Genomic DNA, 54,970 nt, shown 5'->3' on the forward strand with positions numbered 1-54,970 from the left:
CTACAAAAAGTGCAAAAATTAGCCCAGGTGTGATGGCATGTATCTGTAGTCCCAGCTACTCTGGAGGCTGAGGTGGGAGGATCACTTGAGCCCAGGATGTCAAGTTTGCAGTGAGCCGAGATCACACCACTGCACACCAGTCTGGGTGAAAGAGAGAGACGCTATATAAAAAAAAAAAAAAAAAAAAAAAAAAAAAAAGAAAAAGAAAAAACTGTTATCAATTATCAATTACTGTCATGTTTTTCTTTAATTAAAAATGAGTACTGCATTCATCATGTAATAAGATTACATGTTTTAAAATATCAGTGATTTCATTCTATATTGGAAAGTCGAACACTCTTAAACCAAGATTTTAAAATGTTTCTATCAATAAAGATACATCTTATAATGGGCTTTTTACATTTTGACTTATTGTTTATATATAGTTTAATCAATTTGTTCAATTACACTCATTTTTTCACTTGGCTAACACCCATAAACACCAATCACTCATTTCATGGTCATTTTCCTGCTCAGCAAATAAAAGAGGGTGGAGAGTGAAGTATGAGGGTGTCAATGAAATTAAAAGGTCTATTATTTCCCGGCTGCACCTTATGTCCCGTAGAGAATACACCCTCTTTTCTCCACTCTGGGAATATTTATAACCATTGTTCACAAAAATCTCAGTAAAGCAAAAAACTCTACAGGCCACAGTCAAAGTTAGAAATTAATGAGAAAAGTATAAATTACAGAACCTAGGCCTTAGATAAATTTTTTTTTTAAAAAAAGGAAAAGAAACCTCTTTAACTGAAGATATCAACAAAACAGCCATTGAAGATCGCTCTCTTTTACATGGAGGTAATTTTTTAAGTTATAAAGTTAATGTGTTGAAAACTAAAAAGTTTGGGTAACATAAATTATTTTCTAGAAAAACAAATGTCAAATTTAAGTTAAGAATCAAGAATTAAGTTGACTAAAAATCATGAGCAAAATTGAAAAAAGTGTCCAAGAACTACCTCCACAAAAGCTACTGCACCCTAAATATTTTTTACTTATTAATTTATTGAACAAATATTTATTTAGTTCCTACTCTAATGCTAGGCATTTTCCTAGGCAGAAACTTTCCTTTGTTTTCCACTATATCCCCATCAATAGTTCAAAGGAGTAAATCCATAGGATGCTACAGCCGTTTACCTCAGGTGATAGTATGTGACATTTGGGCTGCCATATTTTATAAATTTTGGGTATAGCATTAAGCAGACTTTCCACAGCTGGTCCTTTCTCACATCTCCTTAAAGTAGAAATATAATGTACTTTCCCATGAGCAGACAACCATTGTGCCAAGGTTTTTGTTTTTTGTTTTTTGTTTTGAGATGGAGTCTTTCTCTGTTGCCTAGGCTGAAGTGCAGTGGTGAAATCTTGGCTCACTGCAACCCCTGCCTCTTGGGCTCAAGTGATCCTCCTGCCTCAGCTTCCTGAGTATCTGGGATTACAAGCATGAGCCACTGCACTTAGCGAATTTTTGTATTTTTTGTGGAGATGCGGTTTTGCCATGTTGCCCAGGCTGGTCTCGAACTCCTGAGCTCAAGCAATCCTCCATGTCTGCCTCCCAAAGTGCTGGGATTACAGGTGTGAGCCACCATGCCAGGCCTGTGCCAAGATTTTGAACAATGCTAATATAGCTACTTAATAGTCTGGGACAAGTGCTTACCGTTACAGGTAATGGTTCTCAAATGTTACCTTTCCAATGTACAAATCAACTTGAGCTTTAACAATTTTTATAGCCTTAGTTGATAAAAAGGTAATTGATTAAATTCAATGAAATATTCTTGATAAAATAGGAAATTTGTTATAAAGAAACTTCCTTGACAAAATAAGAAAAGATTACCTGAAATTAATGGGAAAAATAGGAGAAATTCTAGAGACTGAACCAAGAAGACAAGGAGTGCCTGAGAGAATATCTATTATTTAATATTATTCTATAAATTCTACCCAACACAATAAAACAAGAAAAAGAAGAAGATATATACTTTGAAGAGAGAAAATTATCATTACCCGTGGATAATATGAGTGCTTATCCAGAAAACCCACATGGATCAATTTAAAAAGTATATTAAAACTGATAAGATAGGAAGATGATAGGCTACAAAATAAATATCTAAGTAATTTTCCTCTAGACCAGTAATAATTACTAATAGTTAGACAGTATAATAAAACAGATTTTATTTAGAAATAAAAAATTTAAATACATAGAGTACATTTATTAAGAAATGTACCTAGCTTAATTAATAAAAATTACAAAGACATACAAGGTACATTTTAAGAAGTAAATTAGTAAATGAGAAGACATCCCTTGTCATGTGATAAAAAAAATTTAATACGTTAACAATTGATTCTCCCAAAATTAATCCAAAAATTAACAAAATCTCTTTAAAGTACATTGTGAAAGGTTTTTTTTAGGGTACTTGATAAAATTATTCTAAAGGAAACTGGCAATAATAAATGTATACACTGTACTGTCATAGAAATCATTAAATAGGATAAAAATCACTTAGGGCTGGGCGCAGTGGCTCACACCCCTAATCCCAGCACTTTGGGAGGCCGAGGTGGGTGGATCACCTGAGGTCGGGAGTTTGAGACCAGCCTGACCAACATGGAGAAACCCCATCTCTACTAAAAATACAAAATTAGCCTGGTGTGGTGACGTATGCCTGTAATCCCAGCTACTTGGAAGGCTGAGGCAGGAGAATTGCTTGAACCCAGGAGGCAGAGGTTGCAGTGAGCCAAGATCGTGCCACGGCACTCCAGCCTGGGCAACAAGAGTGAAACTCTGTCTCACGAAAAAAAAAAATCACTTAAATGCAGTCATTAAAGTGATAAGTGTAGATGTATACTTTTTTTATTAGACTTGCAACTAGTGTTTTGTGCAATAACATACAATAATTTCAAAAATTTTGTTGCTTTTTATGAACCTGTATAAGGCACTGTATAATGTTCTGGAGACATTAAATGAACTGTAATAAAAATTAGAGCTCACTGTGACCTTCCTCAAGTCTGGGGGAGAGACACTGACATAAATGGATCATGATAAAATAATGAATCAGTGCACTGATGATAAGCTCTCTGTATTATGTGAGTGTTGAGGAGAAACCATGAGCACTCAGACATCCTAATTCCAGCAGTATTAGTCCGCTAGGGCTGCCATATCAGAATACTGCAGGCTGGTGGTCAACAAAAATTTCTTTCTCACGCTTCTGGAGGCTGAAGTCCAAGATCAAGGTGCCAGCAGTTTTGGTTTCTTCTGAGGCCTCTCTCATTAGCTTGCAGATAGTCATCTTTTCGCTCTGTCCTCCCATAGTCATTCCTTTGTGCATATCATCCCTCCTGTCTCTTTGCATGTCCACATTTCCTCCTCTTATAAGGACACCAATCAGATTGGATCGGGTCCACCCTAATGGTCTCACTTTGACTTAGTCATCTCTTTAAAGGCCCTGTCTCCAAAAACCATCACGTTCTGGGGTTAGAGCTTCAATATATGGATTTTGGGGGGACACAATTCAGCCTGTAACACCAGCCATTAGAAATATTTACTCTTTTCTTCATTCTTTACCTTTTACACATACTGTTCCCTCTGTCCAGAAAGCTGATTTCCTCTAATGTCTGGCAAACTCCTGTTCATCCTTCAAGATCCAATTACATGTCCCCTACTTTGGGGAGCTCTGTGATTCTCCCACCTCTAACAGAGTTGGCCTATGCACACATGATATTGTCACATCGGATTTTTATCACTTGCAGGTTTCTTTTACTAATTTCTCTAGGGCTGGAAGCCTGTCTTAATCAACATTCTATTCTCTTTTCTTTCTCACTTCCATACCTCAGCAACCTACATGATGCTGCTGTCATAGGGGGCGCTCAACAAATGTTGAGAAGCAAAAATATTAATGAAATACAGATTGGATTACATGTTATCTGTAAATTGTTTGCAAGTGAAAATATCAAAACTTTAAATGTACCCTTTTCAGAGATAAGGTATAAACTTGGGAGAGAAGTAGAAACAAAAGGTTGTACAAAATGCTGAATGCTCACAGTGACTGACAAAATCTCCGCGGAATTACAGTCAAGGGAACCTCCCTTGCTGGGTTCTAAGTATCTGCCTTTTTATATGATTACTTACCTTTATTGTTATTATTGAGAAATTTGCATTTACCTTCTCTCAGGGGATATAAAGAGAAACGAAGTAAGTTTCTTGACCTTAAGAAGCTTACAGAACACTGGGAAAGTGAGACATTCACCTGTACCCATAATAGATATATGTGTAAGAAAGTAAATTCTTAGGGAGAAAGGAGTGATTTAAGATATAGGAAATGCATGCAATGGATGGTGCCATCACAACTGATTTCACGGACTTTTTTAAAAGACTTTCCAAAACACCTGTCATCAGCATGAATTTCTAGAGAAATTTCATTGTGAAACAGATATTGGGTTGAGGAACCCTAACATAAAAGGCAGGGACTACTTCAGTTCATCAATATTTAATAATTTTTATAATCAAATATTCAGAATTCTGAATACTTTCTGATTAAATGAAGGTAGAGAAGTGGGAAGGATAACACACTAAGGTCTCCAACCATTGTGCGAAGTCTTTGTTCTTACTCTTGATTGTATAATATAGCGGTTTTAAAGTAAACTTTCTTTGATAATGAAGGATCTTGTGATGCCCCAGGATCACAATTAATATATATGATTTTATAGTTCTAATAACTTTATTTAACAAATATTCGTTGACAAATATTCCCAGTTCTAGACACTGGGATTATAACAGGGCACAAAAACAGAATTCTCACTCTTATTATGCTTACATGTTCTGGTGTTTAAAACACTCTTACATCACTTTGTGTTCTTATAAAATATTTTGCTTAAAGAAAGGAGTATTGGAAAATATTTTGGGTTACTTGTTGGTTTTAGTTAATTGACTTTTGATTAATTGAGCTTTTTATTGTATAGTAGATACTACTTTAACATTTTCTGTGAATTGTGAAGATGATGATAATGATTATGATGACAATGATCTTTTTGGTAAAATTGTTTCTTCCTGAGCAAGTATTGGATTTTCTTTATACATTGATAACAGTTTGACCTACCAAGTGTTGCAGGTCCCTGTGTTTGCTGGGGAAACATAGCAACAGTGTTTTGTCAGCTCTGTTTTACTTTTTCATGAGAATTACAGCTGGCTTATGAGCCTATAAGGATAATTATTATTTTCTTCGATGGTTGCTTTGACAATATTAAAGTCTCAAAGTGGTATTTCAGGGGAAGAGATTAAAGAAAGATTAATCATTTTAAGTTTCTTTGTCTCTTTAAGCAAGTTGATGGTTCTCTCTTTGTGAACTTAGAGATCACATAAGAATATTATCAACTAGTATTTGTATAACTTTTCACAGCCTTCAATATTGCCTTATACATATTTTTCATTACCTCCTCATCGAGACTTATTACAATAGGCAGGGCAGGTATTATTATCTCCACTTTACAGAAGAGAGGACCCTGCAACTCAGAAAGATTTTTTTGTCAGGGTTTCACAGGTAATTTGCTACAGAGCTAGGGCTAGAAACTAAGTCCTTGTGGAAGAAGTGATTGCTATTTTCAGGCACTGGCTGTTTCTCTTTGGCAGAGCAGGCACAGCCCATTCTAGAAGTTACACAACTTCCTGAGCATTGTTAAATGTTAAAAAAACAAACTTAGCCCTGTCATGAAATACTGAGATGGACAGAGTGAGATGAAAAACACTATTATGGAAAATGTTTATTTTAAATTTATTTTTACCATGCTATATAACAGATCTCTAGACCTTATTCCTCCTAACTGAAACGTTGTATCCTTTGACCAACATGTACCCTGCCCGATAATGGAAAACATTATTTTAAAGCAAAGGTGCTGACACAAATGATTTCTGATATTAAACAGACTCCTATTTTAAAAATATGACTTTTTTCATTTAGAAGTATATTAGGAGGAAATATAGATAAACACAAAGAATAAAACAAAAATACCGATGATCCCATCACTAAAAACTTGATGTTTAGCATTAAAGTGCTTATTATTTCTATGTACATATATACACTTTTAAAATAAAATGGTATGATACTATAAATATTACTTCACAATTTGCTTTTTCTTCTTTAAATTTTATTTTTAAAGTTCTATCTATCTATCTATCTATCTATCTATCTATCTATCTATCTATCTTTCTACCTGTCTAGAGACCAGGTTATGAGACTGGCTAATTTTTGTATTTTTTGTAGAGATGAGGTTTCGCCATGCTGCCCAGGCTGATCTCAAATTCTTGGGCTCAATAGAGCTGCCCGCCTCAACCACCCAAAGTGCTGGGATTACAGGTGTGAGCCACCACGCCCGGCCACAATTTGCTTTTTCTACTTAGCAATATATCATGAACATTTCTTCAAGTTGTTCGGAAGAATATGAGAAAAAATATTGAAATATATAATTTTATTCTAAAATTAATGTGTTCATTCTGTAAAATTGATATAAAACAGAAGTATATAATCCTACTGTCCAGAGGTAGCTATATAGTTTAGTGCCTACTTTTCTGCACTTTTTTTTTTAAAAAAAAAACAAATCCTGAAGTTAACTGGTTGGTGGATTAGAATACCTTCTTTAGAAAAAGTTTGAGCTAATGAAGAAAAGAGCATCATTTATTTTACAAAGGTATATATTTTACTTTAAATTTCAATATAGCAAATAATATGTAAATAACAAATACATCATTTGTAAGAATCTTTAGGGGCATTCACACAGAATACTACTCTGGAAACCACCAGCATACAAGAGCCTTCTGTATGTTGAATAATCTTTGGCCATCTTCAAGTAATACCTCAGTGGTGTGTGAGTGCTCTAAGCTGCATACTATATAACTATCCTTGTTTAAAGACGGTGCTTTAGGCCAGGCGCAGTGGTTCACGCCTGTAATCCCAGCACTTTGGGAGGCTGAGGCGGGTGGATCACCTGAGGTCAAGAGTTCAAACCAGCCTGGCCAACATGGTGAACCACCCCACACCCCATCTCTATAAAAATATAAAAATTAGCCGGATGTGATGGTAGATGCCTGTAATCTGTAATCCCAGCTACTCGGGAGGCTGAGGCAGGAGAATCACTTGAACCAGGGAGGTGGAGGTTGCAGTGAGCTGAGATCGTGCTACTGCACTCCAGCGTGGGTGACAGACGAAGACTCCCTCTCAAAAAAAAAAAAAGATGGTGCTTTAAAGTCTGTGTACTATATCAGCCTTCCAGAATGGATTTCTCAATTCAGTTTGTAATTTTATCCAGAAGTAGTTTACTGCTTGGGTGATGTAATACAACCTATATGTGAGCCATAAACTGGTAAACAAATATTTGTTGTGAAATGACTTACGGGATTTACAGGTTATTAAAGTACACAAATGACTTTAGTAGATGGCAGGATTTTATGCTTCAGAAAGGTAAAATTAAATTGTAGTTAATAGTCAGAGGGCCATAGTCAGAGGTACATAGTTACTTGTGGGACAATAATAATGCTTGACACCTAGTAGGTATTTCTTAAATATGTGTTAAATATTGAATGAATTAAAGAACCCAACTCAAAAAAGCAGACCAAGAATATAAACATGTAATTCACAGAGAATAAATCCAAATGATTAATAAACACATGAGAGTTTGTCTAACTTCACTAGTAAATATGAATCAAAAACCATAGGGTAAAAAATGCTCACCCATCAGACTGAGGAAAACTTTAAAATCTGACAACATTAAATGTTGGTCAGGGTATGGGAAAAAATGATATACTGCCATAGGTCTAGCAGAATTCAAAATGATACAGTAACTTTGGGCAGCAATCTGGCTGGCTCTGGTGAACTGAAACTAGGACTAGCAGCTCCACTTCTGGAAACATACATGAGAACCACTCTTGCACATGTGACTAAGGAGACTTAGTCTCCTAAATCTAGGGATTTTTATTGCAGCATTGTTAGTAAGAGCAAAGAAATGGAAACAACCAATCCTTCATTAGTAGAAAAGAAATAAAAATAGAAAAGGGGAACAAAATATTATGTATTTATACACTAGAATATTAATGAACAATATTGTAAAATGAAATAGCTCTATGTATATTAGCATAGATAATTTCCAAAATGGTTTCAAGTGAAAAAAGCACAAGTTGCAGAATTATGCATAGAGGAAGATATTGCTTTGGAAACTTAAAATACACGTGCAAAACTTTACATTGGTTATGAAAGCTTATATAGGTGCGTAAAAGGATGAAGAATTATCCTGAAGGATATACACCAAACTCACAGTAGTGACTGCACCTAGGGAAATAGGAAAGGGACTGGCAGGTTACGGGGTTTTTTTTTTGGTGTTGTTTGTTTGTTTGTTTGTTTTTTCAGACAAAATATTGCTCTGTTGCCCAGGCTGGAGTGCAATGGCGTGATCTCAGCTCACTGCAACCTCCACCTCCCAGGTTCAAGTGATTCTCCTGCCTCAGCCTCCCCAGTAGCTGGGACTACAGGTGCGTGCCACCATGCCCGGCTAATTTTTGTATTTTTAGTAGAGATGGCGCTTCACCATGTTGGCCAGGCTTGTCTGAAACTCCTGACCTCAAATGATTTGCCCACCTTGTCTTTCCAAAGTTTGCTGGGATTGCAAGCGTGAGCCACTTTGACTGTCCGTGGTTTGTTGAAAGAACTTTAAATATAAAGTTTTATTTTTTTCACATGCCATAAAAGGACTGACAGTCAATTTGACAGAAGTCAACAGTTGTTAATTCCTGGTGGCAGAAATATGAATGATATAATTCATATTTTATAGTTCATATAAAATGAATGTATTAATATTTCATAATTCATATATAATGATATGCTGTTTTGCATTTTGAAATGGGGGTCACTATATTTATTCACTAAGTAATTAATTTACATGATACAACATTCAAAATGTATAAAATATATACAGTGAAAGATATTTTCCCTTCCACTCCAATTGCCCAGTCCCATACTTCTCCTTCCTCAGAGGCAGACAATCACTGTTACCACTTTCTGGTTGCATTTTTCCAGAGAGATTCTCCCCACTCCTTTATGCACAGCACACACACACACGCAAATATAGATATTTACATATATATGTATATTTCCTACAAATGGTAGCATACCAATTTTTTTTTTTCTTTTTTTTGAGACAGAGTCTCGCTCTTCGCCCAGGCTGGAGTGCAGCGGCACAATATCGGCTCACTGCAGCCTTTGCCTCCCGGGTTCAAGCGAGTTTGGGCTAATTTTTGTATTTTTAGTAGAGATGGGATTTCACCATGTTGGCCAAGCAGGACTTGAACTCCTGATCTCAAGTGATCCACCCACCTTGACCTCCCAAAAACCTGGTATTACAGGCGTGAGTTTAAGGATTTCCAATACCTTTTTTTCCTTCCAAAAAGAGGTCCCATAGATGGAATACAATATAGTCTATAAAATATAAAAATAACAAGGTACCAGAGGTAGGAAGACAGGAAAAGGGAGGGAAGAAAGGAGATTCAGACTGTGGCATAAGAAAGAGCAATAATTCAGTAGACAATGGAGAAATCTTTTTTTTTTTTTTTTTTTTTTAATGGAGTTTTGCTCTTGTTGCCCAGGCTGGAATGCAATGGCACAATCTCCGCCCACCACAACCTCCACTTCCCGGGTTCAAGCTGTTCTCCTGCCTCAGCCTCCCGAGTAGCTGGGATTACAGGCATGCACCACCACACCAGACTAATTTTGTATTTTTTTAGTAGAGACGCGTTTTCACCATGTTGGTCAGGCTGGCCTCGAACTCGTGACCTCAGGTGATCCACCTGCCTTGGTCTCCCAAAGTGCTGGGATTACAGGCGTGAGCAGTAATCCTCGCAGGAGATAATTTTGTCAGTTGCGGGGTTGGGGGAGGTGGTGGTGAGATCAGGGTATTGAGTACCCCAGCTATGCTTTTCCTGTGGGCTTGCCTTGTGCTGGCTGTGTTCTTCAATGTTAAGTCACTGTCCTGATAGTTATTCTGCGTAACTCCTCCTCCATCCAGGGCCACACCAAATTCCTCTTCTTGTCCTTGGATCCCAGTGGTAGTAATAGTTTGGCTACTTCTAACCCGAGGTTACTGCACCATCCTTTGTGGTTTCCCTATACTAATATCTTTGTAAATAGTCTCTTTGGAAATAACCTCTTCCAAAATTATCTTGAGTGTGCTTTTCTTTTTGGTTGGGACCCTGACTGGGAACCTCCTTCAAAAGTATTACTTATCTATTACATATCCTTTTTGTCTTATTCACTGTAGTATTAATTTCTTGAAGGCATATATCATATATTTTGTTAATATCTGTATTCATAGCATTGAGTACACTTCCTGTGGCTAGCAGGTATTGATACATATTTTTGTCTTGAGAAGCAAGAATGGAAGGAATGATGGAAGATGGTAGGATTATAGTCACCAAGCAGGTTTTTTAAAATCTTAGTTTGGGCAGGGCGTGGTGGCTTACGCCTGTAATCTCAGCACTTTGGGAGGCCGAGGCAGGTGGATCACCTGAGGTCAGGAGTTCAAGACCAGCCTGGCCAACAAGGTGAAACCCCGTCCCTACTAAAATACAAAACTTAGCTGAGTCTGGTGGTGCACACCTGTAATCCCAGCTACTAGGGAGGCTGAGTCAGGAGAATTGCTTGAACCCACGAGGTGGAGGTTGCAGCGAGCTGAGATTGTGCCACTGCACTCCAGCCTGGGCAACAGAGCAAGACTCCATCTAAAAAAAAAAAAAAACAACTTAGTTTGGTTTCCTAAAATTTTCTCATTTCTCCCAGTCTCTAAATCAGTTCAGTAACCATTTTCTCTGTGTTTCTGCTCTATGGAAATCACTTCACTAGGAGTGGGGTTCTGGCTAGTGATTCGGGCATGGCTCATGCTTCCAGAAATTTGTCTCAGTGAAGGGACCAGTGTGGCTAAAGTTTCTTAAAGCAGGAGATGTCTCTTGGGGGTGGAAGATGGAAGTGGGATCTGACACTAATGGAGGAGGCGTGGAAAAGCTTCTGTGGCTATAGGAAGAGGATTAATGAGCAGTATTAAGAGCCAAGTTGAGACTCCATAGCAGGAACTTATAGTGCATCTAATCCACTTTACCTTACACAAAACTACTATATTAGCCTTCCTAAAGTAAATCTGGGGTGATGTCATGCTCTTGCCTTAAAATCTTCAATGACTCTTCATTTCATGTAGAAAGAAGAATGAGCCCCTATTTTGATGCAGTGCTCTTACTTTCACAGACCTGTTTCTTACTTTTTCTCTGTGTAGAAATTAAACTAGTTTAATTTCTATTCTCCAGATGGGCTTCCACGGGAATTCCATAGGAATATCTCCTGCCTCTATGTCTGTTGTGGGAAATCAGGGACCCCAAACAGAGGGATGGGCTGAAGTTGCAGCAGAAGAACATAAATTGTGAAGATTTCATGGACATTTATTAGTTCCCCAAATTAATACTTTTATAATTTCTTATGTCTGTCTTTACTACAGTCTCTGAACATAAATTGTGAAGATTTCATGGACACTTATCACTTCCCCAGTCAATACCCTTGTGATTTCCTATGCCTGTCTTTACTTTAATCTCTTAATCCTGTCATCTTCATAAGCTGAGGAGGATGTATGTTGTGTCAGGACCCTGTGATGATTGCGTTAACTGCACAAATTGTTTGTAGAGCATGTGTGTTTGAGCAAGATGAAATCTGGCACCTTGAAAAAACAACAGGATAACAACAATGTTCAGGGAACAAGAGAGATAAGACTTTGGAGTCTGACTGCTGGTGAGCCAGACAGAATAGAGCCATATTTCTCTTGTTTCAAAGGCAAGTAGGAGAACTATCGCTGAATTCTTTTTCTCAGTGAGGAACATCCCAGAGAAAGAGAATGTGCCCTGAGGGTAGGCCTATAAATGGCCCCCAGGGGGCCGCCGCCTTTTACGGTCAAAGTCAAAGGAATGAAATAAGCCCTGGTCTCCTGTAGCGCTCCAAGGCTTAGTAGGACCAGGAAATTCTCACCTAATAAATTTTGGTCAGACAGCTTGTCTGCTCTCAAACCCTGTCTCCTGATAAGATGTTATCAATGACAGTGCAAGCCCGAAACTTCATTAGCAATTTTAATTTTGCCCCATCCTGTGGTCCTGTGATCTCGCCCTGCCTCCATTTGCTTTGTGATATTTTATTACCTTGAGAAGCATGTGATCTCTGTGACCCACACCCTATTGGTACACTCCCTCCCCTTTTGAAGATTGCCAATGAAAACTTGCTGGTTTTATGGCTCAGAGAGCATCACGGAACCTGCTGACATGTGATGTCTCCCCCAGCTTTAAAATTTCTCTCTTTTGTACTCTTTCCCTTTATTTCTCAGACCAGCCAAGACACTTAGGGAAATAGAAAAGAACCCATGTTAAATATCAGGGGTGGGGTTTCCCCCAATATATATCTTTACGCATGAATTCCCATTTGCCTGGAATAGGAAGACTTTCTCCTGCCCCATTTCCACCTGATAAATCCTACTTACCCAGGCCCCTTATTTTCTGTTTGCTCTTGAATTTATTGTTTCAGGAGGTGTCTCCCATGGTGATTTCATCTTCCAACAGAGAGTATCTCCCTTTCTAATCCCAGATCCTGTTGGCCATTCCTGACTTTAAGCAGCCTCTTGCATTTATGCCTCCTGCTCTTGGGGTAGTAGGAGTATCCTATTATTGTTAATCTCACTGTTTCCTCACTGTCCTCTGTTTAACGTTACTAACACTTTTGTAACTAATGCTCTGTATTAAATTCCTTCTATTGAACCTGATGTTAGCCGTTTTTCTGATTGGCTGATTTCTGATTCACTGTGTTAGATTCACTGTGTTAGCACACCTGATTGAAAGACTGTGCTTCAAGATCTAACTCCATCTTCTTCGTGGACCTTTTTTCATTATGTGGCTGAAAAAGATTTAAAAAAACTCCCCTAGAATATTAAAAAATCTGTTATTTCAACAATCATATTTTTCTTATGACATTGTAAAAATATATACTAATTTCTAAACAAAGTATCTCAGAAATTGGGGAAAGGATGATTGACAATTACTAATAATTATCTAAGTTTCCCTTGTAGATGCCAAATACTTGTTCATTTTAGTACTCCTGGCTTGTTCCCCTGTAGTCCTCTGCTACACTACTGGTTGTAAACTCTTTTGGGGGCATACTCATCTTTGGATTTGTTCCTTATCCAACTGGCAGAGAACTCTGTGCATTGTACATGTGTGCTATTTATTGAGTTGGGTACAGACTCGTTGCTTGGCATGTGTATTTTTTCTTTTTTCGAGACAGAGTCTTGCTCCGTCACCCAGGCTGGAGTGCAGCGGTGTCATCTCGGCTCACTGCAACCTCTGCCTCCTAGGTTCGAGTGATTTTCCTGCCTCAGCATCCCAAGTAGCTGAGACCACAGGCACCCACCACCACACCCAGCTAATTTTTTGTATTTTTAGTAGAGACGGGGTTTCACTGTGTTAGCCAGGATGGTCTCAATCTCCTGACCTTGTGATCTGCCTGCCTCGACCTCCCAAAGTGCTGGGATTACAGGTGTGAGCCACCATGCCCAGCCATATTCTTAATTTTCATTTTATATTCCAGTTGTTCTTTGCTATTATATAGAAGTAAAATTCATTTTTACATTGACTTTACAGTCTTGCAACCTTGCTAAATTCACTTATTTGTTCTAATCATTTTTTCTAGATGCCAAAGAATTTATTTTATGGTTGACTACATACACTATTATGTCATCTGCAAGTAACTAGTTTTACTTCTTTTCCAATTCAGATGCTTTGTATCCTTTTTCTTGCCTTATTGCAAGTGTTAGAACCTCCAGTGCAATGTTGACTACTTCTAGAATATCCTTGTCTTATTCTTGACCTTAGGAAGAAAATGTTCAGCCTTTCATCATTAAGTATAATGTTAACTGTAGTTTCTTTTTTCTGTTGTTTTGTTTTGTTTTGTTTTGTTTTTTGGTTTTTGAGACAGAGTCTGGTTCTGTCGCCCAGGCAGGAGTGCAGTGGCAAGATCTTGGCTCACTGCAAATTCTGCTTCCTAGGTTCAAGCGATTCTCCTGCCTCAGCCTTCCGAGTAGCTGGGATTACAGGTGCTTGCCACTATGCCTGGTTAATTTTTGTATTTTTAGTAGAGACAGGGTTTCACCATGTTGGCCAGGCTGGTCTCCAACTCCTGACCTCAAGTGATCCACCCACCTTGGCCTCCCAAAGTGCTGGGATTACAGGTGTGAGCCACCGCACCTGGCCAATGTTAACCGTAGATTTTTTGATACATGCTGTTTATTGGGTTGAGGAAGTTCCCTTCTATTTCTGGTTTGCTAAGAGTTCTAGTTATAAATGGGTGTTGAATTTTGGAAAAACGCATTTTCTACATTTGTTGAAATCAACATTTGGTTTTTCTCCTTACCTTTTATCATTATTATTGTGAATCTTATTGATTACTTTTCAAATTTATATCTACATTTCTCATTTTAAGTTACAAAAATACTTATAAATTATAATAGTTGTTTGTAAGTTTTGTTTGCAAGAACTGATCCTCAGGTTTCAGATTTGTAGATCTGAAATATCAAACAGTTAACAGCAACCTTGAAGCCTTACCTAACCATTATTTTCTCTCTCCCACTTATGGCATTCAGAAAAGGCCAAAGGCACTAAAGGCAAATAACACAGAGTAATGTTTCACAAGGTGTGATTCAGGAATCCTTTGCAACAGAATTACTTACAGTGCCTGATAAAGCTGTAGATTTGTGTGCCCTACCCATACCTTACTCAGACTCTGCAAATAGGGCCCTGAAATATGCATTTTAAACAAGCTTCACAAGTATATTCATGCTAAATTAAAAGAACCACTAATACATAGTTAATTATGTGTGGGTTTGTGTGTGTATGTGGGTACACAGAGTATCTTCTCTGCCCTTTTATATAAAGAAGGCATTATTATTCTGTTTACAAATGTGTAAACTGAGGTTTCATGAGGTTAAAAAAATCTCACTTGAGTTCATTCAGCTAATAAGTGACAAAGCCAGGTTTTGAACCCAAGCTAGAGCATGATTTCAATCAGTAGAATATACTGCTTCCATGTATTCACGGTTCATGTTCCATATTTGTTTTGCCCGAATTACCCGTAAGATTTTCTCAACCATTGCTTTGGTATATTTTTGTGTAGTTTGTTATATCCTCACTTAGGTAAGGAATTTTTGTGATTCAGCTAAATATGAAAGCTGAATCTTGCTTTCCAAAGCAATTGTTTCTCTTCGATTCACAAATTTCAATTCAAAGACTCATGCATAGGAAAATCAGCAAAGCAACAAAGTCCCTAAAAGAATATATTTTTCTGTTCTTTTCAGATGTTTTGCCTATGATCCTATGATACCAGAAGAGTTGAAAGTATATGAAAATAATAAACAATTACTATTAATATTTTTTCTCAAACTACAGGGTAATTTTACCTTTAAAAACAGATGGAAAAATTCAAAATAAAATATTAGCAGCTGGGACCCAGTAGTATATAAAAAGAATAACTTACCAGGGCTGGGCACAGTGGCTCACCTGTAATCCCAGCTACGCGGGAGGCTGAGGCAGGAGAATCCCTTGAACCAAGGAGGCGGAGGTTGCAGTGAGCTCAGATCATACCACTGTGCTCCAGTCTGGGTGACAGAGCGAGACTCTGTCTCAAAACAAACAAACAAAGAATGACTTATCATAACCAAGAAATGTTTATTGTAGAACTGTTAAAAGTTTTAACATAGTTCACCATATTAATATTGACAGGAAAATATGATTATTTCTATGAGAGCAAAGGAGATTCTAATAAGAACCCAACATTAATTCCCATATCTAATATTTTTAAAATAGGAAACTTCCTAACATGAGTAAAACATCTACCTCAAACTAATGGACAACACCATGCTTGAGAATGAAAATCAAGAGGCATTTTCATAAAGCCAAGCACCATACTGGATATCTGTTAAGATAGTTATAATAACAGAATATAAACACTATTATATATTATTTTCTGGAAGTTTTTGTCAAGGCAATTAGACATTAAAACTAAATGCTTCTTAAAAAGAGGAAATGAAATAATTTTGTGTAAGTAATATAATTGTATTGCAAAGACAGAAATTAATTAATACAAAACCTATTAGAAAAAAATTTTGTAAAGGCCAATAAGGTGGTCAGTTTCAAAATAAAAAAGAATAAATAATTTCCTGACATAGCAAAAGCAAAGAGTTAGTATACATCAAGGGAAAACCAAGTTAATGACAAAAGAAAAACAAATATAAAACATGTAGGAATTAATAAAAATGTAGAATCTATATATTGAAACTTTTTTGAAAGTGTAAAGGAAAATAATTTCTTAATTTATTCTATGATTTTAATGCAACTTCCATCAAAATCTCTATAGTTGGAAAGGCAGTTTTAAAATAACATTTCAGATCAGTAGGGAAAAGATGGTCTATTGATTACTGATTAAATGCTAATTAGAATATCAACTATCCATTTAGAAAATATAAAGCTAAATCTCTGCTGCATACCTTACACCAAAATTAATTTGAGGTAGATTAAAAAGGAAACCATAAAACCAGTGGGAAAAATATCTATTAATAATTATAAATTATAAATGTCTCTATTTTTCTGTTTATAATTTCTATTTTTTAGAGAGGTTATGTATTTTTTAAAGTGATTGATAAAAAAATTTCCAAGTAGAATACTTAGGCCAACAGGAAATTACAGGGCAAGAGAAGTGACTCATTTTTCTTTAGGGTTAAGCAAAGGCCAGGCTTGGTTTGTTCTGACAATAGGAATTATATTTTCTGTTCTCATTTAATATTTTACTCATATATTTTTTTCTGTATATTATGATGAATGAAATAGTTACATATTCTCCCTTCCCTAGTCATAAGGTTTGAGATCTCTAAAGAGAGTGTTTATTGATGACAATAGGGAGTTGGCATGTGGGGAAATATACCAGAATAGTCATGTCTTCATTCTGATGCTGAAAAGGAGTCAGTGAAGCATTTCTCTTCTTAGAAAGCAGTTGTTTCTCAGTAAAAATTACTTTAATTATATTTTAAAATATATGTACATGTTCATTAACAAACATAACAAAAATTCTTTATTTCCTATTTATTGACTACTGCCTGCTAGTTATTTTCATTAGTTGTTTGGATACTGGAGTGAGATAGAAAGCATTATTTATTATTGTCTTCACTTGAATATTTAACATTTTGTAAAATTTAAGTCATTATTGATTTTACTTTCAATAATGAGATATGTTTTATACATTTTTCTATATCAAATGATTTTTCTTTCATTTTAATTTACTTAAGAGTCCTATGAATTGGCAAGAAAAGTTCTGAGAACAGATGGGGACAGTCCTGCCTTGGACTCTCTCAGGCCATAATATAAATGGGTGGACATGATTGACAGTTCATTGTAACTCAAAAGTATATGCTACCATGAGGATTATGTTTATTAAACTGATAGTAGAAATTGTCATTTACTGGGCTCGTACTATGTGCCAGGCATAATGCTAAGCACTTAACTCATTTAATCCTCACCACAGTTTGTGAAGCAAATGTTATTCAGGAAAACAAGATGAATTTTCTAAAGAACAAAGTTGTCCAATAATGGATCGGGTTACTCACAAGGCAGGAAGTTCCCACAACCAGAAGTGTTCCAAAAGAGACCAGGTGATCATTTATCGGGAATATGATAGTGGCATTCCTGTTTGAGTAGAAGGTTGGCTCAAGTGACCCTTGAAATTATAACTACTTCTAGGTTTCTATGATTCTACTTTGCAAATGCCATCACACCTTGTAATATAAACCAAATAACACCAGCAAAATCACTCAATTTAAAATCCAGTTATTGGCTTGGTGTGGTGGCCCACCCCTGTAATCCCAGCACTTTGGGAGGCTGAGGTGGGAGGATCATTTGACGTCTGGAGTTCAAGACCCGCCTGAGCAATATAGTGAGATCCCATTTCTTCAAAAAATTAGTCAAATGTGGTGGCATGTGCCTGTATTCCCAGCCACACAGAAAGCTGAGGCAGGAGGACTGCTTGAGCCCAGGAGTTTGAGGCTGTAGTGAGCCATGATCACACCACCGCATTCCAGCCTGGATGGCAGGGTAAGACCCTGTGTCAAAAAAAATTCAGTTATTATGTTTTAAACATATCAGTTCTTTCTGTCAGTTGAGACACTAGTGTTGTTTGCTTAAACTTGTAATACATGTAGTTTTTGGTTTATTTTTTCCTGTTGAGGTTCAGTGGCCCTCAAGTTTAAAAGTGGATTATTGAAATGGTATACTAGAATTATGACGACTTTAATATTAAAATTTAAGTATGTTTTTGATTTCTCATCTGTAGTGCCAAAAATTTGGGGGAATTAGGAATCAGTGTAACGAGAAGTTGAAAGCATAAATTTTTGGCATCATATGTGCTTTGGTTCACATAGCTACTATATTGAGTATATATTCTGGCTATATGTTTTTGGCAAATTAAGTATCTTTGCTGAGTTCCAGATTCCTTATCTGTAAGAACCTGAGGAAATACTTACTTCATAGTTTGTAGTGAGAATTACCTGAATAGAGTGCTTTGTGTCTGGCATAGAGTAAGAACCCAGTAAATTGTCAAGTAAATTATTACATTAAAGAATGGCATCAGTAAAAACATATACTTTTTTTTCATTTTCAACAATGTATTTATTCAACCTGGCACATCCAAAATATTATTCCAACATGTAATCAATTTATTTTGTTGTTTGTTTTGAGATGGAGTCTCACCCTATCACCAGGCTGGAGTGCAAGTGGCACGATCTCAGCTCACTGCAATCTCCGATTCCCTGGTTCAAGCGATTCTCCTGCCTCAGCCTCCCGAGTAACTGGGATTACAGACACACGCCACCACACCCAGCTAATTTTTGTATTTTTAGTAGAGATGGGGTTTCACCATGTTAGCCAGGATGGTCTCAATCTCCTGACCTCATGATCCACCCACCTCGGCCTCCCAAAGTGCTGGGATTACAGGCGTAAGCCACCGTGCCCGGCCGTAATCAATATTTTAAAAATCGGTAATGAGATATCTTGCATTCTTTTTTTATGCAGACGCTTCCAGCACATATCAATTCACATGTTAAATTTCCAAGTAAATGCTCGATCTATATTTAGATTTATAAAATTCACAATTGAAATTGAAGGTTCACATATCAGGTTTTTCCAAACATACTTAAAAGTCTCCTAATAACTTTATTATCACTTCAAATAGTTAAAATTAAATAAAGTTTAAATCCAGTCCTCAGTCTCACCAGCCACATTTCCAGCGCTCAGTAGCCACAAGAGCTGGTGCCCACCACATTGGACAGCACTTTTTTTTTTTGAAACAGAATCTTGCTCTGTCACCCAGATTGGAGTGCACTGCAAGCTTCACGCCCCCCTGCCCCCCGTCTCAAGCGATCCTCTCACCTCAGCCTTCTGAATAGCTTGGACCACAGGCATGCACTACCACGCCTGACTAATTTCTGTATTTTTAGTAAGGATGGGGGTCTCACCATGTTGCCCAGGCTGATCTGGAACTCCTGACCTCAAGTGATCTGCCTTCCTTGGCCTCCCAAAGTGCTGAGATTATAGGCATGAACCACAGCACTCGGCCTGGGCAGCTTATTTATAATTGGTTCTCAGCTCTGGCTACTCGGCAGAATCCAGAATCCATAGAAAAGGCTTTTAAGAGCACAGTTCCACAGCCCCATCCCCAACCTTACTCAATGGGAGGCTGGGAAGGACTCTGGTTCCAAGAGGCAGCCTGTGTTTCCTGATGGAAGGATGTGACAGGGCTGTATCTTTAATGTTTCACCTTGAACGTTGGAGACAGCTTCAAGGAGGAGGTAACTAGATATGTCTTAGTCCATTTTCTGTTGCTTATAAGAAATATCTGAAATGCAAATCAAAACCACAGTGAGATACCATCTCACACCAGTTAGAATGGCGATCATTAAAAAGTCAGGAAACAACAGGGGCTGGAGAGAATGTGGAGAAATAGGAACACTTTTACCCTGTTGGTGGGACTGTAAACTAGTTCAACCATTGTGGAAGACAGTGTGGCAATTCCTCAAGGATCTAGAACTACAAATACCATTTGACCCAGCCATCCCATTACTGGGTGTATACTGAAAGGATTATAAATCATGCTGCTATAAAGACATATGCACACTATTTACAATAGCAAAGACTTGGAACCAACCCAAATGTCCATCAATGATAGACTGGATTAAGAAAATGTGGCACATATACACCATGGAATACTATGCAGCCATAAAAACAGATGAGAACATGTCCTTTGCATCATTCTGAGCAAACTGTTGCAAGGACAGAAAATCAAACACTGCATGTTCTCACTCATAGGTGAGAATTGAATAATGAGAACACTTGGACACAGGGTGGGGAACATCACACACCAGGGCCTGTCGTGGGGTGGGGGGAGGGAGGAGGGATAGCATTAGGAGATATACCTAATGTAAATGACGAGTTACTGGGTGCAGCACACCAACATGGCACATGTATGCATATGTAACAAACCTGCACATTGTGCACATGTTCCCTAGAACTTAAAGTATTAAAAAAAAAAAAGAAAAGAAACATCTGAAACTGGACAATTTACAAAGAAAAGGTGTTTTTTTTGTTTTTGTTTTTGTTTTTTGCTATTCTGGAGTCTGAGAAGTCCAAGATCAAGGCCCTTCTTCTTAATATTTTTGATGCAAATATTTTTGTATTTAAGAATTGAGGTAAAATTTGCATACTGTGAGTAAAATGCACATATATTAAGGGTACAATTTGATGACTTTTGATCATTGTATACACTCATGTAACCACCTTCCCCAATTTTCATTCCAGAAAGTTCCCTGGTGCCCTTTTCAGTAAATTTCACCCCCCTTAGACAACTACTATTTTTATTTCTATCACCAATGTTTTGCCTGTCCTTGAATTTTATATAAATGTAATCATGCAGCATATACTCTTATATCTGGCTTCTTTCATGTTTTTGAGCTTCATCCACGTTGTTGCAAGTATCAAGAGTTCATTTCTACTTATTGCTGAAAAGTATTTCATTGTTCTTTTAAACCAGATTGTTTATCCATTCCTCTTGATGAAAATATGGGTTGCTTCCAGTTTGGGACTTCTATAAATATAGCTGATGAAAACATTCTTGTACAAGTGTTTTTATATACATATGATTTCATTTCATTATATGTGTTTTGATAAGCAAAAGTTTGGAATTCTAATGATATCCAATGCATCAAAAATGTCTTTTAGATTTAGTGTCTTTTTTGTGCACTCTCTAAGAAGTCTTGCCTATCCCAAGTCATGAGGATATTTTCCTATGTTTTCATCTAGAAGCTTTATAATTGTAGCTTCTATGTTTAGGTCAGTGATCCATCTTAAATTGAATAAATACATATAGTGGAATTACTGAGAAACAGAGTAGTTGTGTGTTTGTAGGTAACTGCCAAACAGTTTGCCAAAGAGGTTGTACCGTCCTTCGTCCCACCAGTGATGTGCGTGACATTTGGGGTCTTGGTCTTTTAAATTTTAGCCATTGTACTAGGTGTGAAAACGTATCTTGTTGTGGTTTTAATTTGTATTTATTTATAGACTAATATTTTTATATCTTCTTTTGCGAAGAATTTGTTGAAGATTTTTGTTTATATTTTTATTGGGTTGTTTTTATTGTTGATTTGCATAAAATTTCATAAATATTATGTATATAAGTGTTGTCAGATAAATGTACTATGAATATGATTATCTGTGGCTTGCCTTTACATCTTCTTATATGTCTTTTGATAAGCAAAAGTTTATAATTTTGATGCTATCCAATGCATTAAAAATTTATTTTAGGGCCGGGCATGGTGGCTCACACCTGTAATCCCAGCACTTTGGGAGGCCAAGGCGGGCAGATCACTTGAGGTCAGGAGTTTGAGACCAACCTGGCCAACGTAGTGAAACCCTGACTCTACTAAAAATACAAAAAAATTAGCCAGGTGTGGCGACAGGTGCCTGTAATCCCAGCTACTCATGTGGCTGAGGCAGGAGTATTGCTTGAACCAAGGAAGTGGAGGTTGCAGTTAGCCAAGATGGCGCCACTGCACTCCAGCCTGAGTGACACAGTGAGATTGTCTCAAAAGATTTTTTTCCTTTTAGATTGAGTATCTTTTTTGTGCCCTTTCTAAGAAATCTTGCCTACCCCAAAGTTATAAGAATATTTTCCTATGTTTTCTTCTAGAAGCTTTGTAATTTTAGCTTTTATGTTTCGGTCTGTGATCCATATTGAATTAATTTTTGTGGTGGTGTGAGGTAGGGATGAGTTTTCTTTTTTTCTTCATGTACTTTTAAAATGATAATTTACTTTATTTGCACACTCAGGCCACAAGGTTTTCAAGTTTCCAAAGTGAACATGGATTAGTGGAACTAATTAAATCTGACTTATTTTTGATTGTCCAAAGGCTCTTAGATGAATGTGTACCATTGGTTATTGCTATTGATTTCTCATTTCTTTTGAGTTTCTATTTTATTCCCTTTGCCTCTGATTAAGCACTGTAGTTTTTGTGAAGCTGTCGGGCACCAGCACTCACATTTGCCATCAACTCTCTCCCTGGTGACTTGTACCTGTCTTTCTCTATGGTTTCCTAACCTTTCTCAAAATCTTCATGCTTCATGTCTTTGTTGATTGATCATATAAAATCTTCTTCACAAGCATTTTCTTCTTTATGTTGTTAATTTCTCTATAAACAAAGTAATTCTGTTATGGCAAGTGATTTTATTTTTGTAATAAAAATACATTTATTTGTAGCTTTAACTTTATTTCTTATGTTATGTTTCTGTATTACTTAAATGAAAAATGAAATAATTATAATGAATTATGTTTAAGGTACTCAATTAAAACTTGGTGCAGAATTGATTCCACTTTAAGGCTAAAAAGCTTTAGTAAATGTCAGGTATTATGTTCAAGAGCTCCTGCATGAACTTTTCCGAAGAGCTCACAATCTATCAGGGGAGGAGGACGTATCAGTACCCATGTAGTAGCCAGCGTGTATAGAAGAAGATGCACAGAACTATGGGAACAAAAAGGAGGGTGTGCTGGATTCTGTGCCCAAGTAATCGTCTACGGTTTTTTTTTTTTTTTTTAGATGGATTCTTGCTCCGTTGTCCAGGATGGTGTGCAATGGTACAATCTCAGCTCACTGCAACCTCCATCTTCTGGGTTCAAACGATTCTCCTGCCTCAGTCTCCCAAGTAGTTGGGATTACAAGCACCTGCCATCATGCCCTGCTAATTTTTGTATTTTTGTAGAGATGGAATTTCACCATGTTGGCCAGGCTGCTCTTGAACTCTTGACCTCAGGTGATCAGGCTGCCTCGGCCTCCCAAAGTGCTGGGATTGTCGGCATGAGCCACCATGCCTGGCCTCATTGATGTCTTTTCACAGGGCATATATGAACTGATTTTTGAAGGGCAAATAGGATTTTTCCTGGGAGAACAAAAGGGGTCAAGAATTCCATGCAAAATGAACAGCATGAGCAAAGTTATTGTTAAATAGAGGTGTATGTAAAAATTACAAACATGGCTAGGTGCAGTGGCTCACATCCCTACACTTTGAGAGGCTGAGGTGGGCAGATCACGAGGTCAGGAGATCTAGATTCTTCTGGCTAACATGGTGAAATCTCGTCTCTACTAAAAATACAAAAAATTAGCCGGGCATGGTGGTACATGCCTGTAGTCCCAGCTACTTGGGAGGCTGAGGCAGGAGAATCACTTGAACTTGGGAGGTGGAGGTTGCAGTGAGCTGAGATCCCGCCACTGTACTCCAGCCTGGGCAACAGAGTGAGATTCCGTCTGAAAAAAACAAAATTATAAACACATCTATCTGATACATTATCAAATGCTTACAACATAGGAGAATGGCCAAAGCTGATCAAGATTTCTGAATTTTTGAAACCTTAATACTGTTTGATAGGTTCAGTTCTATGTCTGGTGGGAGATCTTTTAAACAGCATAAATATGTTTCTCATTATTGCTAAACTCACCTTTCTTCAAATTGCCGCTAGTGTTTGTGAACTACAGGCACAAATATCAGTGATTTTCTTATTTCCATTTTTAATTTTAATTTTATTTTTAGAGATAAGGTCACTCTCTGTCACCCAGGCTACAGTGCAGTGGCACAATCACAGCTCACTAAAGCCTCGACCTCCAAGGCTCAAGTGATCCACCTGCCTCAGCCTGCCAAGTAGCTGGGACTATGGGTGCAGTGCACATCACCACTCTGGGCTAATATTTTATTCTTATTTTTATTTTGTAGAAATGGAGATCTTGCTATGTTGCCCAGTCTTGAACTCCTGGCCTTAAGCAATCCTCCCACCTCAGTCTCCCAAAGTGCTTGGATTACAGGTGTGAGCCATCATGCCCAGCCTGTGATTTTTACTCACTTCAATAAAAGATCCATGAATATATTTAAGAAGACAACATTCTCATCGTCTCGAAAGGTTAGACTAGTGTAAAAATTTGCAGGCTGGTGGTGGTGGCTCATGCCTGTAATCCTAGCACTTTGAGAGGCCAAGGTGGGTGGATCACCTGAGGTCAGGAGTTTGAGACCAGCCTGGCCAACATGGTGAAACCCTGTCTCTACTAAAAATACAAAAAAATTAGCCAGGCATGGTGGCACGCACCTGTAATCCCAGCTACTTGGGAGGCCAAGGCAGGAGAATCACTTGAAGCCGGGAGGCAGAGGTTGCAGTGAGCCAAGATTGTGCTACTGCACTCCAGCATGGGTGACAGAGCGAGACTCTGTCTTAAAATAAATAAAAAAATTAAAAAAATTAAAATTTGCAGTAAATTCTGGAATTTCTCATAATGTAGATATTTAAATGCCAGCAGAAAAGGCAGTTTGACCATTAATGTTTCTCCTAAAATTTCTTCAAACAACAATAGTAACAAAAAGTCTAGGAATGTGCTCTGCTTTTCTCTTCTCTACCACCTCTCCCACATTCCCTTCTTCCCTTTTCCTTTCTCTTCTTTCACATTTCCTGTTCTGTCTTTTCCTCCCCCTTCCTTTCCCTCATTTTGACAACCTTTTCCAATGTTCTACAACACTTCATGTATCGAAAATCAGGAAAGTAATTTGTTCATTTGCAGAAACCGAATTGTACACTGGTCTTTTTCAATAGAAAGAGCTTTAATTCTTGGAAATCGATGCTAACAGTCATTAGAAGGGCTAGAGCTCTAGGCTGAACCATAGGCATGACCCCAGAACAGCATCCCAGAATTCCTATGAGCCACTTCCACTGCAACCTGGCACAACAGTCGCCCTACTCCTGCTAGGTGCATTCCGGCATCACCTGGATGCCCTTTCTTTGGCACCAGGAAAGTTAGTAACCAGACGGGGATAGCTGTCTCAGAATACACAATGTGTCCCTGCCCATTCTTGCTGGCAGCCATAGCAGAAATGGAAGATCCATTGTCTTCACCTCACTTCTACCTTCCAAATTTCATACAAATACATTTAATTGACTTAACCTAAATGCCATAAGTTCTGTCCAGAATCTGAGCTGCAAAGCAGACTGAGTAATACAGATTTTTAGCTCTTCCAGTTTTTGCAGATCATGAAAGAACACTAGAAGGAGAGAAGAATGGATGATGTGGGCCAATTCACCATATCTGTCACCCTAGGAACCATTTCAAAGTCATTGTAAATTCAGTGAGTTTTCATAACTGCTAATGAAATGTTTCGTGAGTATAGTTTTTAAAACACAAAACAGGATTTGTTCATGCTGTGAGCATTTCTTGAGTACCTATTATGCGCAAGCACTCTGCTGGGGTTTCAAAAGTCTCCCTCCTAGAGGAGGTTGTAGCCTTGTGAAGACAGTGTGTGTAACAATTTAGCAAGTAGAAAATAATTGAAATATGTACAAAATGCAGTGGCAGAGAAGAGAAGGAAGTAATCATCTAGATCAAGGGCGAGGAGTCAGTGGCTTGGACTTGAGCAATGGATAACACCTATTTGGACTCAAGAGAAGTGAACTTTTGAAGTCCAAGGAGAGCACATGCAAAGGCACAGAGGTGTGAAACAGCATGGCTCACGCAGGGTACTGCAGCCAGAACACCACTTTGTACCTTAGTAATAATCTGTTTTCATAGCATAGCCCAAGCATTAAAAAAATTGTTATATGGGCCAGGTGCGGTGGCTCACGCCTGTAATCCCAGCACTTTGAGAGGCTGACGGGGGAGGATCACCTGAGGTCAGGAGTTCAAGACCAGCCTGACCAACATGGCGAAGCCCTATCTCTAGTAAAAATACAAAAATTAGCAGGCGTGGTGGTGGGCACCTGTAATCCCAGCTACTTGGGAGGCTGAGACAGGAGAATAGCTTAAACCCAGGAGGCAGAGGTTGCAGTGAGCTGAGTGAGCCTAGGTGATAGAGTGAGACTGTGTCTCAAAAAAAAAAAAAAAAAAAAAAAAAGAAAAGGAAGAAAAGAAAAAAAATTTTATTGGATTCCAAGAATTCTTTTCCTAATCGAGTCACTGAGGCATGTACACAAAACTGTTAAGTAATAAAACTAGGAAAAAGTGATACTAAACTATTTAACATCTATTATAGTAATTGAGCACTTACCTATCAGAAAAGGATAGTTATAAAGCATGGTTATAAGCAACTGGTCTAGCTGTATCTCTGGGTACCTTTACACAGCAGCCCTGTTTAAATATAGTTTAAAGGTCTCTGGGCCCATGGAGTCTTTGGATCCAAACAAACTTACATAGTCATCAATGGCACAGAATTTCAGCTCTACCTACACCCAGAGGGCCTTCAGGCTTATCCCTCTCAAAAAGGCTGGCAAGGTTTTCCAGGGAATCCCTGAAGGGGTGCCTCACATGTGCTCGTTTTGAACAGAACTATGTTCTTTAAGTGGTTGACTCTTTTAAGGGCAAGTATCAAACTCAAAGCCTAGGTGATCAAGGCCAGTAAGGAATTAAGGGGAGGAACATTCTCCACTCTGCAGTCAGAGCCATTCTGGCACCGAGTATTGGAAGCCATGGAAGAAGCAGGCGATGTCATCTTTCATGTGGTCATAAAATGGGAAGGTTTCCTGATTCCCCTTGCGGGACGTGCTGCAGGGGTGTGGCTCATCTGTTTAGTCTCCTCCCTCGCTGCTGCTCAAACCCCTGAGGGAAGGGGGAGCGCGCAGACTGACAGGTCCCAGAGTCCAAGTGGGCATGTGTTATAATGAGCTCCTTTAGCCTTGCTGTCCGGGGACAGCTGAGTGTTAACCTCCCCACCTCCATTCTTTTCCGGAGTCCCGGACAAATCAGGTCATATGAACTGTTTGAAAGGTGATGAATGCAGAGACTTTGTTGAACAGTAGAGGTGACTTTCAGAGGGATGGGGAGTTGGAGTTCCGGGAAGGTGGAGGGGTGTGGGGATAATCTACCACTGGAGTTCTGCCGTTCTGGACACAACTCCTCTTGATGTTCAGACGCCTCTTCCCTCCTTCTCCGCCGTGCCGCCCTGCTGCTCTCCACCACCTCCGTCGCTCTCTGCCATTCTCTGCCATTCTGTTCCTCTGCTCCTCTCGACATTCAGCCGCTTGTGTGTGTGCCCGCTGAGGTTTCAGGTGTATATGGGCACAGGATGCGGGGGACGTGGCAGCCAGAGTGGTCCCGGAAAATGCATCGTTGGGGCAAAAACAGGAGTGCCTGTTTTCACTTAGGTCCGAGGGCATAGGCCCGACTGTGGAGCTCTCGCCAGGGACCCTGGCCTTCTCTACCCAGCACTTCTCTGTCCCCTTCCCCGCATCAGTTACCGACATTCTCAAGGTGAGTACCCTCAAACTAGAGAGAGGATCCTTCCTGAGGACCATGAACAGAAATCATAGGCGGATGGAAGCTGAAGCCAGTGAAGAAGGCAATGTCTCAGACAGCAGCCAAAGGGGCATGGCCTGTGCTGAGAGCAGCTGGAAAGTGAATTGAGATTCCACCCTGCCTCCTCTACCTGCGCTGAGGAAATTATATGCCCTGACTAGAGTTTAGGCCAGTGTTTTCAAAATATGCTGCTCGGGTATATATGCATCTGAATAATTTAGGGGACTTGCTAAAAATGTGATCAATTTTATTTTTATTTCCTCTAAAGTTTGAACACCACTTAGGACTCTTTTTGTCTAAATGCCTATAGAAATTCACAGCTGATTACCTCCATTACATCTACTGCTTTTTACTGTTATTTAATTGCTTGATGGGTATGTGAGGTCCCTATGGTTTTGTTCTACATTATATTGCTTGAGTATTTCAAAACTGGGATAAATCCAAATTTGTAAATGTTTTATACCTCTAGTACGTTCTTAAATTTAAAAAATTTTACAAAAAACTAGTCAATGGAAATTAGGGGAATAAGCCATGCCTGCATTCTATTAAAGAATAATTCCTATGTAAAACTGCAAATAGACAGTATTATAGTCTTAGAAAAATGGTAGGGTTGATACGGTTTGGGACACCCAAACTTCATCTTGAACTGCGGCTCCCATAATCCCTGTGTCATGGGAGGAACTCAGTGGGAGGTGGTTGAATCATGGGAGTGGATTTTTCCCATGCTAGTCTCATGATAGTGAATAAGTCTCATGAGATCTGATGGTTTTGTAATGGGGAGTTCCCCTGCACACATCCTCTTCCCTGCTGCCATGTAAGATGTGCCTTTGCTTCTCCTTTGCCTTCTGCCATGATTGTGAGGCCTCCCCAGCCACATGGAAGAGTCCATTAAACCTCTTTCCTTTATAAATTACCCAGTCTCAGGTACATCTTTATTAGCAGCATGAGAACAGACTAATACATAAGGTGAAACTTTTGATTATATATGTAAATATATAAAAGTATCCTTCCCACTAATAAGACTTCTTTCTCCTCAGATATGAAACTAACCATGAAGAAAAATATTGTCAATACACAACAGTCCTTTGTAAACATGCCCAATGTAATTGTACCAGATATTGAAAAGGAAATAAGAAAGATGGAAAATGGAGCATGCAGGTAAATCCAAACATTTTCCCATGCATTTTTAATATTAGCCACGGTTCTTTAATTTAACTAGGTTTAATTTCAATTTAGCTTTATAATTTGTAACCTTGAACTTTGTAATGTATTTAATTTAGCAAATTTATTCATACTTTGGAACAGCATAACTTGTCTAACAAATAACACAGACTTATTTATTTATTTATTTATTATTTATTTTGAGACGGAGTCTCACTCTGTTTCCCAGGCTGGAGTGAGGTGGCACAATCTCAGCTCACTGCAACCTCTGCCTTCTGGTTTCAAGCGATTCTCCTGCCTCAGCCTCCTGGGTAGCTGGGACTACAGGTGCGCACCACCATGCCCGGCTAATTTTTTTTTGTATTTTTAGTAGAGACAGGGTTTTGCCATATTGGTCAGGCTGGTCTCGAACTCCTGACCTCAAGTGATCCACCTGCCTCAGCCTCCCAAAGTGCTGGGATTACAGGCGTGAACCACCATGCCCAGCCTGAACATAGATATTATTGTGGTCACTTTTTTGGAAGCACCTATTAAGCACCTATGCCAAACATTTCTTTAGTCACTGGCAGGGCTTTTCCTCATGGGACATTTTGAATCTAAAGAGATGACATTGCCATAAATATATGTGAAAGGTACTCAGAGTATGAAATGCTAGCAATGTGATTTAAAAGTATAATTTAAAGTGCTTACCCTATAAATGAATATAATATATATGAATGTGGTTGAATTTACTTTTAGTGGGAAGAAACATTAGTTAGAAAACTAGTTCACTCAAATTTTTAATATGATCTAAGTCCCGGATATCACACTTGCTATTTGATAAATATTAACATCAATCAATGCATCAAACAATAGAAATGTGGAAAACCTAGAAAGTAATTCCTTAGTTAAATGCATTTTACTGAATTATGCATACATTTTATATAATTCTATGTATTCTGTATAGTTCTAACTTCATGCTCACTAAAAATTGTTATGTGTGTTAGTTTAGGAGAGAAGGAAAAGAGGTGAGGCAATTGTCCCCCTAGTGAGGAATGTTGTTCCTCCGCAGTGGTTGAAAACATTAACACATCTCTCTCTGCCTCCTATTGGACTTTAGCTCCTTTTCTGAGGATGATGACAGTGCCTCTGTATCTGAAGAATCAGAGAATGAAAACCATCATGCAAGGGGTTCCTTTAGTTATAAGTCACACAGAAAGGGAGGACCATCACAGAGGTGAGCAGTATGATCCATCCTTGGTGCCTGTTTTTAACCATTTATGCCTAAGGTTGCAGTGTTTTGAATTTTTGCAATCAGACCATGGCGATGACCTTGAGCAGTAGAATAGAAATAACTCCCACATGCTTAGCATTCCAATAATCAAACACTAGACATAAATGGGTTTGTAAACTGTTGTTTAGATAAAAGGTCTTTTACTTCTTAGGAGCAAGCTTGTCAAATGCCTCTGCTATCTAGACAAGATGTGGGATCTCAGGAGGAGTTATTTTTGTTCCTACCCATGCCATCTCTTGGGAAATACTGCCACTGCCCAGTGATTATTTATCGCCATGGGGTTCCAAGTTGTAAACACTCTTGCTTCATTTTCCCTGAGACCCATTGGGGTCTGTCCCTTAAGAAACCCAGTCCCCTCTGATTTCTTGTTTCTCTCTGATCCTTCTTTCAGGGTCCCGAAGCAAGTACATGTGAGAGGGTTAGCTGTTATTTTCTAAAATGCTCCATCCCATTTGGTCCTACTTTTAGAAAATAGAGCACTGGAGAGAGGTGCTAGAAGAGAAAAGCAAAAAATCCTTAGTAGGAAATAAAGAAGTTGTGAAAACTTCAGATACCGGAATTGAGATTGCAGAAGGGGTGTGGTGTGGTGTTGGTGTGGAGCTGGGGTTTCCACCTGTTTTACATAATTAGTTTTTCTTTGCTTTTTTCCTCCCCTGTTTTCTCCTCTTTCCTATTTTTCTTCCCACTGACTACCTCCAGCCTTCCCATTGTTTTTATTTATCTTTTCTCCTCATCTTATTTTCCCTGACCATCTTAGGTCTCTTGTTGGGAGTTACTGGCATTGAGGTTGGTTCACTTAAGCTAATTCTTGGTATGAACTTTGACCGATATGCATTTACTAACCATGTGTATTATAGTCCATTTTCATACTGTTATGAAGAAATACCTGAGACTGGGTAATTTATAAAGAAAAAGAGGCTTAATGGACTCACAGTTTCACATGGCTGGGGAGGCCTCACAATCATGGCATAAGGTAAAGGAGGAGCAAAGTCATGTCTTACACGGTGGCAGGCAAGAGAGCATGTACAGGGGGACTGCCCTTTATAAAACCATCAGATCTTGTGAGACTTACTTACTAGCATGAGAATGTCATAGGCAACACCCACTCCTATGATTGAATTATTTCCCACCGGGTCCCTTTCATGGCATGTGGGGATTATGGGAACTATAATTCAAGATGAGATTTGGGTGGGGACACAGGCAAACCATATCACCATGTTTGTTCAAGACACTGGCATTTGGCAAGTCATGCTTCATGGAGGCTCAGGATACACTTTTATGCCTTATGCTTCATAATATGTTTTTGAAATATCATCTAGACCATCTTTAGTAATGAGTAGAAACAAGAAAGAATTTGTTTTTTCCGACCATTTGCTTACCATGGACATTATACAGATGGTGACTATTGTGATTTCACTACATGTTTTTCATTTCCCAGAGAGCAGTACCTGCCTGGTGCCATTGCACTTTTTAATGTGAACAACAGCAGCAATAAGGACCAGTAAGTATATTTACAATAGAAAACCAAAGCTATGGTTTTAAAGAAAACCAGTAAAAAAGATAGGAATATATCTGAATCTGTTATAGAGGAAATATTTATTAAGCAAATGATCTAATACAATGGCAATGATAGTCTACCATTTTGTTGAAAAGTAGTATTTATTCATTCATTTATTTGAATACATGTAGAAAAAATCATGTCTATAGTGTTCATGCAGTTGACTTTCTTTGTGAATAGAGTGACTGAGAAAAATAAGTGAAACACATTACTCCTGGAAACTTTCCAGTTTGAGCCAATGTGTCTTAGGTGACGTTCCTCAGGAAACAGTTTCTGAGATGGAGGCTTGTATGCAGAGGTTTGTTGGGAATGGTCTTGGGAACAATATCTGGAAGGGAGTTGGGGGTCAGTATTGGGGAGAGGGAGAAGTCGAACTTCAGAGAATAGAGCTGATGTACAATGTGATTCAATGGGGATCCCTGGAGCAGGGATGACCTTTTAGAGTTGTCCCTATTTAGGTAATAGACTTGGGCCTTTGTGCCCATGAACAGTTACTGGAAAAAGGTTGGCCCTAGAAGATGGAGCATAACCTTGAACATGGTGGTTTCCTTCAGCCAAGGCCAACCAAGTGAGAGGAAAAACTGAGCTGACAGCAACCAACACTCTTGGCAAGTGGAGAATGAGTGCCTGAATTTTGTGTACCACCTGCATAACCACTGTACAGCCCACCTGTGTGCTGCTCAGATCTATTTTGTTTATATAGAAAATTCACCCCATGTGGGAATACCTACTCCAGAATCCTGGTTATTCTTTTTTCTTGAGAAAGCTTGTAAGAGGAAAGTTAATGGGATTAAACTAAGGCCTCTGGCAGCTGCAGGTGGTTTTGAGGCCTCAAATGAAATTCTTCACCCTCTCCGCTTCTACTCATTCTAGGGTCTGCTGGTCTAGATGACTTAGCTGGTGTGAACAATATAGACACTCATCCCTGAAGGACTTGAGCCCTGGGTCACCATGCCCTTCTTGAGTCATGGCTACAGTACTTGCCCATTTACCACCAAAACTGGGCTGGAAAATAACAAAAGACCACCTAGGTGCAAATACATCTCCCCTCCCTGCATTGTATAACAGCAGCACTGCCTACTTCTGATGATCAAGGTCAATAACTTTTGCCAGTGTGGTGACTCTCTTCCTTGCCTGTTGGTTTCTTGGCATGAGGGGCCCAAAGTGGCTGGGGAGTAGCCATAGCTTAATGTTTAATGGAGCTCTGGCATTCCCTGGCAGATGCATCACCCCTCTGGAAGCCAGGGCCTCTAGACCCACAGATCCTTAAGTTGCAAGAATGGGAAACACACCTTTCCTACATTTGTCACCCCTACTTAGACCCCTTAGTTCCCAGACCAATTCATTCTATACAGGAACCATACAATGATCATTGTTTTAGCATATATACAGTATCCTAGAGGATGGCACCTTATCTTCCTAGAGTATAAACTCTATGATAACACCTCAGCTGTGGTTTCAAAAGGTCACTCCTTAACTATCCTGTCAGTAGCTGACAAAAGGTGTGCAGCATATGATAGGACCATGGGATCTCATACTCAGGGTCCAATGCCACATTTTTTTTTTTTTTTGCCTTAAAGCGAGTCCTTGGTCCAAAGTGATGTTAAGCAATATTTCATATTAGTAATCATGCTTCATATGCCCCTAAGTAATGGCACTGGTCAAAGCCCTGTGGCAAAAAAGCAAATGAATAGCCATAATATATGTCAGTTCTTATCAATATATTTGATGCCCCTTCCATGGTGTCAGGAGTCCAATTTAGTTAACTTGCCATCAAGTGACTGATTACTTTCCTCAAGAGAAAGCACTGTTTTGGAGTCATAGCATTGGTCTCTGTAACAGATAGGTTCACTAAGAGCAAAACACAAACAAACAAACAAAAACGAAGATTTTTCAAACTTTGTGCTCACACTCATAATATGTCCATTCAGTCTGCCTCTTCTCCCGAAATATTTTCCCTGATCTTTCCATCCAGGTCCCTGACCAACCAGTCAAGGCATTTGTGACTGCCCATGAGTTCTTTTGTACTTGTATATTCTTAATTTGGGCTATTTCTTTTTCCTTTATTTATTTATTTTTTTGAGACAAGATCTCACTCAGTTCCCCATGCTGGAGTGCAGTGGTGCAATCTCGACTCACTGCAACCTCCATCTCCTGGAGTTAAGTGATCCTCCTGCCTCAGCCTCCCGATAGCTGGGATTATAGGTGTGCGCCACCCCGCCTGGCTAATTTTTGTATTTTTAGTGGGGTTTTGCCATGTTGGCCAGGCTGGTCTCCAACTCGTTGGCCTCAAGTGATCCTCCCACCTCAGCATCCTAAAGAGCTGGGATTACAGGCATGAGCCACCACACCCAGCTTGGACTATTTCTTTTTCCATACAAACTAGATGACTGTATACTGCTTGAAGCTGTGCCATTGGGGAAATTAACCTCACACTGTCTTTCAAGACCGTCTCTAAGTGAGGCTGTGGTGCAGACACAGCCCATTTTGGCTTGCATCCACATTCTAAACTGACCCATCTATGCAACACGCTGTATCAGCTCCTTCTAAAGAACCCCACATATGGCCACAGGTGGGGGCTGATAAATAGGTGCTGAGTGGAAAATGACATAGTGGAAAAGGAATGGAAATTTCCAGCCATGGAAAATGACATAAAGAAAGGTACTGAAGGCCAGGCATGGTGGCTCAGACCTGTAATCCCAGCATTTTGGGAAGGTAATCCTATTTCAGGGTCTGATTAACAGAATGCCATTGATACAGACATAGTGGACTAATGTGGTGCTTTGAGAAATGTCCACATGATCCAGGTCCCTCAAGACTGTCATGACAGTAGGAAAGAGAGTTAATATAGCCTTGGAAGAGTGTAGATGTGTACAGTTTGTCATCCCATGTGAGTAGGAACTATGTCTGATCGTCTTTCCTGATAGTAGTGAAAAATGACATTCACATGACTGACCCAGAACCTTAGGTATGCAGTGTATATCAAGTGAATGCATGGTTTTCCACATATGACACAGCAGCTGCAATTGGGGCTACCACTTGGTTGATTTTGCAGTCATCTACTGCTGTCCATTAGGATCCATTTGGTTTTTGCAGTGGTCAGATGATGAATTATGTGGGGAAATGAAGAGGGATCACTTCCCCTGCATCCTTTAGGTCTTTAAGGATGGAATTTCTTTTTCTCCCCAGGATACAATGTTGCTTTTGGCCAGAAGGTGGGAAGCAGCTTAAGGGCTTCTCCTTGATCTTACCCTTCTTTCCTCACAAGCCAAGGAACTAGTGGGGTAAGGGTGGGAGTTCTGCCAATGACCATTAATCTACATTTCGCTTTTGTATTCAGGAATTATGTAAATTTCACTTTACATTTAGGAACTGGAGAAATGATCACAGAGTGGGTTTCTGTTATTTTCCACATAGGACACGGCAGCTGCAATTGGGGCTACTACTTGGTTGATTTTGCAATAGTCTATCTGCCATCCACTAGGATCTATTTAGTTTTTATGGGAGTCAGATGATAAATTACATGGGGAAATTAAGAGAGACCACCACTCCTCCATGCGTGATTTTATACAATTATATACATTTCTCTTTTATATTCAGGAACTTGTATACATTCTACTTTTATATTCAAGAATTACATACATTTCACTTTTACATTTAGGAACTGGAGAAATGATCACATAGTAGTGGGTCTGTGGACTCAGTGGAAACACCATAAGTCATATCTCATCCAGAAATCTATTATTACCAGTCCATCATATGCTCTTCAAGTTTAACAGGGGGCCACAATGATGCTTCAATCCCTAGGTGTCAACATCAACTTGGATCCTGTGCCAGTCTTCGATGGATCTAGGAATTCTTTTTTTTCCCCCAGAGTACAGTGATCTAAGTAATGGCCATAGGTTCTTTAGGACAAAGACTGAGGAAATCATTACTGGAATATATTTGTCATAGTGTTGCAGAGTTTTTCTTCATGGGTCATGGCATCTCCTCTAGTCAGTGGTTTTAGGTCTAAGTATTGGCTTAGATCTGGAACTTTTCTAAGGATTCTGATTTTTTTTAAAATTTAAATTGTAATGAATCAATTCATTTTTTGAGATAGGGTCTCGCTATGTTGCCCAGGCTGGTCTTGAACTCCTGGGCTTGAGTGATCCTCCCACTTCGACCTCCCAGAGTGCTGGGATTATAGCCATGGGCCACCGTGCCCTTACAAAGATTCTGATTTTTTTGATGGAATGAGTTGACCTCAACCTCCTAATTATTCATTCCTGATTTGTTTTGGTTGTATATATTAAATAATACCCTAACTAGCTAATAGTCTTCCCATCTGTCTAGGAATACTGTGTTCTATTAACCTCCTCCATAGCTGTCTATAGGTTAAGCCCCTTTGTTACCATACCCACCTTAATGCTCATTATAATTACTGAAGAAACCTTACTTCTGATGGGTAAGCACTGCCATTAGTCTCAGTTATTTCTGGATCTTATTAACCCTGTTGCTCTCAGAGAACCCAGTTCTGTAACGGAATTTCCCGTCATCAGCCCTGGCCTACAGAGGATAGCACCACTGAACTTCTCAAAGCTACTAATACCCCTCTCACCAGCCTATTCCACATCACTTTTGCATCCTTCGAGCTCTCTTTGGGAACATAATTAGCTGGTAGGCTATCTTCCAAACAGTGTATCCACTTCAAGATGCCACTTTTCTGAGTCTTTTGATACCTTCCTCCACCATCTGCCATGGTGTTAATGTTTATTTCATTTTGTATAGGCCATTACCTTTTCCAGGTTTCCAAGAGCCGTTTGAGTAGTGTGTTGACATCATCCTTCAGGATCCATGGTAGGCTGTCAAATCTTGACTCATAGAAGTGTACTCCCATAGCAGTAAATTCTTCCTTATCCAACTTTATGGTTCTGTCCCTGTTTGTACGTGACCATCTTGGATGTTAAGCCTCACCTCACTTGTCAATCTTATCTTCCATTTCTTCTCAACAGAGGCTTTCCACTTCTGCTGGGTCATTCTTACCCAGATTAAGTCCATTGCACTTAGAAATTTTTCTGCTCTAATATCCTCTCTCTTCTCAACTTCTCCAACTCTTAGTCATACTTTGAGGCCTAGCTTTAGACCTACCTCCTTTTAAAAGCCTTCTCTGACTATCCTAGTGGTAATGAGATGCCTTTTCATTCATGTCTGGATAATGAAATTTCCTAAGACATCTGAGCTGACAACGGCAGCCTGCTATAACCCTAGGTCTGTCTGACTTCAGAATCTATTCCCCTGCTGATAGAGAAAGTTAATTATAGAAAGAGGCACTAGTTACACAATCTCCACTCAAGAAGAAATTGTATGTAGAAAAAGGTGGCCTTAAATCTGATAAATTATTCTAATAATTGAGATTCCACCATATTACCAGACAGCTTGTTGATTACTCATGAAAAATGACTTCAGTCAGAGTTATTCCCTCTAAAGAAAATTGATGACATTTTCTTAAAATTCTCAATGATTTTATTCAAGGATAAATATAAATGATGTCAAGAAGCTTAAATTTTAAAAATTATTTTTAATACATTAACACTTTGGAAGAACACTCTTGGGGGGCTGTTGTTTCTTAAATTTTTCTCCTTGGTTTTATGCCTTTATTCATCTCCATTCGTTTCTACTTCCCACATCTATTAGCTTAGAAGTTTTTGTTTATTATCTGGATAATTATCCCTCCCCTTTTTTTGGTAGAAATCTCCAGCAAGAGACCAGATGGGTTTTGAGCACGGAAGCAGGTCTTTGAATGCAAGGCTGAGATATTTGCTTGATGAAAAAGAAAGTAAATCAGAGTGGAAGACTGTGATTATGTGACAGATATATTATTTTTCTCTTTAGAGAACCAGAAGAAAAAAAGAAAAAGAAAAAAGCAAAGAAGAGGTAAGACTTTGGCAAGAATTACCCCACATTTTTCTGCCCATAACATTTCTGTATTTTAATACTACTTGCTTAACTTTTTCAGCAAGTCAGATGATAAAAACGAAAATAAAAAGGACCTAGAGAAGAAAAAGAAGAAAAAGGACAAAGAGAAGAAAAAAAAAGAGGAGAAAAGCAAAGATAAGAAAGAAGAGTAAGCACTTTTACTGGCATTGAAATAGAATGAAATTGTGATGGGTTTTAGATGCAGGGACGGTTTTCCATAATACAAAGTAGAAAGAAACTTTACAGTAAAGAGCCCTGTGTAAAGACTAAATGTCTTTAAATATTGAAAAATAAACATTTAACATAAATTATCGGAAGTGAATTAAAACATTTTCTAATTTCCCTCAAATTAGCAACGGTAGCATTATTCTTAATTCTCTATGGTTAATTCGCTTCCCTAAGCATTAGTGAAGATAACTTATCGCTGAGAAATATTTAGGTTCCAAGGAGGATTAGGTTTCTAGGATCCTACCATCATTTTAAAAGCTGAAATAAAAATTTAATTTTTATTTTGATTACATTCTTATAAGGAGTGTGCAACCTAGATTCCTTGCACGCACAGATCACAATAAGGTTTGTGCTCCTATGAGAACCTAATGCCGCTGCTGATCTGACAGGAGACGGAGCTCAGGCGGTAATGCTCCCTTGCCCCGCAGCTCACCTCCTGCTGTGTGGCCCACCGGCTTCCTAACAGACCACAGACCAGTACTGGCCCACAGCCTGGGTGTTGGGGGCCTCGGATCTATTCCCTCTCAGTGGCTGAAGTATACAACTGACTGCAGTATCTCAGTGAAACCAGGGCTTTAGTAAAAACCTAATGTATGCTTTAATATAAGACTGGTCATTTCGTTATTTATCCACCCCTCACTAACCACTTTCTTATGACTAATGCTCTTATTCCATGCTAATCTTCCCACTGCAGAGTGAGCTTCTCCAGCTTACTTCCATTTCATTAATTGTGGTTGATGGGCATAATGATGTTTAATATGGTAAATAAAAATGTTCTTGTATCTTGGTAACTATCCCCTTTATTTCTAATTGCTGCTAGGGAGAAGAAAGAAGTTGTGGTTATTGATCCTTCGGGAAACACGTATTACAACTGGCTGTTTTGCATCACCTTACCTGTTATGTACAACTGGACAATGGTTATTGCCAGGTGTCTATAATTTTTTTTTGTTTGTTTTTGTGGATCTCACCCCATTTCTAATTTCCAAGTTCACTGACTAAACAATTTGACTTAGAGCCTTTTAGGACACACCCCCTTTCTCTACTGCAGGTGGTAAAGAGAGGTTAGATTATACTCAGTGTGTTTTCCTGGAATCAGGAGGAGGTGCTTCAGTTCTCAGTATAACTGGGTCTCCAGTACTGGGATGCATGGAGGGGTCAGGGGAAGACTTTTCTTTTTTAATTTTTTTACCTTTCATTTTAGGTTCGGGGGTATATGTGCAGGCTTGTTATATAGGTAAACTCATGTCACAGGGGTTTGGTGCACAGATTATTTTCTCACCCAGGTATTAAGCCTAGTACCAAATAGTTATTTTTTCTGCTTCTCTCCCTTCTCCCACCTGTCACTCTCAAATAGACCCCAGTGTCTGTTGTTGGAGGGGAAGACTTGTAAACTTTTGGTTGTATGATAACTTAATTAGAACATTGGGAGAAACTATTTTCTTTGGCCTATGAGAAAAAAATGTTGCCAATAGTGGATAAAGGTCAAGGATTTAGTGTCTTTTACATGGTAAACATCTCCCTCATCCAAGGCCAAGCACAATTTCCTAAAACATTTTGGGTACAGATAGTCAATATGAACCAGGTGATCAATGTGTTTCACCCAACATATTTTGATTTTAGTTTTAGGCCATTTATTTTTTAAATTTATTTAAAGATTTTTTTGTACAAATTTTTGGGGTATGTGTGAAATTTTGTTACTTGTATATAACAAAGGGTATTTAGGGTGTCCATCACCCAAGTTCAATACGTTTTTGTTAAGTACAGTCTGTTAATCAAACATTGAATTTATTCCTTCTGTCTTGCTGTATACTTGTAACATTCAACCCACTTATTCTTATTGGATGATTTTACAAAGCTGACTAGCATCATGGAAAGGATGTTAGAATTCAGAAGTGTGAGGATCAAAATCCAACCACTCAGGGAGAGTTTCGGGAAAGCCATGGTTGATTAAAGGACTCTAAGGACCTCTCCTAGCCTGAGCGTGCTGTGCTTCTCACCATGATAAAGAAAATATACAAAGAGAACTTTTACTTAAATTGGCCCACATTTCTTTTTTATTTATACAGGTGTTTCTTTTTTTACAGAGCATGTTTTGATGAACTTCAATCTGATTACCTAGAATATTGGCTCATTTTAGATTACGTATCAGACATAGTCTATTTAATTGATACGTTTGTACGAACAAGGACAGGTAAATATGTTCAGTTTTGAATATTTTAAAATTTTATGCTTTTATCTCTAGCATTGTAATTTGACATTTCCTAATCCAAGTATTCTTCAAAGTAAACCCACAAAAATCTGTTCTAGAGAAAAAGGCACAGGTGAAAGCAAGAGTCACGATGTATAAACTCACAGGCTTAGATGACTCCAGCTGATTCAGAGGAAGTTACCAGGCAACCTTTTGACAAGTAGATGCGGCTTTCCTCCATTATCTTGTTCATTGGTTTTGTGCCAGGCGAGAGGAATAGAGAGAGCAGAAATATTCTGCCAGTTACAGGGGGAAGAGTAATTGCTACCTAACAGGGAGATAACTTAAAGAGTCATGGGGAAAAATGTCGTTGTCCTCAGCAGAGCCATATTCAAAATTTTATAAGAAGGAGGAAAAATGCATTTAGCTCAGCTTTGTGGTTTATGATGAGATATTATTGACTGGAGGGGATAGCTTCGGAAGTATTTCTGTTAAGTAGGTAGAAGCTGATTGTTTCTACACCACTCTTCACTCGCAAATGTAACCAGTATACACAGACTATAACCTTTAAAGAATCATTATGTAAAATAGAACATTCTCTAAATACTAGTATCCTGGAACAATGCTCCACTCGCTCTGTCATATTTGTAACTTTGGTAGTCAGTTTAGGAGAAGGAGCAAATCCCTTTCCTAGTGTAATGTATCAGATGGCTGAAATGCTGGGTTTAAAACACACAAGCCCCATGGTAACAGCATAGGAGGGAAGATCCCAAGTGTCTAAGGGAGCAAGAATGACAGATGAAAATGGAGCCTCAAGGGACACTTATGCTTCACATTGAAGGGGTAAGGCAAGAATATGCAAAATAGACAGCACAGGGCAAGTACCCAAGCATCCAGGGTAGAGCTGGGATTCTGACAAGGCAGTGGCATGGGCTATTAGGTACATCACTAGCGTGTTCAGGAAACCTTCCACGAACTGTGTATGGTGGGGGAAAAAACAACAACGCATTGTATATTACTACACTCTCAATACAATACAATTCTGGTCTCCAATATGTATGTGGTGTTTCCTCTACACACCAAGCAATTCTGTAACACCAGCTGGGTTAAAATTTAACTGAATTCGCACACTCACGGGAGTTAGAACAGGCCTCACACGTTAAGGGCTCAGTCTCCCAAGATGATCCCCCGCTTCAGATGCCAATCGTAAGTCTCAGGTTGTGGCTTGTGCTTCTGACTGACCAACTATATATTGGGGTTCCCATAGCTCCCTCGTGGGTCCAGTAATTTGCTAGCACAACTTACAGACCTTAGGAAAACACTTACGTTTACTGCTTTATTTTATTAATAAAGGATATGATACTGGATACCGAGGAAGAGCCAGATGAAGAGATACATAGGGCAAAGTTGGGAAGAGTCATGAGAACAGGGGCTTTTGTCCCCATGGAACTGGGGTGTGGCACCCTCCTAGTTCGTAGATGTGTTCACCAACCTGATAATGCTCCAAACCCCATAGTTCAGGGATTTTTATAGAGGCTTCACCATGGAGGCATGATGGACTATTAACTCAGTCTCCAGTGCTTCTCCCTTTCCTGGATGAAGGAGGTTGGGGTAAAAGTTCCAAGCTTCTAAACATAACTTAGTCTTTCTGGTGACCAGCCCCATCTTGGACCTCACCTTTTCCTTCCTTCCCTCCTTCCTCCTTTCTTTCTTTCTCTCTCTTTCTCTCTTTCTTTCTTTCTTTCTTTCTTTTCTTTCTTTCTTTCTTTCTTTCTTTCTTTCTTTCTTTCTTTCTTTCTTTCTTTCTTTCTTCCTTCCTTCCTTCCTTCCTTCCTTCCTTCCTTCCTTCTTCCTTCTTTCTTTCCTTCCTTCCTTCCTTCCTTCCTTCCTTCCTTCCTTCCTTCCTTTCCTTCCTTCCTTCCTTCCTTTCCCTCCTTCCTCCCCTCCCTTCTCCCCTCTTTTCTTCTTTCTTTCTTTCTTTCTTTCTTTCTTTCTTCCTTCTCCTTCCTTCCTTCCTTCCTTCTTTCTTTTCTTCTTTTTCCTTCTCTTTCTTTCTTTCTTTCTTTCTTTCTTTCTTTCTTTCTTTCTTTCTTTCTTTCTTTCTTTCTTTCTTTCTTTCTTTCTTTCTTTCTTTCTTTCTTTCTTTCTTTCTCTCTCTCTCTCTTTCTCTCTCTCTCTTTCTTTCTTATAATATCATAGAGACTTAGGCTGGTCTCGAACTCCTGTACTCAAGGGATCCTCCTGCCTCAGCCTTCCAAAGCACTGGGATTATAGGTGTGAGCCACTGCACCTGGCCAGAACAAAAGACATTTCTATCACCCAGGAAACATCAAGGGACAAATAACTCTGTTTCAGGAACTGGGGTCAAGAACCAAATACCATAACAAAAGATGGACTTAGGGCCGGGCTCAGTGGCTCACGCCTGTAATCCCAGCACTTTGGGAGTCCAAGGCCGGTGGATCATGAGGTCAGGAGATCGAGACCAGCCTGGCCAATATGGTGAAACCCTGTCTCTACTAAAGTACAAAAATTAGCTGGGTGTGGTGGCACGTGCCTGTAGTCCTAGCTACTCAGGAGGCTGAGGCAGAAGAATTGCTTGAACCCGGGAGGCAGAAGTTGCAGCAAGACGAGATTGCACCACTGCACTCCAGCCTGGGTGACTCTGACTAAAAAAAAAAAAATCACTTAGTAACCATATTGCTTAGGAAATTACAAGAGTTTTAAGAGTCCTGTGCCAGGGACCATATATATATATATATATGTATGTATTTATCTCACAATATCACAAGAACACTACTCATGAAAGGAATGGCTTTACCTGGATGGAGATGATAGACCTTGAGAGATTCATACACTTTCACTTTTGCACTTACAAAATTTTACTTTTTTTTTTTTTTTTTTTTTTTTTTTTTTTTGTGAGACAGGGTCTCACTGTTGCCCAGGCTGGATGCAGTAGTGCTATCATGGGTCACTGCAGCCTCGAACTCCCAGGCTCAAGTGATATTGAGTCTCAGCCTCCTAAAGTACTGGGATTACAGATGTGAGCTGTCTGGCCAAAATTTTACCTTTTATTTCTGCAGCAGAATATTTTCTACAGCCATAGGTTGATTGATAGTTGTATTTTATTACATTGTTAAAGTCATATTTATTGAAAATGAATTTTTCTTTTGACCTCAACAAAGTTAATTGACAGTTACTTCACAAAAATTCACAATTACATAAAAAGGAGAAACACTGAATTTATTTTATTTTTTATTTTAGGTTACCTAGAACAAGGACTGCTGGTAAAGGAAGAACTTAAACTCATAAATAAATATAAATCCAACTTACAATTTAAACTTGATGTTCTGTCACTGATACCAACTGATTTGCTGTATTTTAAGTTAGGGTGGAACTATCCAGAAATTAGATTAAACAGGTTATTACGAATCTCTCGTATGTTTGAGTTCTTCCAGAGAACAGAAACAAGGACAAACTATCCAAACATCTTCAGGATTTCCAACCTTGTTATGTACATCGTCATCATTATCCACTGGAATGCATGTGTGTACTACTCTATTTCTAAAGCTATTGGATTTGGAAATGATACATGGGTCTACCCTGATACTAATGATCCTGAATTTGGCCGTTTGGCTAGAAAATACGTATACAGCCTTTACTGGTCTACACTGACTTTGACTACCATTGGTGAAACACCCCCTCCTGTGAGGGATTCTGAGTATGTCTTTGTGGTGGTTGATTTCCTAATTGGAGTGCTAATTTTTGCTACCATCGTTGGTAACATAGGTTCTATGATTTCCAACATGAATGCGGCCAGAGCAGAATTTCAAGCAAGAATTGATGCTATCAAGCAATATATGCATTTTCGAAATGTAAGCAAAGATATGGAAAAGAGGGTTATTAAATGGTTTGACTACCTGTGGACCAACAAAAAAACAGTTGATGAGAAAGAAGTCTTAAAGTATCTACCTGATAAACTAAGAGCAGAAATTGCCATCAATGTTCACTTAGACACATTAAAAAAGGTACGCATTTTTGCTGATTGTGAAGCTGGTCTGTTGGTGGAGTTGGTCTTGAAATTGCAACCCCAAGTCTACAGTCCTGGAGATTATATTTGCAAGAAAGGGGATATTGGACGAGAGATGTACATTATCAAGGAAGGCAAACTCGCTGTGGTGGCAGATGATGGAGTCACTCAGTTTGTGGTATTGAGCGACGGCAGCTACTTTGGTGAGATCAGCATTCTTAATATTAAAGGGAGCAAAGCCGGCAATCGACGAACTGCCAATATTAAAAGTATTGGCTACTCAGACCTGTTCTGTCTCTCAAAAGATGACCTCATGGAAGCTCTAACTGAGTATCCAGATGCCAAAACTATGCTGGAAGAGAAAGGGAAGCAGATTTTAATGAAAGATGGTCTACTGGATCTAAACATTGCAAATGCTGGCAGTGATCCTAAAGATCTTGAAGAGAAAGTTACTCGAATGGAGGGGTCAGTAGACCTCCTGCAAACAAGGTTTGCCCGAATCTTGGCTGAGTATGAGTCCATGCAGCAGAAACTGAAACAAAGATTAACCAAGGTTGAGAAATTTCTGAAACCGCTTATTGACACAGAATTTTCAAGTATTGAGGGACCTGGAGTAGAAAGTGGGCCCATTGACTCTACATAGAACTGAAAAGCTGGTCATTGACAGGGACACGCCTCATGATCCTTCTGATCTTGTGACTGACATCAAATAAAACTTTAAAGAAGAGGAAGACTCAGTTCGGAAATTTTTCCATGAGGAAAATGTGCTTTGGTGCAAGGTACAAGGCCCACACCCTCTCTGAGAGATACTATGATTAAAAAAGCTTTATATCTTGGGATTTTTCACAACTGATAATGTGCAAAGATATAAACTGATTAACTTGTCAATGGCTGTATCTTCTGATTTTTTTCACATATGCTCGTTTTATGTAATAATCTTCATAAAAATGAATAAGTATCCCTCACTTTCATGCCATTTCCATTGTTGAGTGAAGTGTATTTGAAGTAACTGAGAATTACCATGTACATCATGTTTGGGATAACATTTTAAAAAATTAGACTGCAATAAAGTAAAATTAATTATGCAACTGTAGTGAAAATGAGTTATTTGATAATTTAGCAGGGAGTTTAGGATCTTGCAGAACTTCAGGGTCATTTTAAGGAAAAATCAATCATTTTTGTAGTCTAGGACTGAGAAAGAGTGGTTGAGAGAAACTTTTTACCAATAAAAGCATAATAAATCAGACTTTATGAATATATATATGTATACACACATATAAATATAGAGATATATCACACTGAACATCATAGAATGTTTTAGGAATCTTTTATATTAAATTTTAATTTTTTTCTGATTATTAAGACCTGACAGCAGTGGCTATTTTCTTACTTCTCTGCCTGGCCAGCAGTAAGAAAAAAGGATAAAGTAATAATATTTCTGGGTAATTAACAAGGGAAATTGTCATAATGTTAAAAAAGGCGACTTGAAAGTTCTGGGGACCAGCATGAGCATCACCTGGGAGCTTCTCAGAAATGCAGAATCATGGGCTCTACCCCTACCTACTGCATCAGAATCTGCATCTTAGCAAGTGTTTCATATCCATGTTAAAGCTTGAGAAGCATGCATGTAGAGAACCAGGAAGGAGTTAATGAGAGGATGTTCTAGAAAAGAAAAGGAAACTATCCGGCAAGCGTGTGGATGTGGAAAACATTGCTAATCGATCAGCCAGCTTCTGCTGAACCCGGATGTGGCTCAAAAAATCTTTCTTAACACAGATCACTAGAAGATTTCTATCCCTATCTATAATGACATGACTAAAAACAGCTTCTTGATAATTTGACATTTCAGATACTTAAACAGACCTTGATCAGGGTATGCCGATGGTATATATTTATTATTATTATTATTATTTTATACTTTAAGTTCTAGGGTACATGTGCACAACATGCAGGTTTGTTACATATGTATACATGTGCCATGTTAGTGTGCTTCACCCACTAACTCGTCATTTACATTAGGTATATCTCCTAATGCTATCCCTCCCTCCCCCCTCCCCCCCCCCACAACAGGCCCCGGTGTGTCATGTTCCCCTTCCTGTGTCCAGGTGTTCTCATTGTTCAATTCCCATCTATGAGTGAGAGCATGCAGTCTTTGGTTTTCTGTCCTTGCGATAGTTTGCTGAGAATGATGGTTTCCAGCTTCATCCATGTCCCTACAAAGGACATGAACTCATCCTTTTTTATGGCTGCATAGTATTCCATGGTATATATGTGCCACATTTTCTTAATCCAGTTTATCATTGATGGACATTTGGGTTGGTTCAAAGTCTTTGCTATTGTGAATAGTGCTACAAGAAACATATGTGTGCATGTGTCTTTATAGCAGCATAATTTATAATCCTTTGGGTATATACCCAGTAATGGGATGGCTGGGTCAAATGTTATTTCTAATTCTAGATCCTTGAGGAATCACCACACTGTCTTCCACAATGGTTGAACTAGTTTACAATCCCACCAACAGTGTAGAAGTGTTTCTATTTCTCCACATCCTCTCTAGCACCTGTTGTTTCCTGACTTTTTAATGATCACCATTATAACTGGTGTGAGACGGTATCTCATTGTGGTTTTGATTTGCATTTCTCTGATGGGCAGTGATGATGAGCAATTTTTCATGTGTCTGTTGGCTGACTTCTTCTTTTGAGAAGTGTCTGATCATATCCTTCGCCCACTTTTTGATGGGGTTGTTTGTTTTTTTTCTTGTAAATTTGTTTAAGTTCTTTGTGTATTCTGGATATTAGCCCTTTGTCAGATGAGTAGATTGCAAAAATTTTCTCCCATTCTGTAGGTTGCTTGTTCAACCTGATGGTAGTTTATTTTGCTGTGCAGAAACTCTTTGGTTTAATGAGATCCCATTTGTCAATTTTGGCTTTTGTTGCCATTACTTTTGGTGTTTTAGACATGAAGTCCTTGCCCATGCCTATGTCATGAATAGTACTGCCTAGGTTCTCTTCTAGGGTTTTTATGGTTTTAGGTCTAACATTTAAGTCTTTAATCCATCTTGAATTAATTTTTGTATAAAGTATAAGGCAGGGATCCAGTTTCAGCCTTCTACATATGGCTAGCCAATTTTCCCAGCACCATTTATTAAATAGGGAATCCTTTCCCCATTTCTTGTTGTTGTCAGGTTTGTCAAAGATGGTTGTAGATGTGTGGTATTATTTCTGAGGGCTCTGTTCTGTTCCATTGGTCTATATCTCTGTTTTGGTACCAGTACCATGCTGTTCTGGTTACTGTAGCCTTGTAGTATAGTTTGAAGTCAGGTAGCATGATGCCTCCAGCTTTGTTCTTTTGACTTAGGATTGTCTTGGAGATGCAGGCTCTTTTTTGGTTCCATACGAACTTTAAAGTAGTTTTTTCCAATTCTCTGAAGAAAGTCATTGGTAGCTTGATGGGGGTGGCATTGAATCTATAAATTACCTTGGGCAGTATGGCCATTTTCACAATATTGATTCTTCCTGTCTGTGAGCATGGAATGTTCTTCCATTTGTTTGTGTTCTCTTGTATTTCGTTGAGCAGTGGTTTGCAGTTCTCCTTGAAGAGGTCCTTCACATCCCTTGTAAGTTGGATTCCTAGGTATTTTATTCTCTTTGAAGCAATTGTGAATGGGAGTCATGATTTGGCTCTCTGTTTGTCTTTTATGCATGTATAAGAATGCTTGTGATTTTTGCACCTTGATTTTGTATCCTGAGACTTTGCCGAAGTTGCTTATCAGCTTAAGGAGATTATGGGCTGAGACGATGTGGTTTTCTAAATATGCAATCATGTCATCTGCAAACAGAGACAATTTGACTTCCTCTTTTCCTAATTGAATACCCTTTATTTCTTTCCCCTGCCTGATTGCCCCGGCCAGAACTTCCAACACTATGTTGAATAGGAGTGGTGAGAGAGGGCATCCCTGGCTTGTGCCAGTTTTCAAAGGGAATGCTTGCAGTTTTTGCCCATTCAGTATGATATTGGCTGTGGGTTTGTTATAAATAGCTCTTATTATTTTGAGATATATCCCATCAACACCGAATTTATTGAGAGTTTTTAGCATGAAGCGTTGTTGAATTTTGTCAAAGGCCTTTTCTGCATCTATTGAGATAATCATGTGGTTTTTGTCTTTGGTTCAGTTTATATGCTGGATTATGTTTATTGATTTGTGTATGTTGAACCAGCCTTGCATCCCAGGGATGAAGCCCACTTAGTCATGGTGGATTAGCTTTTTGATGTGCTGCTGGATTCGGTTTGCCAGTATTTTATTGAGGATTTTCACATGGATGTTCATCAGGGATATTGGTCTAAAATTCTCTTTTTTTCTAGTGTCTCTGCCAGGCTTTGGTTTCAGGATGATGCTGGCCTGATAAAATAAGTTAGGGAGGATTTCCTCTTTTTCTATTGATTGGAATAGTTTCAGAAGGAATGGTACCAGCTCCTCCCTGTAACTCTGGTAGAATTTGGCTGTGAATCCATCTGGTCCTGGACTTTTTTTGGTTGGTAGGCTATTAATTATTGCCTCAATTTCAGAGCCTGTTATTGGTCTATACAGGGATTCAGCTTCTTCCTGGTTTAGTCTTGGGAGGGTGTATGTGTCCAGAAATTTGTCCATTTCTTCCAGATTTTCTAGTTTATTTGGGTAGAGGTGTTTATAGTGTTCTCTGATGGTAGTTTGTATTTCTGTGGGATTCATGGTGATATCCCCTTTATCATTTTTTTTATTGCGTCTACTGATTCTTCTCTTTTTCTTCTTTATTAGTCTTGCTAGCAGTCTATATATTTTGTTGATCTTTTCAAAAAACCAGCTCCTGGATTCATTGATTTTTTGAAGGTTTTTTTGTGTCTCTATCTCCTTCAGTTCTGCTCTCATCTTAGTTATTTCTTGCCTTCTGCTAGCTTTTGAATGTGTTTGCTCTTGCTTCTCTAGTTCTTTTAATTGTTATGTTAGGGTGTTGATTTTAGATCTTTCCTGCTTTCTCTTGTGGGCATTTAGTGCTATAAATTTCCCTCTACACACTGCTTTAAATGTGTCCCAGAGATTCTGGTACGTTGTGTCTTTGTTCTCATTGGTTTCGAGGAACATCTTTATTTCTGCCTTCATTTCGTTTTGTAACCAGTATTCATTCAGGAGCAGGTTGTTCAGTTTCCATGTAGTTGAGTGGTTTTGAGTGAGTTTCTTAATCCTGAGTTCTAGTTCGATTGCACTGTGGTCTGATCAACAGTTTGTTATAATTTCTGTTGTTTTACATTTGCTGAGGAGTGTTTTACTTCCAACTATGTGGTCAATTTTGGAATAAGTGCGATGTGGTGCTGAGAAGAATGTATATTCTGTTGATTTGGGGTGGAGAGTTCTGTAGATGTCTATTAGGTGCACTTGGTCCAGAGTTTAGTTCAATTCCTGGATATCCTTGTTAACTTTCTGTCTCATTGATCTAATGTTGACAGTGGGGTGTTAAACTCTCCCATTATTATTGTGTAGGAGTCTAAGTCTCTTTGTAAATCTCTAAGGACTTGCTTTATGAATCTGGGTGCTCCTGTATTGGGTGCTTATATATTTACAATAGTTAGCTCTTCTTGTTGAACTGATCCCTTTACTGTTATGGAATGGCCTTCTTTGTCTCTTTTGATCTTTGATGGTTTCAAGTGTGTTTTATCAGAGACTAGGATTGCAACCCCTGCTTTTTTTTGTTTTACATTTGCTTGGGAGATCTTCCTCCATCTCTTTATTTTGAGCCTATATGTGTCTCTGCATGTGAGATGGGTCTCCTGAATACAGCATACTGATGGGTCTTGATTCTTTATCCAATTTGCCTGTCTGTGTCTTTTAATTGGGGCATTTAGCCCATTTACATTTAAGGTTAATATTGTTATGTGTGAATTTGATGGCGTCATTATGATGTTAGCTGGTTATTTTGCTCATTAGTTGATGCAGTTTCTTCCTAGCATCTCTGGTCTTTACATTTTGGTGTGTTTTTGCAGTGGCTGGTCTGGTTGTTCCTTTCCATGTTTAGTGCTTCCTTCAGGATGTCTTGTAGGGCAGGCCTGGTAGTGACAAAATCTCTCAGCATTTGCTTGTCTGTAAAGGATTTTATTTCTCCTTCACTTATGAAGTTTAGTTTGGCTGGATATGAAATTCTAGGTTGAAAATTCTTTTCTTTAAGAATGTTGAATATTGGCCCCCACTCTCTTCTGGCTTGTAGAGTTTCTGCCAAGATATCCACTGTTAGTCTGATGGGCTTCCCTTTGTGGGTAACCCGATCTTTCTCTCTGGCTGTCCTTAACATTTTTCCTTCATTTCAACTTTGGTGAATCTGACAATTATGTGTCTTGGAGTTGCTCTTCTCGAGCAGTTTCTTTGTGGCGTTCTCTGTATTTCCTGAATTTGAATGTTGGCCTGCCTTGCTAGGTTGGGGAAGTTCTCCTGGATAATATCCTGCAGAGTAATTTCCAACTTGGTTCCATTCTCCCCGTCACTTTCAGGTACACCAATCAGATGTAGATTTGGTCTTTTCACATAGTCCCATATTTCTTGAAGGCTTTGTTTGTTTCTTTTTACTCTTTTTTCTCTAATCTTGTCTTCTCGCTTCATTTCATTCATGTGTTCTTCAATCACTGATACCCTTTCTTCCAGTTGATCGAATTTGTTACTGAAGCTTGTGCATTCGTCACGTAGTTCTTGTATCATGGTTTTCAGCTCCATCAGGTCATTTAAGGACTTCTCTACACTGGTTATTCTAGTTAGCCATTCATCTAATCTTTTTTCAAGGTTTTTAGCACTTTGCGATGGGTTTGAAATTCCTCCTTTAGCTCAGAGAAGTTTGATCATCTGAAGCCTTCTTCTCTCAACTAGTCAAAGTCATTCTCCATCCAGCTTTGTTCCATTGCTGGCGAGGAGCTGCGTTCCTTTGGAGGGGGAGAGGCGCTCTGGTTTTTAGAATTTTCAGCTTCTCTGCTCTGTTTTTTCCCCATCTTTGTGGTTTTATCTACCTTTGGTCTTTGATGATGGTACAGATGGGGTTTTGGGGTGGATGTCCTTTCTGTTTGTTAGTTTTCCTTCTAACAATCAGGACCCTCAGCTGCAGGTCTGTTGGAGTTTGCTGGAGGTTCACTCCAGACCCTGTTTGCCTGGGTATCAGCAGGGGAGGCTGCAGAACAGCGAATATTCCTGAACAGCAAATGTTGCTGCCTGATCACTTCTCTGGAAGCTTCGTCTCAGAGGGGTACCTGGCCGTGTGAGGTGTCAGTCTGCCCCTACTGGGGGGGTGCCTCCTGGTTAGGCTACTCGGGGGTCAGGGACCCACTTGAGGAGGCAGTCTGTCCATTCTCAGATCTCAAACTCCATGCTGGGAGAACCACTACTCTCTTCAAAGCTGTCAGATAGGGACATTTAAATCTGCAGAGGTTTCTGCTGCCTTTTGTTTGGGTATGCCCTGTCCGCAGAAGTGGAGGCTACAGAGGCAGGCAGGCCTCTCTGAGCTGTGGTGGGCTCCACCCAGTTGAGCTTCCAGGCCGCTTTGTTTACTTACTCAAGCCTCAGCAATGGCGGGCACCCCTCCCCCAGCCTTGCAGCTGCCTTGCAGTTTGATCTCAGACTGCTGTGCTAGCAATGAGTGAAGCTTCGTGGGAGTGGGACCCCCTGAGCCAGGTGCGGGATATAATCTCTTGGTGTGCCATTTGCTAATACCCTTTGAAAAGCATAGTATTTGGGTGGGAGTGACCCAATTTTCCATGTGCCGTGTGTCACGGTTTCCCTTGGTTAGAAAAGGGAATTCCCTGACTCCTTTCGCTTCCTGGGTGAGGCAATGCCTCACCCTGCTTCGGCTCTCACTCGGTGGGCTGCACCCACTGTCCGACACACCCCAGTGAGATGAACCCGATACCTAAGTTGGAAATGCAGAAATCACCCGTCTTCTGCATTGCTCTGGCTGGGAGCTATAGACTGGAGCTGTTCCTATTCAGCTATCTTGGAAGCGCCCCACCAGATGGAATATTTTATTCTGTTATACCAGTAGAATATCCACTGAACTATACATTATGTCTTTGAAGTCCTGTGTTTCCATTCATCTTGGCTGTTCCTTCAATATCAGTTGGCAAGTATTTCTCCACTGCAAGCTTGGCCTTCCAGGTTCACGTTCCCACCCTTTGCTTACTTTACATATACCTACCCTTTTCTATTGGTTTTCTACACTGTTGTGCCCACCTTTGAGTGGTGTCTTCACTTTAATCTTTTTTGTGTACTCACAAACCAATCAGCATGCACTCCCTATTCTGAGCCCATAAAAGGCCCCAAACTCAGCCATGCTGAGGGACTTTTTCCTGCCTTTGGGTAGGGGAACCACCCCCACGACCCCACTGGAGTGGGTGCGTTGTATATAATACCATAATGTATTTCTGCCTGACACAAGTTCTCCTTTTCCTCTCTTTTTCTTCTTGTTCTTGTTATTACTTCTCCTGCATCTGCATTTTGTTCTTTTTCTTTGTGCCATGTCTTGCCTGTTATAAAAACCTCTAAGACAGTATAAGAGGCTTGCTGGCTACTCATACCAGGCAGATATGGTAATATCGGGAGAATAAGAGTTACATACCTGGCTCAGAGCTGGCTCCCAAGAAGAAGCATCCCTAATTACAGCGTCCAGGACTAGGGTGAATATTTTGAGTCTCATCTGGGCTAGAGATACAGCCAAGGATTCTGATTTGGTGACCCCTGACCCAAGCTCCATAGTCTTGCTGATGCTTACAATGTACAGGTGGCTGATTCTTGGCTCAAAGTCTTGGGGTAAGGAGAATTTAGCCAACTATTCTTTTTTTCATGACTCCTCCATGTGGAGAGGAATCTGATGTGCTTAACCTGCACTGTGGGCTTTAGTTTACAGACACCTAGGGTGCAATGCAGAGGTTCATAATTGGATTCCAGCTTCATCAGGGATTTTTTTTTTTTTTTTTTAGAGAGGAAACATGTAGCTTTAGGGAAATTCATGATAAGAGTGTTGACTTGGATACCGTGGATGCCAAAGCAGGAACTCACCTTTTAGCAACCCAGACACCAGTCATATTCCAAGTTGATTCTAGACTCCAATTGGTAGTCCAGAACTAGCATCTTAACATATGAGGACTAGAACAGTTCTGGCATAAGGGCAGGAGTGAGGAGGGGGAGGTGGGTAGGATAAAATCTGAAGATCCCTAATAGTTGTATCTGAGAGGAGCTGGGACTCAGAGATGGTAGATCAGTGAGGGAATAGAAATTCAATCCCTAGTCTTGTCAGTGTGTCTGGTGAGTGTTTACCCTGTTCTTCTGCCAACTCTATTATAATATAGAGTTCTCATAGGAAGAGACTGCTTTAACATTTGGTATACATTTTTTTTAAAAAACCGTTTCCAACTTAAAATATGATGTGATTAAGCTTCCTACCATTAGGTGGCAATGTAGGTCTACAATTATAACCTTGAAAGCCCGACGCTGTTTAGAGATTACAAACGGTATACTCAGTGCTCTTTGGCAATAAAAAGTAATATTTCTCTGACACAAGTATTTCCAGAATATTTTAGTATAGCAAAATATGTACTAGTTTGAACTGAAAACATGATCAAATAAAATTTAAAATTTAAATTTAATGGGTAAAGTAATAAGACACATTGAAGCATTTGAATATTTCTTAATTTCAGGAAGTTCACCAAGGGAATAATAATAATTACATCACAAAAAGCTTACTGATGTTTAAGACATGTACTATAGATAAACAAAAAAAGGGGACAAAAAGGAGCGAATGGCATTTATATTAAAATTAAGTTTACATTTTTATTTTTAAAAAGTCCATTGCTTTAAAAAGTCTTAAAACTACTGATTTAACAGTATTGGAAATAAGTCTACTTAGGACACTGTAAATTTAGGTAATGTTCTTCCTGTGTTAACTGAAACTGTGTTATTGGATGCCCAGGTTTATAGACAGTTCAGAATATAAAATATGAATCAACAAGTGTGTAGACTCAAAAGAAATAGTTTGATATTCCCTGAACTAGTTTAGGTGAAGAAGAAAGAAAGTGGAGAATTCAAGGAAAGGGAATGGAGAATGTAGAAAGGCCTCAGAGATCATCTAGTCCACCCCTCCTCATTTTACAAATACAAAAATGATGACCAGGCAACAGCAAGATTGTTGAGAATGTCGAGTATTAGAAACTGAGTGAGAGCGGGAAGTTGTTGAAGTTGTTTTTTTTTTTTTTTTTTTTTAAACAGAGTCTCACTGAGGGCAGCAGGAGGCAGCCACATGCCTAGGCAGATAGGGGCAGGTCCCCAGTGAAACACTACCTCCAAGCTGAAGACAGTTTAAAGCCTGAAAGCCAAGCTGCAAGTTGAATCCTCAGACCGGATTGAGAACTTGTCTTTCCGTTTGGCATGCTTTCCTCTGATTGATCCCCACCCTTCACCTACTTTGCATATACCTACCCTTTTCTATTGGTTTTCTATACTATTGTGCCCACCTTTGAGTGGTGTCTTCCCTTTAATCTTTTTTGCATACTCACAAACCAATCAGCATGCACTCCCTATTCTGAGCCAGTAAA

General features: G+C 39.0%; 1 protein-coding gene across 2 annotated transcripts; it reads left to right on the top strand.

Moving 5' to 3' along the window:
* Positions 1 to 9,144: 9,144 nt before the first annotated feature.
* Positions 9,145 to 45,462, top strand: CNGA1 (cyclic nucleotide gated channel subunit alpha 1). 2 transcript variants are annotated; one of them, XM_050789931.1, is made up of 9 exons: positions 9,145 to 9,409; positions 29,022 to 29,142; positions 30,245 to 30,361; positions 31,857 to 31,919; positions 37,851 to 37,892; positions 37,975 to 38,082; positions 38,983 to 39,090; positions 40,247 to 40,353; positions 43,612 to 45,462. In XM_050789931.1, the coding sequence occupies exons 1-9, from the start codon at positions 9,319 to 9,321 to the stop codon at positions 45,018 to 45,020; spliced, it is 2,166 nt and encodes a 721-aa protein (XP_050645888.1). In that variant the 5' UTR covers positions 9,145 to 9,318; the 3' UTR covers positions 45,021 to 45,462. The 2 variants fall into 2 exon arrangements, with proteins under 2 accessions (XP_050645888.1, XP_050645887.1); XM_050789930.1 differs by lacking the exon at positions 9,145 to 9,409 and adding an exon at positions 26,837 to 27,939.
* The last annotated feature ends 9,508 nt before the right edge of the window (positions 45,463 to 54,970 follow it).

The sequence above is a fragment of the Macaca thibetana genome, chromosome 5, assembly GCF_024542745.1.
Source record: "Macaca thibetana thibetana isolate TM-01 chromosome 5, ASM2454274v1, whole genome shotgun sequence".
Taxonomy (NCBI): domain Eukaryota; kingdom Metazoa; phylum Chordata; class Mammalia; order Primates; family Cercopithecidae; genus Macaca; species Macaca thibetana.

What these genes read in the sequence shown, in the direction of transcription:
- CNGA1 (XM_050789931.1), top strand. Translation starts at nt 9,319, where the DNA reads ATGGGATTTCACCATGTTGGCCAAGCAGGACTTGAACTCCTGATCTCA. An exon ending in ATGGAAAATGGAGCATGCAG is followed by an intron (nt 29,143 to 30,244) that starts GTAAATCCAAAC and finishes ATTGGACTTTAG; the next exon opens with CTCCTTTTCTGAGGATGATG. An exon ending in GTTTGTACGAACAAGGACAG is followed by an intron (nt 40,354 to 43,611) that starts GTAAATATGTTC and finishes TTTTTATTTTAG; the next exon opens with GTTACCTAGAACAAGGACTG.